The sequence below is a fragment of the Mustela erminea genome, chromosome 11 (assembly GCF_009829155.1).
Source record: "Mustela erminea isolate mMusErm1 chromosome 11, mMusErm1.Pri, whole genome shotgun sequence".
NCBI lineage: Eukaryota > Metazoa > Chordata > Mammalia > Carnivora > Mustelidae > Mustela > Mustela erminea.
Window position 1 is genome coordinate 48,420,938 of NC_045624.1, and position 60,948 is coordinate 48,481,885.

Here is a 60,948-nt window from a genome sequence, read left to right on the forward strand (position 1 = left end):
CAGACACAAAAATCTGTCCTGCCTCCCACACTAGCTACTCTTATCTAATGCATGGATAATAACACATGGAAAGCATAGAACAGTGAATGGCACATGACAAGTATTCAATAAATGTTAGCTCTTCGACCTTACTGCCTAGCACTACAAATCTAGTCTCTGGAGTTCACAAGAAAAGGCAGAGAAATGGAGGAACCACAATTACTGCTGATCTGAAGAAAACTCTCGGTGCAGTATTCACTCCCTGCTTTCCTCAAGCCCGGATATCCATCAGCCAGAAGCATGGAGAGTTCCAGCCTGGCAGCTGAGTGCCCTGTTTGGTGGATTCAAAAGGTGACATGTTTTGGGAATTAGCTAAAGAGTGGAACTACTGAAACATGATACAAGTAGGAAATTGGGAATATCAGATGCATTAGTCATAGGTCTCCTACTCAAATTCAGACACCCTTTATCTCTCATTCACTGTCAAATCACTGAAGAGTCCAAGAGAGGACCTTCTCTCTACCAAGGAACTACTTCCATATGTATCCTCACTGACTTTCTTGCCGTCTCGGCAAGATCTGTACTTCTTTCACTGATTCCTTTTTCCCTTCACTCTACGGTTTCTCTACCCTACACATACACACACATTCTATTCTCTCACAGCCAAGTTCTTTCTTCCTTGTCTTCCTTTACAAAATATTATATTTGGGAATGACACACATGAATATACAAATCTCTATTCTGCTCTCACAGCTTAAAAATATATATTACATGGGGGCAGGTAGGAGGCCCTAAAATATTTGCTGAATAAAACCCTTCTTGACTGATTCCTCCAGGCTGGATGGAGACAGTATCTGACAACATGCTTAGTTCCCTAACTCCAGTGAGAGCTAGAGGAAAGAAAACAGAAATATTATACATGAGCTCTATCAAGCACTATCTCCTCCCTAACATATGACAGTAGGAAAATGCAGCTAGGAAAATAATGTAATACAGATTATGCAGCTATTTAGAAACAGAGCCTACGCTAGAAGCCCCATCAACTGTCTTCCAGTCTGGGGCTATTCACATGTGGGTACAAATGCCCCTAACTTTGAATGGGTACCACTTTGTCAGGCCTGGCAAGCAGCAGACAGTCTCAGAGGGGGGCCCTGGATTCAGACCCAGGCCTCCATTTCTGACCTCCAGCAGACTCCTGGCAGGGTTTGACATCCACACTTCATTAGGGCTGTCTCCTCTGTGGATTTTCTATTCAGCACAGCAAGGCTGTGGCCCCGTGCTCACTTTGTGTGGAAACATCCTATAAAGGGGGCCTAGACTACCCCTTCTCCTCTACGCCAGGGCTACTTGCAGGATATTTTCCCCACCTTCCTCTGGCTCCAGCAAGCCAAGCAGCTCTGGTGCAGGTCTCTGTGCAACTCGGCTCCCAGCGCCTTGATGAGGCGTGTTTAATCTTCCACCCGGATTATTTAACCTCCTCATCCTTGTTAACAAACAGCCATTATTAACGAGATGAGAGACCACATGGGGTGGGCTTCTACAGACAATGCGCGCTCCCTTGGCCTTTCTGCAAGCAAATTCATAATCCTCAGCGACTCAGACGACCGAGCCCTCCTGCCAGGCCCAAGAGGGAGTCAGGAAATAGTAGAAAGGGGGCGATCTGGACCCTTGTCCACGACTTCCCGCGCCTGCAGGGTCCGGGATCTGCAAGACGGAGTGGTACCTCTCCCTTCCTTCCCTGCCTCCCTCGCTTGCTCGCTCTCCCATGGGATTGTTACAGTGCGTTATAAATTTTACCTTTCCAGTGTGCAGGAGAGGCGAGAAGAGGCTGTGTCCCAGCTCCGGGCCGGCCTGTCCCTGAGGACACCAATTAAAGGCACTAATTGGACAGCAATACATCAAAGTCGCTCCCGGGAGTGGGTCCTCAGAGCGCCAGGAATCCATTAGTTGGGCTTTTGTTTCAAAACACAGAAATACAGAGGAAGAAAAAAAACCACCTCGACGCGGATGGGAGTGGCGCGTGTGCTGTACCGCATGGACTCCGCTCTGTGTTCGCTGGGAGCGCCCCCCCCACCACCACCTCCTACTCCAGGCTCGGTACATCTAATGCTCTTTCCTGCTTCTCTGTTCCCACCCACCTCACTTACATCCCCAAAGAGCGCCGCCTAGAAAGGCTCTCTCTTCCCTGGACCCGCACACAGACAGGGCCCGTGTAGACGCTGCACACAGTTAAACCTCAGCGCGTCTGTACCGATTCCGGAAACATCAACTCACCTCCCCGCGCACCTTGCTGTGGGTCTTTACCTAACTCTGTTGAGGAAGGGGAGGTAGACACCTCGGGGAGGCACATGTCGCCTCGAAGTCGTGACGGCCGCCTCGGCTGCGCTGGGCTCTCACGAGGCGCCCGGACGCCTGCCGGAGGGGGACGACGGAGGAGGACTGGCCTCATCGGGAGGGGTTATATCCGGATGCGGGGAGGGGCACTTCAATGGGGGGAGGAAAGGCTCTTCTTTGGAGAACTTGGACGCAGCTCAAAGGCCCGAGGGTACCCAGAGAAGCCGGCTCGGGGAGGGGCCCAGGCCCGGAAGGACGCGAAGTGACCCCAAGTGCACTTCCCGTCTCGGGACCTCAAGGGTGAGGGGCCCTGCGGAAATGGGGGCCCCGCCCCGCCGTCGGCTCAAGAGGTCCCAGAGCCCGGGAGCCCCCAGCTACCCCCGCCCCGCGAGCACGGCTAGGCCGGCGGACGTCGGCGACGAAGGCAGTTCGGGTCCGCTCCCGGCGACACCGAGCCCTTCGGGGCACAAAGTAGAACGCCCTGGGGGTCGGGGCTCCGCGGGGCGCAGGGACTCGGGGTGCCTGACCCGAGCCGCACCCAGTAGCCGCTTGGGCCGGGGAGAGCGGGAATCGCAGCCAAGGCGGGGGTTTCCGAGGGCCACGCTGCAGTTTCCCGCCCGACCTGAAGTGGGAGAGGCCGAGGCCGAGGCCGAGGGCGAGGGCTAGGCCGGCCCGGGTCCGTGCGGCAGCCAGGGCGCAGGCTGGAGCGACCCGACTTGGCCTCACCTGGACCGCGGGGAGGCCGAGACGCCGAGACCCGAGCGCCCCATATCCTCCGGGGGCAGCGCCCGCTCCCTTCCCTCGAGAAGCCAGATTGGAATGGCTGCTTTGGATCCCATTTGTTACTAACCCCGGCATTTGTTTTCCATTTTATAAACGCTTCTCTTTAAGTAATTGTCCCTGTTAACAGCGTATACCTTTCAGCAGCCCTCACTGCGCTATAAATAATCTCAATGAAGATGCAAGGATATGACTTTCACAAGATTGGACAATTGATTCAATCTGTGACCCGCGATCGCGAATAATATTGGAAGGCTATTTAAACAGATGAAGGCCTAAATTGTCTTGCTTGTATCTGAATTAATTTCTCATTCATCATCATTATGAAGTGATTGGTCTATTCAAGCTCTTCAGCCTGCTGGAACGGAGCGGGATTTAAATGAGATTGTAACACAATTTAAATGCTTGCCGACTTTAACGAGGCCAATTGAGCAGCTGCAATAAATACAAATATTTTTCTAAACAGCCTTGTTTTAAATAATTACTTAATGCTTTCATGTTATTTTTAAGTGGCAATCTTTCTCTCTCTCTCTCTCTCTCTCTCTCTCTCTCCTGCCCCTGCTCAAAATATCACATACTTATTTGCTGAGAAGGCGATTTTCGAAAGGACTTTGTTTCCGTTTGCTTTGTAGAAGGTAGCATGTGTTTTGTGGTTGGCTTTTTTTTTTTTTTCCACTCAGGGTCAACATTTCGGGGTCCTACAAGCTGGCACACATGGTGAACTGCACTTTGGTTTTCCCCTAATGCAGTCCAGTGTGCCTGCCCTGGCAGAGCCAGGCAGAAGCTAAGTGATGAAGAAATTTGCCCTTTAGACCAAGTCACTTATCCAGATGCGTTGAGCTGGGTCTTGCAAACGAATCCCCTCGATTGGACTTACAAATGACACCCCGAAGAGTGGCATCGTTTTTAACTTGTTCTGATGACCATCACCATCTCGAACAAATCAGAATTCCAGCATATCCCAAAGGTGTCCCATAGGAAGTTCAATCTGCCCGCAGTTTGGCTCCCCTGCAAGTCGACTGGAAAGGGTGAAGGAAGGCTGAGGATTTCTTTGTTTAGGGACTAGGCAAAGAAAGAGAACCCGACTACAGACATTAGTCAGGGGTGGAGTAATTAGAAGAAATCCCCCCCCTTTTTTTTGCCCCAACTCTGTTTCCCTCCCCATAATCACTGAGTCCTACTCCCTCTCTCACACTGGGGTGATGGTGCATGAAGAAGATGCTAAGAAGGAAGAGCTCTTCTCACTTGGAGAACGCCATCCTCAGTAACCCACCGCCGAGACACCCACGCCCTACCGGCGACATATGGCGGCGGGTGTTTCCTCAATTGGGGAATAATGGAGGCAACCGAGCGCAAGAAACCTGGGGAACAAAAGAATCTTTTAAACTTTCGTGCAAAGGCTGGGTGGGGGTGGGGAGACACGCGACTTGCTGTGGGGGACCTAAACTCCCATTTGCAGCGATCCCTCAGGGCCGTGACCCTTTGGGAAGCCGAGGGTGAGCGAACGCATTTGGAACCACTTCACCTTCTGCCTAAGAGGGTGCAGGAGGACTCCGTGTCTGAGGTGTGAGGGTGCAGGGTTAGAGTGGCTGAGAAGACAGAGCCAATATTGTTAGTAGACAAACCATTTGTGGGGCAGACCACACTGGGGGACGTGATCATATTGCAGGCTAGAAGGGAAAGAAAAAAAAAAAAAAAACGGGGACAAGGGGTGGAGGAACCAAGTGATTTGCTATGTAACTGGGCAATTTAATGCCAGAGTTAGGGAGCTGCTGGCCGGAATCATTTTGTCTTCGGAGGCTCTGCCGAGCTCATCCTCTTTATCCTGTTGTTTAAAATGAGCATTATCCCAAACATATGCAATGCAATCAGTTTGGTCACACTTACAAGAACACGCTTTAATAAGGCAATCAATCACACGCTAACAAGCGGCGACGGCCGGCGCTGAGCGTGCACTCAGGCTGCGGGGCGGCTGGTCTTGCCCAGCCGGGTGGACGGTGGCTGAGGGCAGGTCTGCTCTCCCAGGTCCCCGCTGCCGGTTGCAATGGGGTTGAGGAGCCCAGGGAAAGTGTGAGTCGGGAGTGAGGTGTCAGACTTCCCAAGGGGTGACCCTGGACTCGGGGGCCCAAAGGGGCCTAGGAGAAGGGAGGGGAAGCTGGAACCTGAAGCTCATAGCTGCACAGGACCCTAATAGCTGTACCAGACCCTAATAGCTGTGTGAGACCCAGAACCTCTGTCTTACCACCTGCAAAATGGGACCAAGATGGGGCAAATCTAAGTAGAAGCTCTTAGAACATTGAAAGAATAATAATACCATACCAGCCCTGTTGCTTGGTTTAGCCTTCTTTTACAGGTAAGGAGACTGAGGCTGTGGAGTGGCAGTGCCTTCTTTACCATCATCTCTCCATTCACCCTCCCCCACTACCGCCAAAATGTAGGTATTAGGCCAGGTGCTGTTGCTGGGTGCAGGTGGGAAAAACCTGTTTTTAGGTGCAGGGGTGGAAAAGGGAAAGTGAGAAGTGGTGCCCAGCACCAAACCGCAAACCTTGGCAAAAGGGAAATTTCATTATGAAGTAATGAGTAATTCCTCCTGGCAAGATGTATTGTTATATCTTCCACTTCAATTTGGAGGAAGAGAGGCTCAATTACCCAGAAAATACAGTCAATTAAAGGCTGCTGATTGGACACGAGGCCGGATCATCGATCTTGTACTTTCCAATATCGCTGCAGACACCTCATTTTCCCTCCCTATTAACTGAAAATACGCCTGGCATTACGGCAACCCGCAGCCCATTTACCTGTCGCAAGCAATCTCAGCCTGCCACGACGTAACCGCGAAATTTGCCTGGGTTTGGCACTGGGAGCTTCCTAGCTGCAGAGGTAGCTATGAAAAGCTGGGGAGGGAGGGAAGATGGGAGGCAGGAGTGGAGGGGAAGATGCTGGAAAACTCAGCTCCAGGCATTTCTTAGAAGGGCAGGGGCCACTGTATGCAGGAGAGTTTCTCTGGACCCCGAAGAGAGATGGAAACTAATTAAGGATTCCCCATCTGCCCACTGATATATAGTGACAGAGGACCGTTGAAGCCCATGCAATTCCGGGCTCCCAGCTGGGCATTGCACCCATCTCTCCCTTGCCTGTTCCAGACTCAGAGGCAGCCACAGTGGCTCTCCTTTGGGGACAGAAGATGAGGGTGAGATGGCTGTTTGAGCACCATTTGTCCCCTTGCCCTGATGATGCCAGAATTCCATTCTTGGAGATGACTTTCAGACGGAGAATGATTCAGACACCCCCCCCCCCACCATCCCAACCCAGGAATCCTCCTCCCTCCCCTTCCTAAACCCTAAGGTGCAGACTCTGCAGGACCCGCAATCCCAGCTCTCTGTAGTTCTGGAGCTCCGCCCCTACTGCCTCATTCCCCTCTACCTGGGGTTGAGGTGGAAGCAGGATCACAGTCCAGGGGCCCCTTTCCTCAAAGGCTTGGGGCAACTGGAGAAGAAACCATTGCAGGGTTGAGCCCCAGGTGGGCTAGTTTGCCAAAGAAGGCCCCTGGTGTGCACAGAATTAAGAGAACATGTACCTCAGGGCAGCTCAGAGCCTGCCTTCTCCACTTTTGTGCAATCTCCATTTGGAGCCTGCTAATGCCCAGCATAAGTTTGGGAGACCATCTGTGGCTCCATCTTTTGGTTCTCTACCCAAGCTCAGGATGGTGGCTGAACTAGCAATTCAAAAAGTGTCAGTGCACTGCCTGCTTCCCAAGACATTAAAATGTTGAAGGGAGAATTATATCCAGCTTTTATTGCAGTATGGTTAACAAATTGTAACAGCAAATTCTTCAGACTTCAAAGGAAAACCAAACCAAATTCATTCCCTACAGGAAGAACCAGTCCCTCCCAATCAGGGTGAAGCTTGTTATGGTGGGTACACGTTCTCCTATCCCTCAAAAACTGGCTGCAAGAATGAGTATGAGAGTGAGAGTTTGAGAGTGGCTCCCAAGCAAACCCCAGTGAAGGGGAAAGACAAGGTCCCCAGAAGAGGCCAAAGGCTTCTGCTAGTATCTGAAAGCCAAGCCCCAGTGGATGCTTGAGAGAAAAATGAGACGAAGAAGGATGTAAAATGCCAAGTGCAAAGAGAAAGCCAGAAAGCTCTTGGTGAAGAGAAGGTGAACAGGCAAAGGCTTGAAATAGCCTCTAATTTGCTAGCAGATACTGAGGGAGGGAGATGAGGTCCCCGCTCCCTAAGCTCTTCCCTGGGCGCCTTGTTAACAGTTCAACTCTGGACTCGGCGGCCCATCGGCCCATCGCATGGTGATCATTATTATACATTCAACATTCAACATTCAAAAATCCTCCTCACACACATCACTTGCTAATCAGGGTGTGTATTGGGCCCAGGGAGAAGAGAGACTTGGTAGGAGCTGCCAAGAGGCCCTGAGGCTTCTGCAGGCTCTCTGCCCATGTTAAACAAAAAGTGGGGGTGGGATGGAAGTAATAGAGGCGGAGTTGCCAGCTGAGAGATATCAGGAAGCTAGGAAAGAGTAGAGATCAGGTGCTGGTAGACCAGAACCAGAAAATTTGTAACTGAGGTTCCAGGAAGGCAAGAGAGCCCCAAGGTTCCAAGGGAGGGCCAGGATCCTCCGGGACAGTAAATCACCTCTCTTACTCTCTCCCCTTAGATGGCTGGTGCATTGCCATCCACGAGCCCCTTGCCATGCCTTGGAAAAGCTGGCAAAGATTAATCTCTATCTGCTCTGCATACACAGCATTTTTCAGAGAGACAGCAGTTTCCTTTCCAGTGCTTGGGCTTGGCCTTGGGGATGGGGGTGGGGGGGTCCCGGTTGAGGCAGGGGTGAGGTGGCGGGTGGGAGGAGGTACTGAGGGGCTGGATATCAGTTGCTGTTGCTACTCAATTTGTTTGACTTTGGAGCCACGGCCCGACTCCAGTCAGGGGTAATGGGTCCGGTGAAAAACGGCAAAGAGAGGCCGCCCCAGAAGAAGGTCTCTCAGCCCCCGCGTCCCCATCCCCACTCCTGATCCCCAAACGCGCCGGCCAAGCCACGGCCGCTTCCCGGGCGTCCCGATCCTCGAGGCCGAGGCCGAGCCCCTCTGGTCCTTTTCGGCCCTCTTCTTTCCCCCTCGGTGCCCTGGGGGCGGGGAGGGGCGCTGGCTGAGTCCCCGCGGGGGTCCCCGCTTGGGCGTCCTGTAGCCGGCAGCCCGCGGGCGGCCCCTTATCTGGTGAGGGGCACCTCCTCCCTCTGGTCCAGCGCGACGGAGGAGGCCTTGCTGAGCACCGAGGGCGCGAAGGTGAGGAAGGAGTCCGAGCGGGAGGTGGAGGCACAGGTGAAGTCCGAGGTGGCGGCGGCGCGGGGAGCCAGCCCGTTGGCCGGGCCGCTGTGGCAGGCGAGGCAGGAGCAGGGGCCGCCGGCCGCCGTGCCCAGTCCGTGAGCCGGGCCGGGGTAGAGCGGCGGGTGGCGGAAGGCGCACAGCAGTTCGGGCCGCGGGTAGGGCTGCGAGAGCACGCGGAAGGTATCGAGCGGGCGCAGAGGGCCGCTGAAGGGCGAGGCGGCGGCGGACGCGGCGGACGCGGCGCCCAAGCCCACCGGCGAGTAGTAGGGCAGGGGCAGGTGCGACGGGAAGGGATAGGGCAGGCCGCCCGCGGCCGCCGCGTGGCTCATCATGTACGTGTAGAAAGCGGGGTCGGCCGGGTGCGGCCACGTCATGGCCAGCCGCTGCCGTTTGTCCTTCATGCGCCGGTTCTGGAACCACACCTGGCGGGAGAGGAGCGGGTTCGGCGGCTGCACGCGGCCGGGGGCGCAGAGCCCAGAAGTCCTGCCCAACTGCAGGGGACGGATGCCGGGCGCGCAGGGAAGAGCCGGCTGTGGGGGTGCAGATCCCACCACCACCACCTCCTCCTGGAATCCCTTATGGGAGGTTCAGGGAGTGGCTTCAATCTGTGTCCCTCCTTCCCTCTGCCACGCGGCCAGGACCCCTGGGGTGCCAGAGCCCGGCGTGGGCGTGCAGATAGTGGGATAGACTAAGGAGCCTGCGGGTCTGAGGCGGCAGGCAGCGGTTCCCCAGAAACACCTCCTCTTCCAGTCTCTTCCAGTCAGTCTCTCTCTCTCTCTCTCTCTCTCTCTCTCGGTAAAGGCACCCACTGTTTATTTGGCTAGAAAAGGGACAGAGTCAACCGCACGCCAGCAGTTCCCGCCTAGGGACTATCGGGAAGGTAAATTTGCACACACCTGGCGCCCGCACCCGGCCTGGACACCCCCAGCCGAGTAACCACGTGGGCAGGGAGACCCCAGGCCCTGATTCTTGGCTCGGGACTCAGGGACGGGACAGTAGGTATTCCTGCTGAGTGGGCACACCCTTTCTCCCTGTCGCCAGAGCTCATACCTTGATGGTGGTTTCCGGCAGGTTTAGGGCGGCGGCCAGCTCGCATCTCCGCGGCCTGGACACATAGTTCTCCCTGTAGAACTCCTTCTCCAGCCGGGCAATCTGCTCCCGGGTGAAGGCGGTGCGGTAGCGGCGCATCTGGTCACTGGCGCTGCAGGCCAGGGTGCCCTGTGAGCTGCCGCTGCTGTTGCTCTTGGGGGCCTCGCTGCCGCTGTTGGGACTGCCGGCCAGTGCCTCTGAGCTGGGCCCTGCATAGGGAGCCCAGAACACATGCACACACAGAATACACAACAGACACACAAAACACTGCTGATGTGGGGCTGTAGGCCCAGGGTGTGTGTGGAGGGTGGGGTAGAAAGGGCCCCCTCCTCCTCTCTGTAGCCTCAGTTTCTTCCTCCACCGAGGCACAAGGGACTTTGAGAACACAGGAAGAGAGGGATAGAGGCTCATCAGTCAGATGAGCACAAAGCGAACGTAGGCTGGGCTGCTATTTGGGAGAACCTCTGTCTTAAGGCCTGCTGGGTACAGAAACCTCAGCCATCCAGAGCCACCTGCCCTGAGCCACAGACCGGATGCAGCCCCTCTGAGCTTTCTGCCCACCCTTGGCAGGAGTGGACAAGGATATGCGATCTCACAGGCAAGTTGAGATGCACCTTTGTGCTGGAGTGTAGTGAGCTCTGGGTCTCAGCGGATTGTAGGATGCTGCACACAGACTGAGTCCTTGCTTTTGTGTGTGCCAAGCTGCCAGTGCAGGTGTAGGAATGTGTACTAGGTTGCATGTGTTGTAGAGACAGCATAGGAATGTGTGCATGAATATCATATTACCTTGGTATATTTGAGATTAGGGAATCTGGGTTGAACGGACAAGAGGGTAATGAGTGGATGTCGGTGCACAGCCAGGTGTTGACTGCCAAGGTGAGGGGGTGGTTTTTCTTCCATACCAGGGTCTTCCCATCCACCCCCACAGCTTTGGCGAGGAGTGTCTCCTGGTAGGCTCTCCCTCCTACTAGCTTTCCAGCTCTCTCTGGGAGACTTCCCTGCCTGGCCACCTCCCCCACAAACTAGCCCCCCCTCCCCCCGTCAGGAAGGGGTTCTTCAGTTAAAACAGTGTGACAGCACCCCTCCTTTTGGGTCTAACTCAAAGAAGGGTGGGGCTCCTGCCCCCTGCAGCTCCTTTTCCTTTGGGTGGAGAAGTGGGACTAGGGAGGAAAGGGGAAGGGGGGGGAGGGCCAGAGCTCTGCCTTTTCAAATGCAACCGGAGACCAAAGGCAATTAGATCATTGGGACCATTTCCGACCTGGCGCCACCGAGCCCGGGAAGTGACAAGGTAATTTGGACCTCTGACCGACGTGCAAACTGGTCAGAGGGCTGCAGCACCCAGGCAGCCCGAGTCCGCCGGGATTTTACGGTCCTTTATGGACTCCGGGCTTCCGCGCCTGGTTGCGCCTTACACCCCTCCAGCCACAAACTGCCCCGACCTGCGTTTGATCTCGCCCACTCTGGGGAAAGTGTCTTCTCGGAGCAGTTGAAGCAGTGCCACAAAACTCTGGGGGGTTAGGGTGCACTTTGAATCCCCCTCAAGCCCAGGGCTTGCGTCTCCCTCCTCCCGCAAAGCACAGCTGTCACCCTGGTCCCGCCAATGCCAGAGCACAGAAGGAGACCCCCGCCAGGGCTCAGATATCAGGGGAGAGTTTCTCAGGTGGGTCCCCCCAGCCACCCTGCCCTGGGGAAAAGGAGGGTCTTCCTCCCCTCCAGAGCTGAAGTGCAAGGTGGGCGCGGTGGGAGGCCCGGGGAGAGAAGGGGCGCGGTGGCTACCTTTGCTGTGCTGGTACTCGGCGTTCCCCGTGGCGCAGTCCGGGGTGCAGCTCACCTCGATTTCTTCATAGAAATCCGACTCGGTGTCCGAGCTGCTAGGTTGCCCCTGACCCGAGAGGTTGTCGGCGGAAGGGGCCGGAGGTCCGGGGCCGAGCACCGCAGCCCCGGCTGCCCGCGGCTCGGCGCCCGGCCCCGCGGCGCTGCTTGCTAGTCCGTCGACCGGCTCCTCCTCTAGGCCTCCCCCGCCGCGCTCCCGGACGGCCGGAGGGCCGGCCCGCGGGCTCAGGCAACCACGGGTCACCGTCTTCTCCGGCGGCTCAGGCAGCGGGCTGCCCACGGCTTCGGACAAATTGGAGACCCTCTTGCCAACCAGAGTACCAAGCTGACCCGCGTCCAGAAACATAACCATGTCCTTTCGGCTCTCCATCCCGGGGCTCGCCCGAGGGGGGAGGGAGGAAGCCCCAAATGACTCCTAGCCCCCGTCTCCCCGGGTCCCCAGCGGTCCGACAGATCTTGGCTGCGGGAGGGAGAAAGAGAGACCAGGCGACTGGGCGGGCGCGGAGCGGCCGGAGCGCGATGTCGACGGTGACGGCGGTGGTGGCGGTGGGGAGCTGGGGTCACCTTGTGATGCGAGCGCTCCTCTGTGCCGTACCGCCTCTGGGAGGAAGCCCCATTGCCCTCTTCTTTCTAAGCTGTCATCCTCCTGCTGCAATCGTCATTACAGTACCGCTGGTGACGCCACTCGGCGAGCGCAAGTGGATAAATAGAAACGTCTGCCACAGCGAAGATGAAAGGAGACCCGCAGCTAATGGCTCGGCAGTGATGCGCCAGGTGTGGGCCTCGCTCGAATGGGGAGGAGAGTGTGAAAACAGACAGAGAGGCACACACACTGAGACAGGGAGACACCCAGGCAGAGGGCATGCAAATGGAATTCCGCAAAAAGAAAAAGAGAGCTTAAGGCGCGCGGCGAGTTCCGCAGGAGCTGCGGGACTCGGTAATTGAATAAGCTTCTGACTGTGGGATTTTTTTTTTTTTTTTTCGGATTGTTGTTTTGGCTTTTGTTTTCTTAACTTGGTGCCTTGATCTAACACTGATGAGAAAATCCATAACTGCATTTTAAAAGTGTGAAGGTCGACTCACAAGCCTCGCTTCTCTCGTCATTATTACAACTGTCTGTCCTGGAGAGCTAACATCCTAGGGGCTCCAAAGTCTTTTTACAAGCTACTGAAAAACATATTCCCTCTTCCCAACCCCCAGTGGTCTGGAGAGCTTGAGCCTGGGGGATCTTCTTCTTCCTACCCTCTACCCCCAGATGCCTCCTTCCTCCTGGAAACCAAGAGAACTTGGCGATTTTTCTTTCCCAAGGGGCAGGAGATAAATGTCTTAATATTTTCTCTTTAAGGACCTGTCTTGGTGGCTGACTCCAAATGTTGATTTTTTTTTTCTTATTCCCATTCCCCATCTAGGTGGCCTTAAGCTCTCCACAGCTCGGCTTGACCTCCAGGTGGCTATTCGTAGAAGAAATCGTTTTCCCATTTGCCTGGGCCTCGCCTGCACTTCAGGTATGTAGGGTGGGGAGAGGTTCTAAGAGTGGCCTTTTTTTTTTTTCTTTTTCTTGCCCGTATTTTAAGGTATTCGTTCAGAGGCAACGAATTCCTCTGGAAACAGGTTTTGCGAGTGAAGAGAGACTGAGAAATGCAGCCCCTACGAGGCAGGACCAGAGGCTCCTAGCTGGAAAAAGGTGCTGTTCCCACCCAGAGACTGGGCACAGCAGTTGAGAGTGCTCCAGCACAAGGCACTGGGGCTCGCAGAGCTTTGGCTCACACGGCTCTCCCCCAGATCCTGCCCACATGCTTCAGGGGGTTCCTGGCGGTGAAGAGAGAGAAGTCAGCGAAAATGCCCTGAAATAGCTCGTGACTAGGGGCGTCCAAAAATCTCTGAGGACAGAAGGGGAGTCTCCAAGACAAGGCTGGGGGAGTCCGTAGTGCCAGATATCTTTGGGAGCAGCCCCATGCTCCTTCTCAGGTCTTCTTCCAGGAAAGGTACATAGAACCCATTGGAAAACAGACCCCTTCCCAACTCTGCCAAGCGGGGCAGCAAGGTCTCTCTCCACTTTGCTAAAGGCAGAAGAGAGGCTCCTTCTCTGCTGTGTTACCCCTAAAACGCGCCTTACTCTGTCCCTCCTCGGAGCTTCTAGCTCCCAGGGGCCAGGGCTGCCCTGGTACTCCACCCCTCCAAAGCCCCAATTTCTGAGATTCTAAAGGAAAGTGTATCACCATCTTCTTTTTTTTTTTTTTTTTACTCTTCTATCTCTTCCTCTGTTCTCCTCCTTTCTCTTTCTCTACTCTTCTCTCTCCTTCTCCTGCCTCAGTTTTCCCATCTGTGGGCTTCGGGGGTGGTGGACCAAGAAAGGGATTCAAGCAAGACAAAAGTTCTCACTCCAGCTGTCCACTTCCTCTATTCAATCAGAAGGCGCTCATTAACCTCGCCTGGGGTGGGGGACAGGAGGATCCGGAAGGTCAACGTGGGCAGAAACCTCTCCACTCCCTGGGACTCCCAAAGCCACCATCTGCTGAGCACAGCTAGTTCAAAACTCCTAGGGACTATTGTAAAGGAGAAAGGAGCGACTGGAAGTGGAGGGGATCAAATCCTAGAGGCTTTTGCTGCGTTGCAGAGTTGTCTAGGATGCTGTCACGCCTCGCCCTTCCTAACCAGCAGCCAGAGCCTGAGGGAGCACCTTGCTTGCTCTCTCCTTCCTGTCAAAGTCGAGGCCGCCGCGCCTGTGTTCTAGCGACCTCAGTTGGGCCCTTCCGAGCACCAAGCCTGGGTCTCCCCCACCCTCTGCTCCCCCAGCGAGCCTGCCGCCTTCTCACAGCCGCCCCCGCTGCGCTCACCTCCTTGGGGCCAGGTCCGCAGAGGGACTTCTGGCTCCCCGCCCCGCCCCCAGCTTTGCATTCAATGGGAGTGCTCGGCGTTTGATCCTCTTTTCCTCTGGGTTTTCCCTGCCAGATGAAAGCCGAGTAGGATTGAGAGATCAAGAGGTACCACTTGCGTCTCCTTCCTGGGTCCGGCCCACCCAAGCGGGGCCTCCTTGGAAGGAGACTCCAGCGGGGGCTCAGCTTCTCCGGGAGGGGGGCTGCCTCGTCTAGGCTTCGGATCTGAAGCTACAGGGACGCCCCCTCCGTCCCAACCCTCTCCCCGCTTCTGCCTCCGCCCTTTCAAAGCCGCCTCAATCCCCCCCGTCTCTGGGGGTTTATTGCGCCTTCTGGCACAGGGGGGGAAACAAAAATGTTTAGCGAAATATCACTTCTTCCAAAAGCATCGTTCCGTCAACATCAGATGAAGAGAGGTCGGATTTTTTATAAGAAGAAAACGGGCGGCGGCGGGGGTGGGGTACTGAATTAGAACACTATTTCTGTTTAGCCTTTTTTTTAATGGGGGGGAGAGGGAAGGCTATTTTAGCAGCGTGGTTATCACTGTATCATGACGGTTATTCCGGATGACAATGTTCCAGAAGGAAGGTAAATTTTCAGAGAGAATGAAGTCCGCCGCCGGCAGAGGCCTGGGAAACCCCATAAAAGCGGAGAGGGGGTGTTAGCAGCCTAAACGGGGTGAGGCCTGGGATCCCACTGCTTCTCACCTCCCACAGCAGGGAAGGACCCCCTTCCCCCACCACCACGGGCCTGCTGTCCCCTCCCCCGCTGGGAAGACAGGTTAAGGTCCAGCAGGCTCCTCGCCCATTGAAATTCTCTGGACTTCAAAAGCTCAAGGCTCGGCTTCCGCCCGGGCTCGGCCGGGGGCGGGAGGGGGGAGACCCCCGGGGAGGAGACGCGGAGATAAGATGCGCGGCTCGTGTTAAATGGAATCGGAAGCCCGGCTTGGGTCACCAGACGCGTTGATCTGCTGGAGCCGCTAGGCTTCCCAAGAAAACCCGGCTCCGGAGAGCGACGGCAGGGGGTGGGGAATGCCTCGGTGGCCTTCGGACCCGCTTAGGTGCGGCGGTCTGCGGCCCTGGGTATCTGTATCAGACAGATGCCGGGCCTCCCAGCGGTGAGCACTCTTCCCGGCCGTAAGGAAGGGGCAGAGGTTTCCGGAAGCTGGTTTGTCTGCTTCGGTGCCAGCAAAATTTTGATCAGGAAAAATTGTTTTTGCTTCTCACTTTGGTAAGCACAAGAACAAAGGGAGCTTCCTTTGAAACAATAAGCGTTGCCCAGCTGTCGTGGATATTGATCTTGGGCCCTTGTTTATCTTCCAAGCCATGTCTCCGGCGTGGACATCGAAGATCCCGCGCGGCTGGGTCTCTGAGGCGGGGATCGCCGCGGTGAGGTGACTTGTGCGGTTGGTTCCTGTCTTGTCCCGGGCACCTGCCAAAGCCCATCTGGGAACCCAAAGCGCAGAAGCACCGCAGAATGTGCCCCTCCAGAACCAAGGTCCACTCGATCTCAGACGCCCAGAGGTCGGACTTCCCCGGTGCCAGGAGATTATGCCTCATTCACTTGCCCCAATCCCTCACCCACCCCATAAAGGGAGTCCCTGGAACGCTCACCTGCAGCGGGGACCACAGAACAGTTTGTCCTGCAGGGAGAACCTGCAGCTTCTGGAACTCTGATTTGGACAAAGGCCCCTTCTCTCTCTGCCTCCCAGAACCAAGGGCCAGGAGCCTGGGACAAGAAACTGGATGCTTTCTGACTTCTGCTCCTTCGGTGCTTGGAGCCAGCCAATCTGCAGTGGCTCTCACATCTACACCTGTCAGCCCCAGGTTTCTATAGGCCCAAGCCCAGTGGCTTTCCCACCCTGAGCTTCGGACTACTGCCCGAGCAGCCCATATTCCTACACACACTTGTCCATCCCAGAGCTGGAGGACCCAGGACAGTCAGTACTGAAGGCCCAAGGACCTCTTCAAGCTCGAGGCCTGCTTCTGCCTCAAGCCACCAACTAAAGGGGTCCATTTTCCCGTGGAGGGTCAATTCCCCAACACCCAAGCAAGCAAAGCCCAGGCATACCTCTCCCTCCCCTAGCAGAGATGGTATGGGTTTTTCCTTCACCACTACTATCCTGAAATTTGCTTTCAAATTTATAAGCTCATTTCTCACTTAGTGCACACAACATTCCTTTAAAAATCCTCAACAGGCCACAGTGCCTTCTCTCCCACGGTGATAGGGCAACCAGTGGTCTTGGCAGACAATTGCCCAGTGTCCCTTCCGAGTCCTCCCCTGGCCTGCAGGGGTGTCTCAACACACAACAGTGCCCTAACTTTCCATAAGGCAATCCTGCACAAACCTTCTGCCCCTTCTGGGATCTAGGTGGGCCCAAGGGCTTCTCAGAGAGGTTGCTTACCTGCCCTCAGAAGTAAAGGGCTCAGGGCCCATGTCGCTGGACTGTTCTCACCCTGCTTCATCCATGATTTCCCAGGAGGGCAAAAGAGAAACCCTATCTGGAAATCTGGGGACCCCACTTGATAAGCGTAATCACTGTTCTAAGCATCTCAGCTATATTAGCTCTTTCCATCCTCACAACAGGCCTGAAGAATGAATAAATCATCCTTATTTTGTAGCTGAGTATTCTGAAGCATAGAGAGAAGGCTCACATGTAAATGACAGAGTAAGGCCTAAAACCTTATCCTTCTAGCTTCAAGTCCACACTCCCAACTGGATTTACTAGGAAATGCCAAGCATTGCATTCTGAGTCTTTCTTTTCAAAAACTCCACTTGTGGTTTTTGCCAAGGCCTTTTCTCCTCCTCCTCACTCCCAATGAATTCACTGGGATTGGGAGAAGAGTGGGTAGAGGGGTATGATTAACCTCTCATCACTCACTCTGAGCATAAAGAAGAGTAAAGAAAACTATGGTCCAAACCATTTGGAAATGTATCCTGGAGAAGGCCTCCCGGTCTTGCCCTCTTTTAAGACAGGGATCAGAGGCTGGGCAGGGATTGTGCAGAGGGACCTGTGCGGAGGCTGGAGCCATCCTTAGGGAGTTGGGGTAGGAGAGCCTAACTCTCCTGCCTGAGCAGGAGGAGGAGAGTTCTCAGGTGTAAGTTCCAAAATATCAGGAAGTTAACTGCAGCAAGTGATTCTGGAGGCCCTAAGAGACAAAGTCCAGTCCCTTTATAATCATAACAATCCACTGAGGCCCTGAGCATCTGTCCCAAAAGGGACAAAACTCACTAGAGTCCTCCTTGCCCGCTTTAACCTCTCGGGAGTCATGGCCTCTTCACGTGTCTGACAAACCTCTCCCTCAGAAAAGTGCACAGAGGCACTGAAGTTAGACTTGTTTCTGAGACTCCTTTACCTGCTATAGCCCCATCCCAACCACCAAATCCCAGACACAATTGCCAGATCACTTGGATAGGGGGTGTGGCTTTACCAGGATGTTTTCCCTGTTGAAGCAGCTGCCTTCTGCAAACTGTCCTCCAGGGTTTATTGGCCCAAGAGACAAAACCTGAGGGCATGGCCAGGCTGCCCTGCCCTGCACCTTGGCGGGAGCTTATTCTTCAGGTTCTGCGCCTGCCTCCATTCAAAACCTTGGCCCTGGAGGTGCATGCTGGGAGAGAAAACCGCCAGGCTGGGGCTTCTCTAAGAGGCGCAGCTTAGTTTGGCCTGAGGATAACAGGGAAAAGCAGTGCAGGGAACTGGCCAGTTATGATCAGGAATCCTGTACACCGTGGGAAGGGACAGGGCATCAGCAGGTTTTTGGTTTTTGTGGTTTCTAATAGATTTTGTCCAGGCACAAACCCTTTCCAAGCCCTGGACTGCCCAAAGGCGGAATGAGACAAAGCCATGCCCCCTTCCCAATAGGGTGCTCCCCACTCTCAGCCCTGCTCAGGAAGAGGGAACCGGCCTACTGCGGCGGGGTCAGGGTTGTCCAAACTCAACCGGGGGATCCAGAACCCCTATCTGGGTGGAGTCATTACTCAAAGGGAGCTCTCTTCTACGACTCAACTAGCCCTAAGTGGCCCTAAATGTTCCCTCCCAGGTGCGAGTTTCTTTCTGTGAGTGTTTGTGTGCCCACTGAACGTCTGTCTGTGTCTCCTGGTTCCCGGGCCAAGGAGTAGGCAGCACCCCCTTCCTCTCTCTCCCCACTCCGGCCAGGAGACGCGGTGGCGCCGGCCTGCAAATGGAGGAGTCTGTCTCCCCGCGTGAGGGTAGGAGAACCGCCCCCAGGCGAGGAAGTCCAACCGGTTGGGCGGGCTAAGCCTCGCCCTCCAGCGAAATGGAAAAACCCTTGTGTGAGTTCTAGGGACTGATTTTTACAGAGCCCTCTCCTGACCCGGACTAGTCCCATTCCTCCCACTGAGTTTCTCAGAGCCCCGATGGGGTCGAGTTCCTCGCGCTGTGCAGCGGCGAAACTGACTCCTAGGTTGAGCAACTAGCCCGGGGTCACACAACTGGGGAGTGGCCGAGCCAGGATTTTAACACGAGTCGTCCGGCCTGCAAAAGCCAGATTCTCTCTGCTGTTAGCGCTGCGCGCCCAGGGCCGAGGATTCCGTTCCCTAACAGCGCAGACAGAGAACCGAGGTGCCTGGGCTGTGACTGAAAGACGCAGGCAGGGGCCACCCTTCTCAGGTGGATGGTGCCTGCGCCTGCGGCCCCTGCGGCAGCTGAGCGTCGGCCGGAGCCGCTGGGGCTGTTACCGTAAGTCTCAGAGGAGCGGGGCGCAAAGGGTGGGGAAAGGTGGCTAAAAAAACGGGAAGAGCCGGAGGGCGCCGCGGCGTGGAGGGACTGCGTTCCAGGCTCAGAAGCCGGGTCTTGAGTGAGGGACGTGCGCACGCGCCCGCGGCAGTGAGTTTCGGAGGGTGGGGTACCGGCTATGAGGAGCTCGTAGTGAAGGGAGAGCAGGACGGATGTCGGCCCAGAAAACAGGGTATCACCCGCCCAGTTGGGCTCCGGACGAATCCCAATCCCTTCCGCTCCCCTACAAGGCCATGCCAGGCGCGGTCTGGAGCCCTCTGAGAGCCCCTTTCTGGCCTCAAAGTGGGTCGACGGCCCAGTCCAGTCCCAGCGGCCCCTTTCTGCGCCCTCCTCCCCTCCTTCCCTTTGCTGCAACGGTGACAAAGCGCAGCTCCCGAATTGCTGTCTTGGTGCGCCCCCCACTGCCGACCGCCAGAGGCGGAAGTTGCGGTGAGTCCCAGCATCCTCGCTGACTGGGATCCCTCGACTCTGCCCGGGGGCAACAGCCCAAACCCTCCATCCTCCTCCCCCAGGGCAGCCTAACGTCGCCCTAAGCGCCGGCCTTCTGAGCTGGACCCCGGGAAGGATGGGTGGCAGTTCAGCCTAGGCCCCTAGGGACAGGTCATCTACACTGCCCAGGTGAAAAGTTGGAGGTAGCAAGCTCTCTTAATACGCTACCCTGCTTCCTCCCTTGAGGTGGGGAGTGGAATCCCGCCCTCAACCTGTTGAGGCCTGTAGAAGGCAGGTCCTGTGAGTGGGGATGCCTTACACATTCCCGTGGTCAGCCATTATGATTAATGACGCCCCAATACATCGACTCTGTTTGTCGTGGGCACGAAACCCAGGCTCTGAGGAGCCCCTTGAACAATTCTATCAAAGAGCTGCCCTTAAACGCTTCTGTTTTGAGCCTCACTTAGTTCTGAGGCCCATTGATAAACTACACAGCAAATTTTCCCGTTCCCTTCGGTCGTGTTTCTTGAAGTGTGGTCCCTGTATCACCTGGGAATTTGTTAGAAATGTAAATTCTCAAGTCCCGCTTTAGTCTTATTGAATTAGAAACTCTGGAGGGGGAACCAGCAATGTGTTTCCGCAGGCCCTCATTGTGATTTTGGTGTACACTCCAGTTAAAGAACTGCTGCCCTGTGGATTGCGTCTTCCTAGTTTCTAAGTTCCCATATTCTCCAGTACGCCTGGAATGTTCGTTTGCCTCTGCACCGAACTTTATGCCTCTGTTTATTCATTCTTGTTCTATTTTATCCCCTCCATGTATTTCTTTGTGCACTAGCTTATTACCTAATGATGTCATTATCACTTAATGATGTCATCATCTAATTTAGCACCTCCCTCATCTTCTCATTCATCCACTGCCTAAGCACATGCCTCACTTGGTGGCAGATTCAGAAACTGCTCTGTGACGGCAGCAGCTGGAATAGAATGGCAAACCTGCCCTACTCAGAGATTCTCTCACAAAAGGGAGTCAGAGGCCCTGACATGTCATTGGTTCGATGGCCACAGAGTGGAGAAGAGGAGCCCTCCATGTCTGGGTGTGCATCCTTCTAGAGGACAGATAAAATGGAAAGATGGGCCTTGGGAGCAACTGGGAATGAGGAAATTGAGGCACAGAAATAGATTTTCTCTGGGCTCCCTCAAAGACAATGGGCAAGGACCCAAGGGACCCAGCACCAGCTTGAAATACACAAGTATTTTTCTTTGTGGATTTCTCAAGATGGTGATTTAGACATTTGTTGGTAGCTGGTTGGAAGCAAGCAGCCAAAAAGGCCTGAGACTCATAGCTATAGATACAGATGTTTTCGCATTCAGTCACACTTTCCTAGTATCAGACATATTTTGGGATCCTATTTAGGAAGATAAATTTATAGCTAATGTTACAAGTTAGGCAGCATGAGGCCAAGGTGCTACCAAAAATACCCAGTAAAGGTAGCTATAAATATCTTCTGGGAATGGAGTGCTATTCTAAATGCTTTACCTGCTTTATGTCATTTAATCCTTATAGCTCCATGAGGTAAGATAGAGAAACCAAGTCAAAGATGGGTTAAATGCTTACTCAAGATCACATGGCCTGTTAGTGGCAGAAGTGATATTTGAATCCCAGTAGTGTGAAGCCAGAGGCCAGGCTCCTGCTCCCAGGATTCAGCCTCCTCCTGTGGAAGCTAGCAGGTCATGACCTGTAATCTCAAAGGATTGATTTAATTTCCCAATGTGGGAACTAGTCACAACCCTAGAATAATACTGTTCTATTTAACAGGAACTTCATTAGGCATTACTATCAGTAGTATTAATAATAATTAACAGTTGGTCTTTTCCTATTCAGGTAACATTTTCACACCCACTATCCCATTTGATAAAATAGTCACATGTAATAGGAAGAACAGCTATTCATATAATCCCCATTTTACAGATGAAGAAACCGTGACCCAGAGAGGTTAAGTGCCTCCCCCCAGATCACTCAGCTAACAAATGACAAAGCAAGGAACACTGTTACTCCTTTTGACATCTTTGTCTTTGTTTCTCATTTTTTCTTTCATTTCACTTCAGACCCACGTTCTTGTATCATCATCTGAACCCTTGACATTGTCTCCATTAGTTTCTGCTGCTCCAAAGGACGTCCCTGCCCAGCATTTGGTTTGCTCCTCTTACAGTCCCTGATGAGGTCGAAATGGCCAGAGTTGTTCTTTCCAGTTTCCAGTTGAAGAAGCCAAGATTTGGAGAGTTCAGAGGACTTGACCAAGGTCACAGAGCCACGATAAGGATCAAAGTCTCAGACCCTTCATGGGCAAGAGTGAATTTTGTAGAGAATCCTGCAGAATGAATGAATCATGCTTACTCCCTGTCCCATCCTTAAAGCCTGGCAGTGCTGACAAAGGAAAGACTGACAGTTGTGGGAAAAGTACCAACAATTTATAAGTATTCAAAACATAATGTGCTATTAATGCAACTTTTTATTATAATGGACTTACAGTCATTTCATAACTTCCACTATTGGCAATATGTCAATTTTGGAATGTTTTCCTAATTATTCCAGAGTCAGCCTTACTGTTCTTGGAAAGAACAGAAGAACAGAAGAGGAAAGAAAGGTCACTGTTTTAAAAATAGGCCTGGAAAGGGCCAAAGGAACCCTGATCCAGAATGTAACTCTGCCTTGGTCTTTGGCCCTAAGGAAGGGGTTTGTACTTTTATAAGTGACAACAGCGAAGCCATGATTTTAATTTAATTTAAGTTTTTAAGACTTTATTTATTTATTTGACAGAGAGAGAGAGATCACAAGTAGGTGGAGAGGGAGGCAGAGACAGAGGAAGCAGGCTTCCTGCTGAGCAGAGAGCCCGATGTGGGGCTCAATCCCAGGACCCTGAGATCATGACCTGAGCTGAAGGCAGAGGTTTAACCCCCTGAGCCACCCAGGTGCCCCATGATTTTAATTTTTTTTTTTAAGATTTTATTTATTTATTTTTCAGAGAGAGAGAGAGAGCACAGGCAGACAGCGTGGCAGGCAGAGTCAGAGGAAGAAGCAGGCTCCCTGCGGAGCAAGGAGCCCGATGTGGGACTCGATCCCAGGATGCTGGGATCATGACCTGAGCCAAAGGCAGCTGCTTAACCAACTGAGCCACACAGGCGTCCCTGATTTTAATTTTAAATATGGCCCATCAGCACCTGAAGGCCAGATCACCTGCAAAAATGGATCAGATTTCTTTCTATTCCTTCCTTCCATCATAGTCCTCATTTTTTCCCAGTATAGGCAGTGGAAAAAGGAAAAGCTCCTGTGCTCGGGCTCTAAGGGAAGAACATGATAGGCACACTTTTGCTCGTATCTCAGGACAATGTTCAGAAAGGAGCACGGAGTTCCTCACTTTATAGGTAAGGAAACGGAGGCATAAGGAGGTTAAGCAACTGAGGTCACACAGATAGTGAATGAGAGCCAAAGGAAAACCTGGGCTTGTAAATATGCAGTTTAACTTCCGGTAGCTATAAACCCGCTTTCCTATGGATGTAGATTCTGAGATCTTCTGACTCAGCAGGAAGGAGCATCCAGGAACTGGTCTGCAGTGCTGTGAGGCCTGGAGTTTGAGTCCAGGAGGGAGAGAAACAGATACCAGGGACCTTTGGGAAGATACAGGATAATCTGCAGCTGCCATGAAAACAGAATTGATGGTGGAGGAGTGCTCTCAGATGCGCCCAGCCAAGATTTCTTATACTTCAGGGAGTTGGTAACAAGTTAAGAGCATGCACTTGGAAGCCAGACAGACCTGAGCTTGGACCCCAATTCTGGCAGTTACTAGCAGAACTTGAGCAGACCAAAGGTGCAAGATGTCGGATCTGAGATACAGCTCCCTGCCTCTTGGAGCTGTTCTGAAGATTTAATGAGATATGCAGTGAAAAAGGCCTAGCACATGAGCCACCTGGGTGGCTCAGTCAGTTAAGCGTCTGCTTTTGGCTCAGGTCGTGATCCCTGGGTCCTAGGATAGAGCCCCACATCAGGCTCCCTGCTCAGCAAGGAGTCTGCTTCTCCCTCTGCCTGCTGCTCCCTTACTTGCCCTCTCTCTCTGTCTTTCTCTCTCTGTCGAATAAATAAATAAAATCTTATTTTATTTATTTATTTATTTAGTTAGTTAGTTAGTTAATTTTTTTTTTTTAAGAAAAAGGCCTAGCCCAGTGCCTGGCCTATGGTGAGTATTCAGTGAATGCAAATTCCCTCTTGTCCCACTGTGGCAATGCCCCTACTTCACCTAATGTGTCTGTGATTCGCCTTCCTCAATATTGTACCCTTGGTCAGTGAGAATCAGCAGTGAATGTAAAGTGAGGGGGAGTGGTGTCCAGGGAACCCATAATGTGTTTAAGCTCCCTCCCTATGTGGTGACTAACATTTCCCAGGAATAAATAACTACGTAGCACTAGTGCATTTGCTGGAGTTCAACAAATACAGAGATGGTAGGTGCACAATGAAATAAAGAATTACCTGGCTGGCGTCTTAGCAGTGCTATCATAAATGGCATCCAGGATCCTTGGTCCTTCCTATCACTCCATTCACTAGGATCTAGGCTAGTGAGAAGAAAATCAAGACCTGCCTAGTGTGCTAATGGAACTTTTCCCTTTATGGTAGTTGTAAGGCATAGCCAGATGATCCGTAAATAGTAAAAAGTGTAGTGGCAATTTAGTGTAATAGTTAAGTGCACAGACTCATATTAGATTGCTTGGGTTCTCATTCCAGCTCTGCCATTCACTAGCTGGGTGATGTTGGCTAAGTTGCTAAACTCCTGTAAGCCTGTTTCCTCATCTGGAAAATAGGGCCGTGGGATAACAAAACAAGATAGTACATATAAAGCACTTTAAAGAGTATCTAGGGGCGCCTGGGTGGCTCAGTGGGTTAAGCCTCTGCCTTCAGCTCAGGTCATGATTTCAGGGTCCTGGGATTGAGCCCCACATTGGGCTCTCTGCTCAGCAGGAAGCCTGTTTCCTCCTCTCTCTCTGCCTGCCTCTCTGCCTGCTTGTGCTCTCTCTCTCTCTCTCTGTCAAATAAGTAAGTAAAATCTTTAAAAATAAAAAAATAAAAATAAAGAGTATCCAGCATATACAAACCCTCAGAGAGTGTTAGCTATTATGACTGTGGTGTGTTACTTCCCTGAATGCGAGCCTGAGGGAGCTCAGTGAGTTCGTGGAATGAAAGGAAGATGAATGAAGCTAGAACCCCATGCTTCGAGCAAATATACCAGTGGTTGCAACCTATATTCGGGGTTTCCGTATTGGCTCCACCACTAGTGGGCTTGGATAGTTTACGCCCATGTACGATGGGTGTGAATACCAGCTGCCTTACTTTCTTTACGTAGTTATTGCCCCAAATAGAGACCTATTGCCTGTCATTTTAGCCTTTAATCTTTGAACTCATAAAGGTTTTCTTCTGCTCATTAAGGAGTACGCCCTCTGGGAGGAGCCACATGGTAAGCCATTACCTGCTCGGTCCCTAGCGACACATCAACACTTTACCAGTATCATAGGAATGGGGGAGAGGAAGGTGGGAGACAGGATTGAGGAGATGAGGAGAGCAGGAGATGAGAAGCCTTCCAAGACTTCTCGCTTCCTTCACACGCTTTACTGAGGAGTCTCCTGCCCAGGGCCTCACAGTAATGTCACTGGCTTAATGCCGCGACTATTGGAAACTGCCAAATGAGAATGATTCCTGACAATCTCTTTTCTATTTTGAGGGAAGAGAGGAAGTGTTGGGGATGTGAGACTTTCTTTGGCATCTATGGGACATGGATAATAGAAGCAGTGAGAGGAGGACGCCATGTTGGGCAGTTTTTCATGGAACTTTGGGAGATGGAAGGAATATATTACAAAGATTTCTCCTTTCTCCAGTGAGCTGACTTAAAGGTACAGCACACTGGGAAAGCAAAATTCCCGTCAATCCTTCCCACCAGCTTCTACTCCCGGTTTCTTGTCCCTAGGCCCAGCAGAAGATTCTGCTGTTCCTAATCTTCCTGGTGAAAGTCCCAGAAACCCCTGAAGGACACTTTGGTTTGGCTGAATCAAAATAATATGTACTGCCATCCTACTGTGTGCCCTGCACTGTGCTAGTCACCGGCTAACGGAGTTTTCAGAAACAGCTATCTCCCCTCCCTTCGCAATGAAAGAGCATCCAAACTTCAGCTGTCCCAGTGGCTTTCAAGTCTAAAGACCACGGTCCTCTGCCTCTCTTTCAGCTTGGTGTAGCCTTAGGGCTAAATTCAGCAGACCGAATATCAGCAGGAATGTCATAGGGCAGCTCCCAGGCATCTTCCTTAAAAAACAGAAATCTATAAGCCCATTGCGCAGTTTTTATTGTTCCTCTGTCCTGCTGCCTGGGGCCTGTGTCCTGACATGCTGGACCTACGTATGGCAGAGCAACAGGGTGGACATCATGGAGCACGCGAAAAGGACTGCGGGCCTACAAGAGAATGGGAATTGTAGGATTCAAGTTTTCCAGATTAAAAAGATCAAAGAGGGGCACTTGCCTTCAGCATAGGTCATGATCCCGGGGATAGGATCAAGCCCTAGTGGGAAGCCTGCTTCTCCCTATGCCCCCACAACCACTGCCCCTCCCCCCGGGGTTTATCTCAAATAAATAAATAACTAATCTTTAAAAAGATCAACAAAGAGGAGGGAAAGAAAAAGAGGCCTATAGGAAAATGTAAATTTCTATATTTTTTTTGGTGGTGATAAAGTGGTGTGGGGGCGGGGTGGTATTTTCCACTGACAAACTATATAGCCACTCTGTAGAACTTCGGTCTGTACTAAACTTTTTTCCAGGCAGGCCAAAGAGAAAGTTACTAAAGCACAACCGATGAAATAATTATTCTTATGTATACATTATACCACTTTAAAACATTATTTTGGTGCACTGGGTGGCTCAGTCCATTAAGCATCTGCCTTCAGCTCAGGTCATGATCTCAGGGTCCTGGGATCAAGCCCTGCTTTGGGCTCCCTGCTCAGGGGGGAATCTGCTTCTCCCTTTCTCTCTGCCCCTCCCCCCTGCTTGTGCTTTCCCTCTCTCTCCCTCCGTCTCAAAGAAATTAAAAAAAAAAAATCTTTAAAAAAAATTATTTTCCCTGCACAGTGATAACATCTAAGTGAAGAAGGCAGCTGAGAAGTTTCTCTGCAGACAGAATGAAAATGAACAAGCCTTTCTCAGAAGACCAATTCAGAAAAACAGCCAACTCTTCTGTTTCTATTCTGTTCTCAATTTGCTGTGAGACTTTAAGTGAGCTATTAAACATCTTGGACCTTATTAAAATGGGGTGGTAATTTCATATAGAGTGGGTATTGTTAAGCCTCCTTGTTTTTAAATCCAATCTGAGCGCCACCGCCCCCCCACACACATACACAAATGTAGCTTTTGTAAGCAGTCCACTGACTGCTAGGGAGGTAAGAGGATCTGTCTGAAGAACTAATGCAGTTATAGATAGATATTCCATATGCTAACTTAACATAAATGCTTCAAACTTTTATTCCCTTGATGGAGAAACATCAGGGTCTCTGGCCTGTTTTACATGCTTTAGCCCTGGGTGGGAAATGCCCGTAAGTAAAATAAGAAGCCATTTCAGAAGTATTTCCCCTTTCCCACACCACTTATTATCTCTAACAACTCATTTTCCATCCACCGTGTTTCCCTGTACAGATTTTATGATAGGGAGTCTCCACCACTGGGGTCTCTGAGAGTCTAGCCAATTCTTTCTGGCTCCCCAGTGAAAAAATGGAGGACAAAACTCAGAATTACGACAGAGCTGGTCATGGGATATAGCCATTATTTTTCTGGCTTCCATCTACCCTGCAGGTGGCAAGTTTGAAGGTTTGGGAAATTCCCTGATGGCGAGATGCACCAATTTCCGATGGGATCACACTAGCACATTCAAGTATAATTGCTCCAGTACTGGCCAGGTCTATTTTCAGGCTGTGTGTAAGGATGGCAAACAGCTGCCCACAGGTCTATAAAGCTTCTTACACAAGAACCCAGCCCCTGAAAGCTGAAAGTAAAGACACATGACAACCCTATGGATTCTCTCCATTCTATAGCTGTAGATGGAGGCAAGGGAAGTTTGGCTGGGCTGACCAATGACTACGAGGTCGAAAGCCCTAGAGTCCAAGTCAGAGTCCTGTGCAACATCTTTGGCCAATGGCTGTGCTGTACTGAGGCCCCAGGCAGCCTAGAAATTTGGCCAGTGGTCAGAAAAGTGGGCTCTAGACCGTATTTTGCCATTGCCTGCTCTGGGTGACCTTGGACAAGTCACTTCACTCTTTGGTGAATACAGTACCAATCCCAACTCTGCTACACACTCAGAGAACTTACTTAAGCCAATTCGCAGCATGGAGTACCCCAGGAAGCCAAAAGGATTTGTTTTCTAGCATGCCCCCATTGTGTCATCCTATGACTCCAGCCCGGACTCATACTAATGCTGTGGGGGCAGTCTGGTAGTAGCAATGAGAGAGACCACCTTGTTCATGTTAGGAAATGAAGAAGACGGGATGGCAGATTCTCAGCTCCCAGACCTGATTGTGTTGCCAGATATATTTCACTGTCAACTGTTTTTACAGGTTGGCGACTGTTTTGAATTGTTACAAAATTCTGTATTGGCCAATGACTCTAGGCCAGAAATGGCCTTCTAGGCCCATTGTAGAGTTTTCTCCAGTCCACCGACCCAAGAAGAGTTGGACTGGGTGGGGACCTGGCAGGAAGAGTGACAGATGCAGTAATCCCTACAGGGAGAACACAGATAATTCAGGCCAAGGGTGGGCGGGCTGGTCCGAGCTCCAAAGCGCTACAGCTTCAACCCCAACCTCCAGTTTCCCCCGCACACCCGGAACGGTCCAGTTCAGCCTGGGTCTATTTTCCTCTACCCACAGGTGGGACCTCTTCTCCACGCAAGGGTTGCCCTACCGGTCGCAGACAGAAAAGGAATGTTGCAGGCAGGAACCGAATCGTCCGGGGCGCTCAGGCCTCGGCCGTGGGTCCCCAGCCTCCTGGGTGCGGCCAAACCCGAGACGCGCGGGGATGCTCATTGCAAACACCGCTGCGGGTAGGTGAGGCGGGGCGCGGCGCCAGAGAACCCGGCGGCCCCGGCGGCCTCGGCAGTTCCGGCCTTGCTCGCTGCCAAGCCCGGGGAGAAACCCCAGGGCGCGCGGCCGCGGGGCGGCGGGGAGGGCAACTCGCGTCGCGGGCGTGGCGGCGACAGGGCCTGGAGCCTGCGCTGCAGCCGGAGAATGCCCTGAAACGACCGGTACGTATTTGCTGGGAGGAAATTCGATCCTCGAGCCCTTTCCTGCCTGAGCTTAAAAATGGATTCTCCATCTGCTTCGAAAGCCTCGGGCTCTGGACAGCCGTATCCTGGCCCCTGTGAGTTGTGCGGAGTCCTGCAGACAGACCCCCAACACCCGGAGGCCCTTGCTCCACCCACCCCTCTGCTCTGACACCCACTGGCGCTCCCCGATGTTGGTGTTCTTTCAAAGCCCGGTCACAAAAAAAAAAAAAAAAAATCCCGGTCACCTATTTCAGCCAAGCCTAAAGGAGATGATGCGCTGTCAAGTTCAAAGAAAAAAGCCCATTTTCTATGTATTTTAATCTGTCCAAAAGAACTCTGAAGACGGATAACATACAAGGACACTATTACCCTCACGCTATCTGTGAAATGTAAAACAAAACAAAACAACCAAAAAACAAAAACAAAAAAACACCTCACACAAACACAAAAAACGAAAAACAACAACAGATAAAACCTCTTGGAAGCAATTTTGATATTTTTGAACTTACAGTTGTTATTTCGTTTATCCTCAGAATCTCACTTTCTTTGGGAAATTTTCCTACACAATGTATTCAAAAATATTTTCTATGTCATTTTAGTGATAATGAAAAAGTGGAGATAACCCAACTGTTCATCAATGTATAAATAATATAGCTGAAAAATAATGAGTACACATATCAAGAAATACTGTATATAAAAGATTTGTGTTCACAGGCAGACAAATCTAAGCTTATGTTAAATGGAAAAAAGTGAGTTATAAAAGACAGTAGATATGGTAAGATCCCCTATTCGTTAAAATGCAGAAAGAAATTGTAAGTAAATGTCCACAATGCACTCGGATATGATTAGTGACTTTTTATTTCATGGGTGATTATATAGAAAATATATGTATATTTTGTATGTGCATACATCTGGAGAAATATATACCTAACTGTTGCATTGTTTATCTTTGGGGTGACCTGAGAGAAGGGAATGTGGAGCATTAACTTCCCACACTCTATATTTCTTTTTTTTTTTTTTAAGATTTATTTATTTATTTGACAGACAGAGATCACAAGTACATAGAGAGGCAGGCAGAGAAAGAGGAGGAAGCCGGTTCCCTGCGGAGCAGAGATTCCCAATGTGGGGCTCCATCCCAGGACCCTGGGTTCACCACCGGAGCAGAAGGCAGAGGCTTTAACCCACTGAGCCACCCAGGCGCCCCCACACTCTATATTTCTCCAAAGTTTGATTTCTTTAAAATAAGCATGCATTAATTTTGTATTTCCCACATACCAAAAACAAGAAAGATTTTTAAAAATCACACCCCTCCATTCCCAAGACTTATCAGATTGTTATCACTTGTCCAGTTCTTTCTGATCTTTCCATTATTATGTTAACTTTGCCTCCAACCTCCTCTCGTCCCTGTGCAGTATCCAAGAAACTCAAATTCCTTTCATTTCAACTTACAAATTGCCTGTTTCATTTGTGCAAATAGTTTTTTAGATCCTTTAAATTAAAAAAATGAAAAAAGTGAGAATATTACTTCCCCTTTACCTATTCATACTACTCAAACAGAAAGATTAGGTGCAGTATTGTTTTGTCTTATTTTATTTTATTTTTTGGCCCTTGAAAGCATTGCAGTTTTTAATCCATTACTTCTCAAGTTCTGTGTGGATGTGGCACATATTCTCTCCCAGGGCAGCCAACCATGAGAGATCTTTAAGACACAGTGTTTGTTTCTATTTAATCCAGAAAGGCAGAAAGGTGTTATACTCTGTGGAGGAAATACCATTGAAAAGTTGAACAGGGTTTCCAGGAACTGAAGTTGGAGTGGAAAAGGCACTCTTGGCTAAAGGAAGGACATTGTGAAAGAGACTAGAGGGGAATGTGACTTGGACCATGGGCTGTGATTCTGGGATTGTTTAAATTTGTCTGAATATTGTCTCAGAAACATGAGCTCAATTCATACTATAGGAAATAAGCATGGCCACACTTCAAACATGCAGAAATGAAGGGCTTGTCTGGCATTTTAAGATATTCATATAGAAAAATGGCACCCAGCAGCAATAAACTGAGTGGGTCCACTCCTGTCAACATGTCTAATACGGTTCTTACTTACACATAAAACAACATCATATTTCCTTATGCAAAGCCTTGGAATATTCCAGGATCACACACATAACTCAGTTTTTGCTCAGACCCCTGGGGTCCCTCTCTTCCTTTTTATTTGTTTGTTTATTTATTTGACAGAGACCAAGAGAGCCCAGAGAGGGAACACAAGCAGCGGGAGGGGGGAGAGGGAGAAGCAGGCTTCCCACTGAGCAGGAAGCTCATTGCTGGGCTCAATCCCAGGACCCTGGGATCATGACATAAACTGAAGGCAGACACTTAACCAACTGAGCCACCCAGGCACCCCAAGATGTTATGCAATTTAAGCAAGATGATGAATACAAGGCTTTTAGAACATTAAGCCTCTTAGTATATTAGACCTAAAGTTTATAATATAAAGCTTCTTATTTATTTATTTTAAAGATTTATTTATTTGAGAGCGAGAGAGAGAGAAAGAGTGCATGAGCAGGGGGAGGGGCAGAGGGAGAGAGAGACTCTCAAGCAGACTCCCCACTGAGCAAGGAGCCAAGCTCTGCTTGATCTCAGGATTCTGAGATCAGGACTTGAGCCAAAACCAAGAGTCCAATACTCAACCAACTCAGCCACCCAGGTGCCCCTATTTATTTATTTTTATTTTAAGTAGGCTCCATGCTGGACATGGGGCTTGAACTCAGGATCCAGAGATCAAGACTCACATGTTCTACTGACTAAGCCAGCCAGGGGCCCCAAGAATATAAAGTGTTTTAGAATACTAAAAGTTGAATCACAGCCACAATTACTGCTTATTCTTGAACTGTTCTTGAGGGTTCTTGAACCCTCCTTAAGACTGCTATCTCTACATTCTCTAAATTGTCTTAGTTCCATCCCTTATTTAATGGAGATTCTAACAGTGGGCCCTCCCCTGCACTCTGCCTTCTCTCTCCTATCCAATGGGAGGCAAACCACCATACCATAGTCTAAAGAAAACCTCATTAAAAACGTGGAGTCTGGGGGGCCCAGGTGGCTCAGTCCTTAAATGTCTGCCTTGGGCTCAGGTCATGATCCCAAGATCCTGGCATCCAGCCCTGCATCAGGCTCTCTGCTCCATGGGAAGCCTAGTTCTCCCTCTCCCACTCCCCCTGTTTGTTTTCCCCCTCTCTCTGAGTCTCTGTCAAATAAATAAATAAAATCTTAAAAAAAAAATAGAAGAGCTCATTAAAATTTTTAAAAAATAAAAAATAAAATAAAAAAAGAAAGAAAACCCGGAGTCTGTTCTTCCTCTTCTTCTGTGATAGCTTCTGAGTTTTTAAAACAACTTTATCCACATATATTTTATTTATCATAAAATTCATTTATTTCAGATGTACGATTCAATGATTTTTAGTTACTTGAGCAAGTAGTGCAAACATCAAAATAAATCAGTTTTAAAAAATATATATGGAAGGGGCGCATGGGTGGCTCAGTGGGTTAAAGCCTCTGCTTTCGGCTCAGGTCATGATCCCGGTGTCCTGGGATCGAGCCCCACATCACATCGGGCTCTCTGCTCAGCAGGGAGCCTGCTTTCCTTCCTCTCTCTGCCTGCCTCTCTGCCTACTTGTGATCTCTGTCTGTGAAATAAATTTAAAAATATATATATGGAATACTTTATGAATTTGCATAACATCCTTCAGCAGGAGCCATGCTAACCTTGCTAACCTCTGTATCATTCCAATTTTAAAAGATTTGTGAGCACAGAATAAATTAGTTTTAGATCCTTTTCAGCCCCTCTTCTTACCGTAGGATCCTTTATGCCCTCTTGCAGTTAATCTCCCCTTCCCACCTCTGGCAAACACTAATCTACTTTCTGTTGTGATATATTTGCCTTCTCTGGACATTTTAGATACATGGAATCATACAGGAGGTGTTGTCCTCTGTCTAATGTCTTTCACTTAACTGGATTTTTTAGATTTATCCATGATACAACACATGTTAGTAGTTCAGCACTTTGTGTTTTATCACCTGTCAGATCACAGTGATTTCTGCCATGTCTGTAAGAATCAATTTTGATAATACACAGTGGAAGTTAACTATTATTTCACCTACCATGCTCTAAGCACTGGCTGAGTGCTTTATTTGCATCATAGAACTTAAACTTCCCAACAGCCTATCTGTTAACCCTATGAGCCATTTAGGTAGATTCTATTATATACATTTTTGAGTTGAGGACACTTAAGTTTAGAAATGTGAACAGACTTGCCCAAGGTCACAAAGCAAGTAAGTGGCAGAGGGGGGCTCAAGTCTAAGTCTGTGTGACTCTAGCGCCAGAGTCATCTTGGAATTACAAGGGATCTTTGTATTCCATATGCTTCCATCATCACCAAAACAAAACCCAGGAGCGTATTCATAGTAGTAAGTCCACCAAACAGATGGAGAAATGGTCAGTGCTTTGTCAGCTATAAATCCCCACTTGTGTGTAAGGAATTTTTATTTCATCATTTTTCTCCATATTTGATGCTACTCTTGTTCTGGGGACTTCTTTTTTTTTTTTTAAGATTTTATATATTTATTTGACAGAACACAAGTGGGCAGAGAGGCAGGTAGAGGGGGAGGGGGAAACAGGCTCCCTGCTGAGCAGAGAGCCTGACTTGGGGGTCAATCCCAGGACCCTGGAATCATGACCTGAGCCGAAGGCAGCCGCTTTACCAACTGAGCCACCCTGCGCCCCTGTTCTGGGGCCTTCTAACTCCTCTGGGAAAGAGCTGGTGTCATGAAAGACTCAGTTATACTGGATAAAGATTTCTGATGTTTGAGGAAATTTTCCTGGGCACTGTCCTGATGCCATCCCCAGGCCAGGCAGCTTAGGAAAATAGGCTGGACCTTTACCCATCACCCCGTCTAACGGGAAATGAATATGCTGGGGAAAAATTCCTTAGGATCCATGCTTTCCACTGTTAACAATGTTTAGGGTAGCACTCATGGCAGTGCATGGTAACAGTGAAGGTGGGCCATTCCATTCTCCCACCCTGTGGTATCTGAGGGGCTGTTCAGTAGGAAGATTCTGCTGCCACAGGCAGAAACACTCTTCTCTGAAGATTTCTAAAGAAAGCTCCAGTTATTTAAAGTCATAGAACCTCTTTGAGGTTTTATGATGAGCCTCAGGCCCCACATTTATGAGAAGCCTCAGACTGGAGACACTCGCCTTCAAACATGTGTGGTTATTATTATAAACGGATTAATAATATTGGTTTTAGTAATAATAAATACTGCCACAGACCATGCTTCCAATCTGTCCTAGTATGACTAATACTTAACCACCCTCGTTAGTCACAGAAGGAAGGGTCCTCAGAGTGAAAGGTCTCCATTCCATTGAGCACCTCAGGGATCCCAGGAGATGCCTAATGTTCTGTGAAGGGTTGGGGGGTGAGAACCCAAGCCTTCAGTCCCTTGAAAAGGTCCAGGAAAAGCAAGTACTCAGACAAATTCCATTCTGGCTCGGTAGCAGCTAACTTAGATCATGGAGCCTCTTACTACTGGCCCTTCATGGGTGCTGTGCAATCCCCACCCAGTACGATCTATTTGTTGCATGAAAAGAACTATCTGTGGGTGTTAAATGTCCGTCGCTGCTTACACGCCTGTGTTCACTTTGTGATATTTTGTTCCCTTTATGCACTTTTTGGTGCATACTATTTCAATAAAATTTACTCCCCCCCCCAAAAAAAAAAAAACGAATAAAGAGAAATATTTCAGGATGAAAGAACCTAGTGGGGTTCCCGTCGCCCAGGAGGTGGCTATCATATACGTGTTTATTGAATAAATGATCTCATTGGATCCTATCCTGTGCGGTAAGCAAACACGCGTAGTATTGTTACTGTTGTCACTATGACCTTATCTTAACAGAAGTTCGCGACTAGGCTCCGGTCCGCAGCTGGTTACGTCTTGGAGCCGGGAGCCCCTCCCCGGATCCTCTCCCAGAACCGAGCGGGAGGACGGTGGATCGCTGCCCCTTTTCCGGCTGGCGGTCCGCCCTGCCGCAGCCCCGGGCGAGGGGACGGAGGAGGCCCGGCCGGCCCGAGGCGACTCTAACGGCCCGCAGCCCCGGGCGAGTGGGCAGGGACGGAGGAGGCCTCGTCATGCCTCGGCCGGGTTCGCGGGGTCCCCGCGGGGTCCCCGCCGGCTCCGGAGCCCGTGTTTCTGGGGCTTCGGGCTCTCCCCGTCGCGCGCCCCGCCCTGGCTGTCTTCCGGGAAGCGTCCGTCCGTCTGTCCAACACTGACTTCTCTGTCTCCAACCGAGCTTCACACCCTTGTCTCCTACCCTGAACGACCGTGCCCTCCGAGCCGCCCGGGGGAAAAGCCGCCCAGTGAGCATCTCTCCTGGGTATCTTTCCCTGCATGGGATGGTGGCGGGCAGGAAGCATGAAAATGTGAGAACGGTACAGTTTTTGCTTTCGCGAGCCACCAAGAAAGCGTCCGTGGGCACCCCTAATGTGGACTCAGAGCCCAAGTTCACCTATGGACCTGGCACAGCGTAGCTAAGTGAGTCCCAAAGATCCTAGCCTCTGGGCCCCAGCTGTGGTGCCCCGCTCACGTCCCTGAGCCTATGCCTCAGTTCCCCTATCAGCAAAACTGAAATAACAACAATGCTCCGCAGGAGAAAATCTCTCTCGCTGCCTGCCTGGGTCAGGATGCCCTATAGGACCAGGACAACACCTCAGCCTCCTTGCTGTTTGTCCCAACCAGACCCCCAGGCCAGCACACGGTTCATCCTGCCGCATCCCTGGGTTCTCATCTCAGCCCCCCAGTGCCTTCATCTGTGTAGTTGTGTCAGCCCATCTTTCTCTCGCGCACAGACCCCCTTGCGCATGCTTATGGACTGTTAATGCTGTGAGGCTAAGTACCCCTTTGCTCATGTGAAATGCCGAGCTCTGTCTAGCGCAGAGCCTTCCTGAATCACTCAGTGTCTGTTCCCAGCAGTAGGTAGAAAAGGTCTGCTCCACCTCTGGCCTCCCCCTCCCAACCTCCCCCACAGCCCCGCCCCACCTTCCTGCAGCTGGTGGTGCTAAAGACTAAGCCTCCCCCCCTCCCCCCAACTCAGAAGCCATATTCACCCTAGCCGTGGTGACAGGTTGATGACTCCTATAACAGGCCCCTTTCCTCCTCTGGGGGGTTCCTGCCTGCATGGAGTCTGGTGGAGGGGCCACCAGCAGGGCCGGAAACCTGGGGAGAACGTCTCTGGCTGCCACTGATTTCTGTTTCTAGAACTCATGTTTTTCTACAATTACAACCTTCCCTCCTTCATTACATCTCCTGTGTTCCTGAAGTAGTAAATACTGGAGATGTGTATTATTAGTTAGATGTGTATCTAACTTACTTTCAATGATCAGGAAAAGCTTCTATTAATAGACCCACTGTCCACAGGGAATCTGGCTCTGAAGCTCGGAGTGAGGTAAGGCTTCTAGAATAGTGTCTGTCTGCTGAGCACAGAGATGCCCACCTCCCGAACTTTTGTCCTCTAGGCCACTGTCTCTACCTAGTGCATTAACAAGAGGTAGCAAAGATTAGTATTTGAAAATATGTCCCTGGGACCGAATGCCTCGGGTCAGTCCTAGTCCAATCCTGGCCCCTTACTAGCTGGGTGATCTGGGGCAAGTTACGAAACCTGACTGTGCGTCTGTTTCCCTATCTGTGAGATGGAAGTGATGGTAATAATAGTTCCTAGAGTTGTTACACAGATTAAATGAGTTATTGTTTATAAAGTGATTAGCACTCAGTCAATGATTTTTGTCAGATACCTAAACTTAATACATTCAAGATTCAGACTGTCAAAGATGCCGAGCTACTCCTAAGTGATTATAGCCTATTCTAAAGGAGGGACTAAGGATCCCCCAATTTAACGCTATGTGTATTATTGATTTTCTTTTTTTTTTTTAAGATTTTATTTATTTGACGGACAGAGATCACAAATAGGCAGAGAGGCAGGTAGAGAGAGAGGAGGAAGCAGGCTCCCTGCTGAGCAGAGAGCCAGATGCAGGGGTTTGATCTCAGGACCCTGGGATCATGACCTGAGCCAAAGGCAGAGGCTTTAACCCACTGAGCCAGCCAGGTGCCCCTATTATTGATTTTCAAGCCTTATAGAACTGTCCTTAGAATTGACCAATTTTTCTAAATCTTTACTTTTCTTCATTTGTGTTGTGTGTATGTGGACACATTCTGGAAGAAAAATTCGTAGGAATGAGAAAGGAAGGGAGGGAGAAAGGGAGGGATGGAGAGGAGGAGGGAGGGGAGAAAGAAAGGAAAGGAAGGGAGGAAAAAATGGAGGGAAAGAGGATTTGGTTGAGATGGGTGAATTGCGGTAAAATTCTGTTTTATTGTTTTCCATTAACATTATAATAATAATAATCAGCTCAATAAATAATGCCAAACTTATATGTTCCTAGAGCTTACACTTTCCAAAAAATTTAGGTGAGAAGAGGGTGCTCAGAGTCGGACTGACTGAATTCAGGAGATGGAGGAAAGAGATGGCTGCAGAGCTCTAGGGCCACTTACTGGATCAGAATTTGCCCAACAATATCCTAGGGGCCACCTCTCAACTCAACACTTGCAATAGGTTCTCTCTTCCCTGATAATCTCAACAGCACAGGTTGTACAGAAGCCCAGCCATCCCCACTTCAAGATCATGGATGCTAAGAAAGGAACATTTTTTTTACTCAAGGCTGCAGGAAAAAGTGAGTTCTGGGTCCCCCTCCCCCAGCATCTATCCTAAATACACACACACACACACACACACACACACACACACACACAGGAATCCTAGATTCAGTGAGTCTAAAGGTTTGAATTTTGCACCTTGGAAACTACATGCTTGTCCAAATGCTTCATGTGGTTATTGCAACTAAGGTTTAACACAGCCCTTGAGGAAGTGTTCACGATCCAACTGGACAGAGAGGCCAAAGGAAAAGGAGTCCCTCATCCTACTCCTCTGGCTTTCTCAATCCCCACCAAGATCATTTCACGGAAAGCACTCCACTTTTTCCTCAGAAATGTCTGCTTCAGGGGCGCCTGGGTGGCTCAGTGGATTAAAGCCTCTTCCTTCGGCTTGGGGTCTTGGGTGTGATCCCAGGACCCTGGGATAAAGCCCCTTGGGCTCTCTGCTCAGCAGGGAGCCTGCTTCCCCTACCCCCCTCTCTGCCTGCCTCTCTGCCTACTAGTGATCTCTATCTGTCAAATAAATAAGTAAAATCTTAAAAAAAGAAAGAAAGAAAGAAAGAAAGAAATGCCTGCCTCAGGGGGTCTGGGTGGCTCAGTCATCTGTCTTTGGCTCCCAGGGTCCCAGGGTTGGGTCCCACTTCAGTCTCCCTGCTCAGCGGGGCGTCTGATTCTCCCTCTGCCTCTGCCTGCCACTCCCCCTGCTTGTGCCCTCTCTCTGTCAAATAAATAAATAAAATCTTTTTTTTTTTTTTTTTTTTTTAATGCCTGCCTCATAGAGACTTAAATGGTGGTTTACCACTGGGGACAATCATAGCCCCTAGGGGACATTTGCCAATATCTGGAGACATTTTGGTGGTCTCATTGCTGTTAACCTGGGAACCAGCTACATCTTGTTTATCAGACTTGCTTTAACAGGGGTAGGTGCTACTGGCATCTAGTAGATAGAGGCCAGAGATGCCGATAAACATCCTACAATGCCCAGGACAGCCTCCACAGTAAAGAATGTTCCAGCCCAAAATGCCAGTAGTGTATAGGTTGAGAGATCCTGACATGAACCAAACTCCCACTGCCTCTGAGGAAATAATGTCTCAGAATTCCTCTAGAGTCTTAAGCAGAAAGGAAACCAGAGTATCAGGAGAGCCCCAGAGAACCCTTTCTCAGGCCCCACACCAAGAATGGGGAGGTCCCTGCAGACTCCTTCCTCCTTCTGCTTTGCCTCCAGAACACAAAACCCTGGCATCTGAAAAGATTAAATAAAACCCATGATTCCCAGCCCCTCAGGCTTCATAACCCTGCCCCTCATCTCCTATTTCCCTCCTGCACCCCCTCACTCTTGGAGCACAGTTGGAAATTCAAATTGCAATCTTTACTGTCCAGCCCTCAAAGGCTCGGCCTGCTTCCTCTCCCAGGGACAAAAATCTCCTCAACATCCTGCCTCCCTTTGAGAGGAACCCCCCCAACCCTGCCTCTTTCACCAACTGTAAGTCATTCTTCCCCACCTCCCTCTTCCCGGCCTTCTCTTTCTAATTAAATCACATCCAGGGTGTTGGGAGGGAAGGGGAAAGGATCCCAAGACTTCCGCGCTGAAGGTTCTGGGGGCCTACAGCCTCATGTTTTTTGTGAGGTGCCAACCACACTGTGATCATTAAACCCCGCAGTGGTGGGGGGGATTTTCTCATTGCTGTTAACCTGGGAACCAGCTACATCTTGTTTATCAGACTTGCTTTAATTCGGCTTGGTCAGGTTCCAAGTGTTGAGGTGGAGATTAAAGGCAACTGAAGAATCCAATTAGCCGCCCAGTCTTCTTTAAGCCAAAAAATCAGGTCACAAACTAGATCAAAGTGAAATTATTTCTCAACAGCTCTGTTCATTAAGGGGAGGGTAGGAGCTCACACTGCTAAGCTGAGCTCATTACTGGGATTGGCATTTTAAAGACAGTATCTCCCCCAAATTACAAGTTTCAGAGGTCGGAGGGAGAAACCGAGATTATCTTATGTGAAGTCTCTATTTGGCTAATAGGAAACAGAAAGTCAAAGAAAAAGCATGTAACGTCTAGGAAAAGGATTAAACAAGACCCTAATTTTCCTGGGCTGGAAAACCAAATCTGGAAACTGGAATTGGCAACAATCACTCCCAACCAGAGAATTCCTCCTCCAGGGAATCTAGAGAGCTGAGAAATCTAAATTTCCCAGGTGGCCCTATTCACCCATTTTCTTGAGAGCCCACCCCTTTCCCTGGCTTACTGCAGCTGCAGGGCCCCCCCACACACACACAACTCAGCCCAGGTTCCCCCCACACACACACCCAGCCACAGGATCCAGGCAGCGGTTGAAGAGAAACCACTCACCATTTCTGGATTCTGGGTCCCAGGGAGAGTTGATTCCAGCAGCAAAAGACTCCCCTTGGGCCTTTCTGTGTTTCTGTGGGCTCTTTTGAGGGGCCTGGAGAACAGAAGAGGAGGAGAATTAGGAAAGCCCTGATCAGGTTCACTTCCCACAGGGAGGATCAAATATGGGATTGCTGGGAGGACATTTAGAACTCTACATGAGAGAAAGACAAAAAAATTACATTCAAGAAAACAGTAACAGGACACATGCCCTCCTTCTGTGAGCACTGATTTTGAACAGAGCCAGGATATCTGCAGAAACAGTGGCCTTTCCCCCCCATCCCATTCAGCTTGCAAAATTCTGTAAGCTGCTCAGGCAACCAGGCACCTCTCTGGGTTAGAAAACACCATTTTTCAGCTCTTCTAGGCCAGAAGCCTGTGGGACACTGAAAGTGGCTCAAATTTCTTTTGGGGGCTTTGGATGATGGTCACTTCCAGGATCTCTGAAATCTGAACCCCTAAGGAGACCCTTTCTCAAACTTCCTAGTCTGTCTTATCCGAGCAGGGCCTGGGACCTAAGCCAGTTGTAGCTGGAGACTGGACACCCTCAGGTGAGGAGAAGATGAGAGAGGGTTAGGAAGACACAAGGGGAGGGAGGAAGAACAGTAGGAGGGAGTCTAAAAGCTTTATTTTTTTTAAAAAAAAGATGTTATTTATTTAGGGGTGCCTGGGTGGCTCAGTCCTTAGGCCTCTGCCTTTGGTCCTGGGATACAGTCCTGCATTGGGCTCCCTGCTCTGCAGGAAGCCTGCTTCTCCCTCTCCCACTCCCCCTGCTTGTATTCCCTCTCTTGCTGTCTTTCTCTGTCAAACAAATAAAAATCCTTTTTAAAAAGGATTTTATTTATTTGAGAGAAGAACACAAGCAGGGGAGAGAGGGAGAGGGACTAGACCCCCCACACACACTCACTGAGCGGGGAGCCAAACGCGAGGCTCCAACCCAGGACCCTTGTATCACGACCTGAGCGTAGGCATCCTGGGAATCTGAAAGCTTTAGCTGGACCTCCTGCCCGGGTCTTGCTGTCCCTAATTTCTAGCGGCTCCCGAACTACCCAACTCCTTCCTCCAGGTCTGAAAGCCTTGGCAACCTCATTAATTTGGAGGCACCCAAGGCATGGAGTTTACTTTGGGGCTTCAGCCACCCCAGACTCCCACTAAGTTTTCCCTTTCATCTTCTCTGCAGCCAGAGCGTGCACCCTCAAGGGGGGCGTTGGTAGCAAACATTTCAAGGACTCTCTCCCACCATTGGTAGGTAACTGTAGCCCATAGGGATTCTCCTTGAATGATGCATTTGGAGCAGGAACACACCATGTCTGGTGGGTTTTGCTTTTCTTCTCTGAGTATTTCCCTCCCTGGGATTATGTCATACTCCCACCTAGATCCTTCCACACCCGCCTGTTCTGGGGCGGGCAACAGCCCCGCCAGACGTCCAGAAAATGCGCCCTGGATCCCATACAGATATCCTTAACGTGCGCCTCCTCACGAAATGACAGCCAAATTTGTTTTGTTTTGTTTTGTTTTGTTTTGTTTTGTTTTGTTTTGTCGGTGGCCTAAAACGAGTTTCGAAATCTGGTCGTTTCCTAAGGAGAAATGAGAAGACATGGGCCCCCCGGGGAATATTGCGCTAAGGAAGCCCAGGCCCACTGATTTCCGTGCGGAGTCGGCCTCCAGTAAAGAAGCCCTGGTCCGGGAGGGCACCCGCAGCAGCCGCTGACCCACCTCGCAAGTGCGGAGGGGGGTGGTTCGCGGCAGGGGATCGCTGAGCACGAGGCACACCCAGCCTGGTACTCGGGCTGAGCGCTGCCCCTGCCCCGCACCGCGTCCTTTTTGTTGTCCTAAAAGCCTGAGCTGAAATGGAAATTTGGGGAGATAAGAGATGCTGTTGAGCAAACGCATGCCTGTGTCCCCCTGGGGGCCGGCCATCGTCCCGGACTGCTGTCCCTGCAGTGGTCACTCTCACTCGGCGGGCGGAGCCGCTGCCGGAATACGGGAACCGAGGTGTCTGTGTCGCGGGGTGGGAGGTGCCAGTCCAAGACCTTACAAGGTTTCCAGAGAGCCACTGTCGCAAGGCCCTAGCCGGCTGGGGGTGCGAGGGGCGGACGTGCCGGCCCGGGGGTGGAGGCGGGGGTCCCCCGTCCCAGCTGTTCTCTTGGCCACGCAACACAAGGTACTCAAAATAGCAAGTTCACCCCGGGTCAGCCTTGTAAGAGCCGACCCTGCACCCCACCCCAGTAAAGGCTCGGCCTGCGCCTTTCGAGACCGGCTTCCCGGCCCAGGGCCTCGGCCTAGCGGTCGCATTTCAACCCGGAGTGTAGTCAGTGTGGGGATTGCGGGAGCGCCGATCCGCGCCCAGATGGGGAGGTGGGAAGGGTGCCGAGGAGACCTGAGTAGCTGCAAAGAGTGGGAGTGCTCCACTCTGCCCAAGGTGGGGACCGCCCGCAGCCGCGAGGGCTCCAGGCCACCAGCTCCGGGCCGCCTCCCGGTGCCAGGCCAGGCTTCCGAGGGCCACTGGCTCTGCAGACCTCCGCGGGCAGCTCCGTGCGCTCCTCCGCCGGCGCCTTCTCTGCGGCGCGCCCCTGAACCTGGCACCGAAGCCGCCTGATAGACACTTCGAACAATACGGGAGGGGAAAAGAGAGAGAGAGAGAGAGAGAGAAGCCGGTTTGTCCGCGTAAGCTCGTACTCTCCAAGTTTCCTGGCTTCTCGTAAAGGTGGCCCGTAAAGGTGGCCGGGGCCGTTTACAGTAAGAGCAGAATAATGTTTGTGACTGTGCGACATAATTATCTCCAGATTTGCCTCTCCCCCGCTCCCAGCCACGGTTTTCACCAGCGAAAGCGGCTAATGCATTTGCACACATTAAACATCTTGAACGCATAATTACAGGCTGCAGACAGGCGGGACAATAAAATATCTCCGTTCGATATTTTTGGAAGCCTTTTGCGACCGTGCCTGGAATAAATAATCGCTTTCTATGTCTTCGGCCATCTAACTACAGCCACCGTTATTCCGGAACCTGCTCCACTTCTGCGGGTACTTTTGAGGGTGTTGTTTTTTGTGGGGGGGGGGTGCCAGGGGACGGATAGGAGGACGGGCCATCTGGAGAGGTCTCCCTGGCCTCGGGGTCCACTGCATGCGGGGTGCGCCTGGAATACGGGGAAGAAAATATGTTCTCAGTCGCGGAGGCCGCCTTCCTCATTAGAGGGCTGCAAGCTGGGCCATCTAGGCCTCACAGCCTCTGGGGACCATGCCCTCCCTATCTTCTCCCTACTCAAAGGCTTAAAGAATTTGAAGAAGGCACAGAGTGTCAAATTCCCTCCTCAAAGCCCTGAGAAGAGCACCTCTAGTTTGCTACCTGAGAAATGTGCTAGAAAAGAAAAGGCTTCCTACTGACGCACCAAAACAGGGTGGAGAAAGCTGGGAGTGGTTATGTCCTCCCATGGAGGCCTGGGACACTCTAGCTTCCCTTGAGTCTTAGTTGCCTTGTCTGTAAAATGGAGATGATTATAATAACCTCGGGACCTACTTCACAGGTCGTTATGAGGAAGCACTTTAAAAAAAAATTTTATTGCCATATAACTTACATATAGCAAAGCATAAAAATCTTAAGCACCCAGCTCAGTGAATTTTTATATGTGTATACACTTGTGTAACTACTACCCAGATCAAGATATAGAGCATTACTAGCCCCCAAAAGGCTCCATGAAGAAGTACTTTTAAAACTACCTTCAGTTAGTGATAATGTTACTGTCCCTAACAAGAAGTCAACACCTCAGTCAAATATGTGGAGCTTTGGGCACCTGGGTGGCTCAGTGGGTTAAGCCTCTGCCTTCGGCTCAGGTCATGATCTCAGGGTCCTGGGATTGAGCCCCACATCTGGCTTTCTGCTCAGTGGGGAGCCTGCTCCCCTCCCCCCTACGCTCACCCCCTCATCCCCCCTCTGTCTTCTTGTGATCTTTCTCTGTCAAATAAATAAATAAATCTTTATTAAAAAAATATGTGGAGCTTCCTGATACTTGGGGAAGGGAAATGACAAACCAAATATACACAGAGATGATATTTACTATTCACATCATTACTAGGAGCTGTTGGGATGACTCTCCAGCCTGAAGCAGCATGGAAGGCCCTTGTACTCCGGCACTCAAGGGTTGAGCAAAAATTTATGATCAGGCTTTAATTCATTTTGAGACAATGGGGTACTCGTGCTATGAATGACTGGGCTCTACTTACTGGGGTTAGCATACTTATTTCCAGGTTAGGGTGAACCCAGCAGAGAAAGGCCTAAGACCCCCTCCCAGAGGATGGAAATCCAAGTGGATGACTACATGGCTAAGGCCTAAGCTCTAGGGTGACTTATTTCAGTGTCTCCAGGAATCCAAACCTGGTTTGATGTGTGGAGGAAATTCCCCCAGAGGAATTTGGGGGAGTTAGTTCATGAGATAAACAGGGCACCTTATTTTCTGAAGTGGAATGAAATAGAGGCTCAGTCATTAAGCCTCTGCCTTCTGCTCAGGTCATGGTCCTAGGATCCTGGGATCAAGCACCACATCAGGACCCAGTTCAGTGGAGAGTCTGCTTCTCCCTCTCCCACTCTCCCTGCTTGTGTTCCCTCTCTCTCTCTGTGTCAAATAAATAAATAAATAAAATCTTTAAAAAAAATAAATAAAGCACACTGGTATTTCTAAAAAAAAAGGGGGGGGGGGTGCCTGGCTGGCTCATTTGGTAGAGCATGGGACTGGTCCTGAGTTCTAGCCCCTCTTTGGAGTTAGAGATTACTAATTTTTTTTTTTTAAATAAAGCACACTGGTAGCCCTCACTATACCTGCTGGCCTAGCCTTGAATTTTCTTCCTAAATAACTTCTCAAGACAATTCTCCACAATGAGTGTATTGGTTCAGAAAATTATGTTCAGACCTGGTGGCCCAGCTAAGCAGAAAGTCAGGCTAACTTTGTGTGGCCTGGCAGGGGGAAGGGCCACCATAGCCTCCTGGGTTCTAGATCCTGACCTACCCCTACCTGGCTTGGCCACCTTCTAAATGATCAGCTAACTCAGCTGGACCACCATTAGCAGCCACCCCCACCCTTTCCTGAATAACCAAAACCATACTGGGGAAGATATCAAGGCACTGGCTGTGACCTTGCACCCACAATTCTCTGCAGTCTGGGGAAATTGGAAGTGCCTCTTGGAATTTTTAACTCTTCTGTCTAGTAGCTATAAAAATTGGGCTGGGGTCATTAGCCACCCAGGTGTCTGCCTTCCGATCTTATTTATTCAGTCTTCTTTGGCGCCCCATGGGATGACCCTCATCCTGACTCCCATCTAGGCCTGGGCAGACGAGGGAGGGCACAGTGGGGGCCCTTCAGCCCCAGACCTTGGTCCCTGCAGTGGAAGCCAGGAGACATCGGAGGAAACGCGTTTACCACCTGGGCGACCTTGACTGCTGCCGATTAAAGTTTAATCCGAAGTGTGTACTCAGCCTAGCCACGTTATTTAAACACATCAAAGGTCATAAAGATTCCAAAGGCGTGAGCAGGTCCTGATGCGAGCCCCCGGAGGGGAGCCAGCGTTTGATTCTGGTGTATTTCCAGAGCCAGGATTTGGAGCGCGGGGTGGAGAGGGCGCCTTAAGAAAGAAAGAAAAAGCTTTGCTTTTCCAACGGAAAAGCGACTTCAAAAAGCGGCGGGGGAAACCGAGTCTCCAGGACCCGGAGCAGACAGCGCCTTTCAATTCCGATTAACTGGGAAGACATCTAGTGGGAAGACGTCGCAACTGCAGCGGGCCTCGAGCGCCTCCTCCGCCTCCAGCTCCTTGACTGCCACTGCGTTAGGTAGGGGTGGGTGGGCAGGAAAGAGAAGCCCCCCTCTCCCTCATTGCCCCTTGGAAGCCTAGGGCTGTCTGGAGATCCTTACTCACCGTCCAAGGCGCTATGTCCAACTCTGCCAGGAAAGGTCCAGCTCTCATTGGCTTTCCTCTCTCCAGGTTGGGGTCCTGGTCAGCGGATGAAGGCCTCACAGGCCCAGGAACCCCCGATTTCCATCTAACTCTTCCTGGGGCCCCTAAACCCACAAACAGTCCTGGAGAGACCTCCTATGGGTTCTCCTCCAGAGTCCTGAGTGACTCAGAGGACCAACAGATCACCACAAAATCCAGGTGAGGTTGGAGACCATCCTACCCAAGAGTTGCCTGTGACTGCTAACCACCTGCAGGCTGCTGAGAGCCAGACACACTGCGGAGCTACAGGGGCCCAGCTTCCCTGGGAGCACAGGCCATATTTTCGCCCCATCTCTTTCAGGGGGCAGTGGGACTTTGCCTGTCTGCTCCCCCTCACCCAGACCGTCTAGTTTCTGTGAGTGGGTGTTCCCTCACAACCCTGCAAGAATGAGCCCCACATATGGAAAGCTGTCTCTTGCCTTAGTTCTCCCCACCTCACCAACGCCTGTTTAACCTGAGGCAGACAGATGGATGGACTCCCTGCCATCAGCCTCACAGATGCCAAATGCAGGTCTCTGTTGGCCAACTTGGCCTGTTTAAAGCAGGGCCTCTCTCCTTAGGACCTCCTAGCTGACCACTTGGGCTGGATCTAAATTCTCCCCTCTTGTTCCCTTTATTGTGGCATTACGTCAGCTTACAACTGTCAGGGGGGAAGAGCATTCCCAGGCGCCTTCTGTATCATGAAGGGTTATATACACACCATATTTCAGTGTATGAATCCCAGGACTTTGTGGAGCCACAATTTGGCGCCTGCAGCAGGGGGCCTGTGGCTCCACTGAGGTTTTCCACACCCTGAGGTGGGGACTGCAGGGGACAGCAATGACTGCCAAGAGTTGCCCTCCATAGGGCACAGCTGTCCCAAATGGCCTCTCCACTCCTCCTCTTGCCCATCAAGTTGCCTTCCCCACACCTCCCCATACTTGGGGCTTAGATCCTCCCTGATTCTCAAAGGAAGGCTCAGGGAACCCCATTTCTTTGGCTTTGTTGTTATCCTTCCCCAAACCTGAAAGTAACTGGAAACAGTGAATGAGATTATTCAAGGCAAATGCATCACAGCCCTTCATCAAGATATTAGCCAACCCCATCACACACGGAAGTGCATCTCCAAAGGACCAAGAGGCTTATGGTCCCTTCTGCCCTCCCCTCTGTGTCACCTTGCAGGTTGATGGATCTTGTTCTTCACAAGGGGAAACCCCGTTAGGTTTTATTGAATCTGATACAGAGCATTGGAGCGGTGGCGGGAGGAAGATGGGAGGAAGGACTGCGGCTGGACTAACCAGCTTTACGATCAGGGAATTGAAAAACTGAGACTTCTATCCTGTACCAAAGGAACCTGGGATCCAAGGGCCCTGAAAGCACTTGGGATCCCATATGAGTTTGATGGGCTGACGTGTATGACGTGTATGGAACAAAGCTGGCCCCCCACTCCCCTGCACTGGCAGACATGACCCTGAAAGCACTGCCCTACCTACTTAGCTAAGCCAGCCCCGGATCCCACAGTCCCAGCCAGCCCTACTCTGCTCTGCTCCCAGCTCAGGCCCATGGGGACGTCTAGTCCTCAGGGTGACAAACGAGTGTACTTGCTCTCAATGACATCGAATTACTTTGCACGAGCCAAGGGTCCCATGACCTGACATAACCTCACATTAGGTCCTAGAAATGTAAAGAAATATGGCCTTTTTAAAAGTGGCTGAGAGCATGTAATTGCTAGCAGGCTTGAGGGCTTGTCCCAAGTTTGGCTCACGACCTATGCTAGGGCAGCTGATAGCAGCCAGGATTCCTTGCTTGGGCTCTCCCATTGGGGAGAAGTTCACGTCCACATTTAATGCTGGTCCACAATTGGTTTCATAAAGCCCAGATTATTTTTTTTATTTTTTATTTTTTATTCATTTGAAAGACAGAGATCACAAGTAGGCAGAGAGGCAGGCAGAGAGAGAGAGGAGGAAGCAGGCTCTCTGCAAGAGAACCCGATGCGGGGCTCCATCCCAGGACCCTGAGATCATCATGATCTGAGCCGAAGGCAGAGGCTTCAACCCACTGAGCCACTCAGGCGCCCCAGCCCAGATTATTTTTGTGTGGTGAAAGAAATCAAATCCTTAGGAGGAAGCTTGCTGCCTAAGCACCTCTCCTCACCAGTGGTGGCAGGGGGTTGTTGGAGCAGCCAGGCTTCAGAGAATTGGCTTTCTGAGACAACGAATTTCCTCAGAGCTTTAAAAACACAGTCCCACTTTGGGCTCCTGTAGCTTGACTTTTTGTTGGCAATTATGGTTTCCTCACTTCTTGTTTTCTGCCCTACCACCTCTCCCTTCCTCTTTGTCTCCCAGCTTTTCTGGGGCATTTCTCTTCCTTCTCCCTCTTCCTCTGAATCTCCTTATTTCTGCAGTCCCCACCCTGACCCCTACCCAGACCCTCAGCCCCTTGGGAATTCCATCTTAGAGTCAGGAGATCAGGACCCTCCAATGAGCTGCGGTGCCCAAGGCACCAGTAGACTTCAACCTTGCTAATGCCCTATAGTCTGCAGGGAAGGGCCTCATGACCAATGTCTCCAGGGGCTTCCGGAGAGTATAGCTGGAGCTATCAGAGAGTTATAGAAATCTGTGCACATAATTTCTCCTATTGTTTAAATTATGCATCCCTTATAAGTTTAGACAAATAGCCCTTTCCTAATACAATGAATGGCTATTTTAGCATATATTATTAGCACTAAAGCACGGGGAGCAAAAGTGTCCTAGATATTTAAGGACTCCTCAAAAAAAAAAAAAAAAAAAAGGAGAGAGAGAGAGAACTAAGGAACCATAAACAATCGAAATGCAAAATAGCCCAACACTCTGCCACAGAAAGGATGACTAATATTCACTGAGAATGGAACGGGAGTTAGAATGTAAGTAGCTGCCTGGTCTAGGACTTGTCAAATTCAACAGATTATTATTTTCTACTTTTGAATCTTTGTTTTCTAAAGTCACCAAGGCTCTTAGTTGGATCAACCTTCATAATTTGCTGGGGAGGACCATGCTCATTGTCAAGTAAACCTCTGAATTAAAACAAAGCAAAACAAACCGCAATGTCTTTACTAATTTTTTAAAAATCTTTTGCTGCTGAGATTTTGGAAAATACATAGAATTTCTTCCTGAAAACTATGGTTGCTGAGAGGAGCTATCAATCCACTACAAATATTTCCTTCCTACCTCAATCAGTAGAAATCCCTTCTGATTTCTACTAGGGAAAGGAGTGTGTTGAAATGGGAAATGTTTATTTTTCCAATAGAAGGGATATAAGTTAACTTGGAAGCCAGAAAGGACTGAGACATGGTTGTCATCTCTCACCCAAAGCCTACCCAAATCCTTCCATTAAAGGATAACACACTCATGGAAAAGGTAACATAAGTCTCCTTCATGCATACACATATTTGATAAAGAAGAGACATATAATTTCCGACAAGCAAAATGCACTCACACTCCAAACTCCTTTTTTGCCCAGATTCCTCTTAGGTGGACCCTCAAGTATTTCTAGATTGTAATCAGAACAATTCAGTTTCAAACATACTGACCCCTTTCTCTCAGACATAGGAAGAATTCCTTTTTATTGAGCAATATTACTCAACCTTGAAATTTATCCTCAAAATCCTGGTGGGAGTGAAATGATTCGATGTCTGTGATTCACTTTAAAATTCTCCAGGAAAAAAAAAAAAAAAGAAAAGAAAAAAAGAGTGGAAGTGGATGATGAAACATGAAAGACAAAATGACAGTTGTGGTAGAAACTAGGAATTGGGTATATAGGGGGTTCATTATACTTTTGTGTGTGCGGAAAATTCTGTAAGAAAAAGATTTCTTAAAATGCTGTGTTAGGCAAAGGTGAAAAAAATTATCCCCGGCAGGGTTTCGAATAAAAACTCAGTCCGTTGGGTAGCACCTGGAATTACCCACTTAATCTTCTTTTTCCGCGAACGGAAAACGATCTTACTCCCTTTTCATTCCTCCGGCTGAAGCCGGCCATCCTCAGGCTTTCTTTCCGGCAAGCTCCCTTTTCCCAACCCATAAACTGAGCATCCAAACTCGAGGTTGGGGGCTGATTAATGGAGCTTCCGTACTCGGCTCCCCTGACTAGAGTGTAAATACCCATAAAAACTAATATCAAAAGTTTTTATTGAGCTGCTTCGTTTCCCCAAGCGTTGGGCTGAGTGGGGGCTGGAGCAGCGGGACAAAGGAGCGGCGGCTGCGCCACGAGCAGCGTCGGTGATCCTGATGGGCTCCGCGCGGGTCCCCAGAGCCAGCCAGAGTTTCTGGGGAGGACACCCGAACCAGGTAAATGCCAGTCAGGGACTCGCCTTCCACTGGGGACAGGTGTATTTATAAAGCCACGGGGGGAGGGAATGGAGAGAGGGGGTCGGGAAAATCAGAAGGGTAGGGAGAAGCCAGCCACCCCAAAGTATGTCGCCAAGCTGGTCCAGCAAGAGGAAATAGTCTTCTTCGGGACTCGGTGTGCTTGTATTTCAGGCACATGACGTTGGCTGTCCGCGTCCCCTGTGTGCGTGCGTGCATCGGATGTGCGAGTATGTGTGCGTATCAAGGCTCACACGTCGTTAGGCTGATTACAGGACAGAACGTGCGGTAAAGGTCTGAGCACACCTCTGCGTTCTCTGCTCTGTTCCCCAAGCTCATGGCTGGTCGGGTGAGTTTCCTTCCCTCGCTAGTTCCGTGCGTCACGAATTCGCAACCCGGGTCGGGGACGTAGGAGTCTTCAGGGTTCAGAGCAGACACCGACTCCCGCGGGCCCAGGCCGCGTGGCCGCCTGACTGCCTGCGCGGGTGTCTCTGCGAGAAAGCCGGGGCTCCGCGGGGCCAGGCTTACGTCCCCAACCCCTGTTTCCTTCGAACGCTCGAATGTCTTCAGTGCATTTGTTGACATAATGAACCCACAGCCCGGCGCTGGTTTCCTGTTTTGTTGCGGGGCGTGAGCATCGAGCTAGGATGGGGTTGGAGGCCGGCGGGTGGACTCCTTTCGGGTAGTGGCAGGGGCAGGCAGCTGCGGGGCCAGAGACCTCTCGCCTTTTCCCCGTCAGCGCTGCCGGGAATTCCTCCGGCGGTCCTGCGCTCTCCCAGCGCCCAGCCCGGTGACGGGGAGCTCACTCCCTGGTTGGCATCAGACCCACGGTCCACCGGCCCCGCACCTCCGCCGCCAGCTAGGGACTGCAAGAAGGCGCTTCTTCCTTCCGGCTGAGAGATTCTCGGAGTTCTTTCAGCTTCTAATGTGCTACCTCTTTTAAGCAAATGTTGAGTTTCCAGGTCCAGGTCAAGAACAGAGCGTTGGCCCCCTCGGGGCAGGCGGTCTCCCCTCACCATCACCACCACCAGCCGCAGAATCACCCAGTCCTCGCTGAGCGCGAGGGAGGCGGACCTCAGAGGCGGCAATGCTCCCTTCGCTCCAAGTTTGCGCCAACCGTGGGGAGTCTGGGCTTTGATGGCTGGCACTGTGCAGGGGGGAATTGCTCCTCCAGGGAGGCTGGGACCTGGGACTGGTTGGTCTAAAGGGGGACGGAGACTTTCCTGTTTGGGGACTTTCTGGGGGAAACACTGCAGGGCAGCGCTATGAATGGGGTCCTCCCTGGGCTTCTGCTTTTGCCAGCTGCTGTGCCCTGGTGACCTTGAAGGCCTGGGGCTGGAAGGAACCCACCTGAGGCAGGAGGAGAGCTATTCCTCCAAAAACTTGCCCTCATCAAAGCTCACTGGGGAGAGATCTTAAAGGCAAGTTGGAGTCTATGTGGGTTTTTCTGGACCTTGCACTTTCTCCAATTTTCTCCGTGTCAGCATCTGGTCATCACCAGTACCAGGTGACTTCCTACAGTCCAAAACTATCCCTACAGCCTTGGGTCTTTTGCTGCCTCATTAATGCTTCAAATGCACAAAAAATCTGGAGTGAGAGCTTGAGCAAGTGACTCTGGAGGCGCCATTTCTCTGCCCACTGGCCAGCTAAGTTTCTTCAGGACCTACCCTTCCTCCTTAAGCTTCTGCCCTGTTGGGCGAGCCCCAAAGCCCACCACGAACAGAGCAGCCCCACTTTTCTCTTTCCTAAGCAGTCTAGTCAACCACAGATTCTGAGATACGATTTGGTTTGGGTGTTTTTCCTTCTCTCTTGTTCTCTTTCTCTCTTAGCCAGCCTCAGCTCCTCAGCCATTTCCACTCCCCCCCTTTGGATCTTTCTTCCTTTGCCATTATCTCCATGCCCCCCACCCCTCCTGCGGTGGGAGAGAGAGGGTTAAGATGTTCTGCAAATGCAGCTCGTAAAGCTGCTTGGATACATTAGAAACACATGAATATCCTGAAATACAAAGTGTCTTTAAAACCAGGGGAGGAATGTTTATCCTAATGCTGGATGGATGCAGAGAAACAGTGCCAGGGACTAGTGCTGACAGCCTCCTCCAAGTTAAAGTGAGAGCAGGTAAATTTCATTTGCTAGTGAAAATCAAACTCGATTAAAACCTGGTTTTCTTTTGTCCTTTTCTCGTCCAACCCTGAAAGCCTAGGGCTCTGTGACCCAAGCTGGCAGCGAATACCATCACCTCCCACCGCCCAAAAAAACACAGCCAAGGTCTCTTTCTTCAGCAGGAGGTTCCAGGGCAGCAAAAACCCTGCAGGGCACCCTGGCCTGCACTAGGAGGTTAGAAGCCATGCCTGCCAAGGATCTGGCAAGGGAAGGGGTCTGGCAGCTCCTGGAACAAAGGCCAAGCCACTAAGATGCCGCCCTCTGATCTTGCCCATGCTGCCCACTCAGGGCTCCTCCGGAAGAAATCAGGGAGCCCCAGACAAAGCCTAACTCTACTCCTGCCGCCCTGTTGCTCAATGGCACTGTGCCCGCAGATGCAGATCCCAGTGGGTACCCTGACGTCCCCAGCCTAGCCCACAAAGAGTCTGAGGATAAAATTGCCATCTCCAAGATTCAGGTTGATGGTGCCTCCCTGCAGGGCTATCGGAATCCATGAGCCTGACAGACAAAAAAAGCAGAGAGATGGCTTCAGAGGATCAGACCCAACTAGCTCTGCAGGCAAGTGAGTCTTGATCTCGCCTTTAGAAAAAGAGGAAGAACGTTAGGAGAATCTGTGCTTGCTTCCAAGGCACACCCCTTCACCACACACTTCTTCACTGCCCTCCAACATTTCTTTTCCCACAGAAAACCAGTTTGGTGGCTGTCTGGAAGAGCTAAGAGGTAAAGAAATAGTATTAGGAACCATTAATGAATCTCATATTTCCCTGGCCAAAGGACACGAAGGGAGAGAGATTTTCTTGCTTCAAAGTGAGTAGAAATTCTAGAAACTAAGACCCAAAATTATTCACAGAACTCATTCAAATTCTAGAAACTATCCCCACTGGTCGGTGGCTACAACCCGACATCCAACAGGACCTGCGGATTTAAAAACAGTGAAGGCACACCAGGACACCATTGACTTGCTTGGTTTAAAAAAAAAAAAAAAAATCATTGCATACATATATCGAGATCCAAGACAAAAAAGGGAACAAGCAGGCTGCCTCCCTCTAAGTAACCATGCCTTTAAAGTGTTTATAAGTTGATAGAAAGATATGGGGAACTAAGAAAATGTCCAAATTACTTGATCGCTAGAGATCTACCGCAAAGCTCAATAAATAATTCAGGAGCCGACAAGTTTCGGGAGCAAAACCTAATTCGAGATGCAAACCAAAAACTTCCCGCAGCGCCAGTCCCTCCCAGACAAACCTGCTTGTTGCTTCTCAGCAGACAAGATGAAATCTTGTCTCACCATTTTTGGTGAGGAGGGACCCAGTCGACTTTGGCAGTCCGTGGAGCTGGGGCCCTTCCTCTGCATCCTGGGCTCGGTCTCCGGTGAAGTGGGGAGAGGGAGGGAGGAATGTGGAGCTGGCCTTGGCCGCTGTGTGCACCAGCAGCTGCGCCATGGCCAGAGGTGAGCTGGCACAGGCGCCGGCTGGTGGGGGCTCCCTGTGCTGTGTTTTCGTTTTTCTGGGTCTGGCTGGAAAACAGAAGAGGCTCGAAGCCTGGGCCAAGAGAGCAGGGTGGAGGCAGAGAAGAAGAGTCTGTAAACACCGCCCCAAAATCTTCACAAAAGCGAGGGGAAAAAAAAAACAAAACTGGGTAACCAAGCAGAGCAAGAAAGAGTAATTCCAAAGAAAAAAGAATCAAGAGTGAGAGAAGGAAGGTGAGCAGTGGGCCTTGCGGCAGCTCCCTGAATCTCCCCGCTCGCATGGCAGTTCTCACACCGGCTAGACTGCAACTTTCAACTTGACCTTGGCCTCTAGCCGTGTCTGTCCCGTATGTAAAACAGCCCTCAAGTCCTCAGGAACTGGGGCCTCGAACCCTATCCTGTCTCTTTGTCACTGTGAGTTTTACAATGCCACTTGGAGGAAGGAAGGGGGGCGAACAGGGCCGGAAAATAACACCAAAATCAAGTCCCTACAGAGGCTAGTTCCTTAGTCTGCAAATGGCCATTCAGGGAGGAGGTAAACTGGAGGCAGATCAATATTTACCCGGAGCTACTAAAAAGGCAGGACGGAAAAGGTACGCTGCGTACATGTATGATGGGAGGGGGTGTCATAGAAGGCTTTATTGGGCAGCACTTAAACATTGGTCCCGGCAAACCCAAGGATCAAGGCAGATAAAAGCTGGAGCCCAGCCTCATTGGTCTGGGCTCTGCAGGAAAACCAGGAGCCTTAGGGAGCAGATCAGGGCAGGGAATAGGGGCTGGGCACATTTGCAACACTCTGAGCTTCTGGCTGAGTCTGCAAGCTAGAATGGGATGGCAAGTCCACACTTCTGATGCCCATCCCAATGCCCTGGGATGAAAGGGAGTCCAGCACTCTCCCCAAACCTGATATTCCTGTAGAATACACCCACTTTCACTTTGAACGTATGTTTCCCTTCTGGACATTTGATCAGCTCACAGCCTCCACAATCAGTAATGGAAGTATGTAACCCCAAAGCAACAGGACCCCCAGAATCCCCCACCAAAAAATGATGGCTGCTTGGTTCTTCCACCGCCAACACCCCACCGTGTTCTCACGACAGGGTCTGCATTTTCCAGATACAGAGGAAAGACTTCTCTGGCTGGTTCTTGGACAGAGGAGGAGTGGGCACCCTCTCTGCAGGCTGGAGACAATGCTCTCCCCAGTTCTACTTGGGTGGAAGGCATGAAATAGTTCCATCAAGCCCCCTTCTCCTGTTCCAAAATGAAGTGAAATGAGGAGTGTCCAGGTGCCTGAAGAACGGGCTCCAGCCCAAGATCTATGAAGCCTCATTAGGCCCTAGAAAGGGAGTCCCAATCAGCACCCGGGGCTGTTCCTTTTAAACTTTCAGGACAGGGCAGCCTGGTTGGAGATGCAGGAGCACCAGAGAATATTGCGCACAGATTGCTTCCAAGTCTCTGGAGAAGGAAGAGTTGTTATCAGGGCAGAGTGTGGCACAGTCTCTATACCTAAGTGTGAGCGTCTGATCAGAGTACACTTGAATATGAGTGCGTGTGTCAGTGTGGGTGTGAGGGCGTCGTTCTGACACCCTATGGGCCTAAGTGCAAGTGTATGAACTTGCCCGCCAGCACTGTAGACAGGAAAGCCGAGAGCGCTCATAAACACAGTCCAAGCTTTCCAGGGGAACGTCCTGGGACCCATGAGCCAGGCGCATCCGCAAATGCCCCGCTACGATCCCCTGGAGGGAGTCAAATCTTGACGCTCTCGAAGCCGAAAGCGCTAGTGTCCACGCTACGGCCCCACCGCAGAAAGACTCGCGGATACCTGGAAAGAAAACAGCTTCAAAGGCCCCAAGAAACATCCAGCCTGGACTACGCCCTATTTTCGCTTCTATCCCATCCCCAGCCGCCCGTCGATTTACCTGACCTACTCCTACTGCTTCAGGTCTCCACGCAACAGCGCGCCGCCGTCCCCTCCCCGCCTAATTCTGTCCTGGGCCCCACTGGGACAGAGGAAGGGAAGAGGGAGCGGCAAGGAGGCCGCCCTTCTTTCCCTACCCCACCCGCCGTCTTCCGCCCCCACTCGCCCGCGTCCCCCGCCTCTCCCCGGGGTGAATGGTTCGCGGCCGCGGCGGGCGCTGGCGCTGGCGCTGGGGACGGCGCGGGCGGCGGCGGGGACCGCGGGTGCATAGCGCAGAACCCGGGTTGGAGCCGCCCGCTTTGCATACGCCGTGGGCGGAGCGGGGTGGGGGCGGGCCAATGGGCGGCCGCCTGGCGCGACCCCGCGGGGCGCGATCCGCCCCCCTCGCTCGGGCCCCGGCCCCGCGCCGCGCGCTCTTCACTTCTTGGGGGCTTTTTAAAACAGCGCCACTGGGGTCTTCTCCATGCGGCTCGGGCTATGACAGCCTCCGTGCTCCTCCACCCCCGCTGGATCGAGCCCACCGTCATGTTTCTCTACGACAACGGCGGTGGCTTGGTGGCCGACGAACTCAACAAGAACATGGAAGGGGCGGCGGCGGCGGCGGCGGCGGCAGCGGCGGCGGCGGCGGCCGGGGCCGGGGGCGGGGGCTTCCCCCACCCGGCGGCTGCGGCCGCGGGGGGCAACTTCTCGGTGGCAGCGGCGGCCGCAGCGGCTGCGGCGGCCGCAGCTAACCAGTGCCGCAACCTGATGGCGCATCCGGCGCCCCTGGCGCCGGGCGCCGCGGCCGCCTACAACAGCGCGCCCGGGGAGGCGCCCCCGTCGGCCGCCGCCGCCGCCGCTGCCGCCGCCGCCGCCGCCGCCGCCGCCGCGGCTGCGTCGTCCTCGGGAGGGCCCGGCCCCGCGGGCCCAGCGGGCGCCGAGGCCGCCAAGCAGTGCAGTCCCTGCTCGGCGGCGGCGCAGAGCTCGTCGGGGCCCGCGGCGCTGCCCTACGGCTATTTCGGCAGCGGCTACTACCCGTGCGCCCGCATGGGCCCGCACCCCAACGCCATCAAGTCGTGCGCGCAGCCCGCCTCGGCCGCCGCTGCTGCGGCCGCCTTCGCTGACAAGTACATGGATACCGCCGGCCCTGCGGCCGATGAGTTCAGCTCCCGCGCTAAGGAGTTCGCCTTCTACCACCAAGGCTACGCGCCCGGGCCTTACCACCACCATCAGCCCGTGCCTGGCTACCTGGATATGCCGGTGGTGCCCGGCCTGGGGGGCCCCGGCGAGTCGCGCCACGAGCCCCTGGGTCTTCCCATGGAAAGCTACCAGCCCTGGGCGCTGCCCAACGGCTGGAACGGCCAAATGTACTGCCCCAAAGAGCAGGCGCAGCCTCCCCATCTCTGGAAGTCCACTCTGCCCGGTAAATGGCGCCCCCTTCTCAACCCCGGTCCTCCGGCTCTGCTCCAGCTTCTCTGCCCCTCGCTCCCGGGTCACCCTCCTGCCCCTCTGCTCTCCCCCTCTCCCGGCCTGTCCTGGGGGGCGCTGCACCCCTGGACGCCCGACCCTGGCTGGCTGGCGCGGCCCGCCCTGCCCTTGAGTTAGGCTGGCTCCTAGCTCTCCCTGGGTGAGGGATGGCTGGGAAGAAGCTTGTGGGACCCTGGCGGGCTCCCTTTTCTCTCTGCGCCCCGCCCTCCCCAGCCCTTGACATCGACTTAAGGATGGAAAATTGACCTGGAAACTGTTTCCCAAATTGCCCGTATTCGTTCTCTCGAAATGGCTTCACTGTAGAAGCATCAAGTGTTGGGGCTTGGGGTGTGCAGAGAGGAGTCAAGCATAGAAGTGTTGTCCCCTGGCGCTAAGGTGTGGGCCGCTGGGCCAGGAGATCAAGCGAACCCAGCGCGCTGTGCGGACAGGATGGCCCGGTTGGGGTGGTCATTGGAGTCCTAGGCGATTTCGTTTCAGTGCAGAACTAACCACCCTCCCCACCGACCCTCCAGGTTGTAGTGGAAAGCTGGATTGTGCAATGCATGGCAAAGGGCAGCTGGGCGCGGCAAGGGGGGTGGCTCAGATTGAGCTGTCGCCTGTGTCCTGGCCTGGGTATGATCCCTGTGTAACTTGCCTTCTTCCCTATCTTCCAGACGTGGTCTCTCATCCCTCAGATGCCAGCTCCTACAGGCGGGGGAGAAAGAAGCGTGTCCCCTACACCAAGGTGCAATTAAAAGAACTGGAACGGGAATATGCTACAAACAAATTCATTACCAAGGACAAACGGAGGCGGATATCAGCCACAACAAATCTCTCTGAGCGGCAGGTTACAATCTGGTTCCAGAACCGGAGGGTCAAAGAGAAAAAAGTCATCAACAAACTGAAGACCACTAGTTAATGGATTAAAAGTGGAGCAAGAGGGCAACTTGAAGAAATGCTTCAGAACTGGTTGCTTTGCCCAGAGAATGAACGTAATTCTTAATAATAATAATTGAAGAATTGGAAAGAGAAAGAGAAAGACACTGGCATTTTGCTTTCCTAAGGGGGATCTCTTTCTCCTTGGTGGAATCTACAACTCTTTTAAAACTTTGCTCTAAGAAAAGGTAAAGACTTCCAGTTCTCCCGCCAGCCCCACCAGACCGTTAAATGACAAACTCTAGAGTCAAATGTCAACCCCCAAATATGCAATTTCAGATAAGTTACGCATTTACTGAAACTTGTAAGTATTTATGTGACCATAATATTTCAAGATACTGTGTTATATGGTAATAATCCAAAAGCTGGTTACAAAAGCAAGAGGCTGTTGTAAACATCTGTTTGTCCTTGGGTCGCCATTGCCATCCTCTTTGCATGTTAAGTGACTGCTCAGGTAAATCTTAGTGAAATTCCTACCACCATTACATATTCTGCAAAACATCTTATGTATAGATTTAGAAGGGGAGAGAGAAGAAGGTACTGCAATAATGATCTTGGGCTATTTACAATGAAAAAAGGGAGACAAGGCTTTTCTGAGGATCATTTGTCTTGGTAGTAAATACAACCAGCTGAGCCTTTGAGGCTACAAGGAAACCCCAGGTTGGGAATGCTCTTCTGACAATAATTTTAAATTGCTTAGAACAGCCATATTTTGTGGCATTTTGGATTATATTTTTTGCTTGATAGAATTTGCTTTCCAAAGAATTTAATAACTTTGAAAAAAAAATACTGAAAGCCTCAAATGTTTCATAGAATTCACTTTATCCGATCTCCTGAGAGGTCCGCCCCGACATGGCGAACCTTGGTTTCAAGAGAATTCATGTTTCATTTAAATTGGTATTTCCAAATATTTACTAAACGTTTTGCTGGAGAGTAATTTTGCTTTTTTTATTTTTTAGAAAACTCAGAACGGAAATCCATTCCCCTTAAACATTTAGATGTTTACATTCTATATTTTGAACTATTAAGGGATTAGTATTTTTTCCTTGTTTATTGTGTTATAAGACTACGTTAGGAAGTTTAGGGATTCATCTTTACAGCACATTTTTAATCAAGCAGTTATTTCAACCAGCACATTCATTTTGTTCACATTCACTATAAAATGCTATCTTGTAAATAAAGACATTCAGCACACTGTGAAAATGTATTTGTGCACCTGCTTTTCAAACATTTTTACTAAAAATAATAATGAAAAAGAACCTTAGACCTGTAGATAGTGATATAGAAGTATTAATTATGGTAATTAAATAGTCACTGCCATTAAAATCTGAAGGAAATACTCGTTATTTTCCAAGCTAAACGTGCACTGCACAGAAAGAAAAGGAGCGGGTTTGTCCTGTACAAACCAAGGACCATTCTTTTCTGTTACTATTCAGCCTTTTTTTGGTTGTTGTTACTACAAATTTTTAAGCAAAAGGAGAAATCCCTCATAACTAAAATCCTAAAAATTTGGATAAGTGCTTCAGGAGAGTTAAAGTGTTAAGCATTCTGAAAAGGAGAAAGAAGAAAGGAGGAAGAGATAGTATAAATTTCCAGGCTCACTGTGGAAAATGAAAACCAGTTGTTGAGTATCAGTGATGCCCAGGCTGTAGTATTTTAAAATCTGTTGTTGGGTCTGCATGTGTCTGAAAGGGCAGGTTTTGATATTTGTTGAAATGACAGGACTAGGAAAGGCCTTAAACCTTGACCTTGACGAAAAAAGACAATTTGTGACCTTGACTTTTGACAGCTCATGAATTGGCCTCGGCTGGATTAGTAGATCAAGGGCGCCACCTCGCGTTGACAAGCTTCCTTGTAATTCTTCAGCTTCAAGGGACTCAAAAGGTCTTACCTCCTTGACTCCTTGTTTTAGAGATTTAGTACTCATTTCTTTGGCTCCAGATGGAACAAATTTGAATATATGTAAGTTATACATGTGCCTGTATATATGTGAATATATATTATATATGTGTATACATGTATACATTTGCATATCGGTGCTCGTGTGTGCTTGTATATATATTTGTAGAATCTGTACAGATACAGTATCACTAATTACCGATGATCCAAGATGTTGTAATTTAAGGTGATTTCTAGAGTTGAGGTACAAAATGTACTTTCCATGATGAAGTTTTGCTCCTTTTCTTTAATGGCCAAGTATGATTTGTCTTCACAATGCTTGCTCTGCATCAGATTTCTGCAGATCTGCTTTAAAGCTGTACATTTTTGTTACAGTCTAAAAGGTGTTCTTAAATAACCATTCTTTCTTGGCCCTCACCCTCCAAGGTGGTCTACCATCCTAATTAGAGCTATAGGGGAGTCTATACTATACGGCAAATAAAAAGTTTCAGATGCCTTACTAACTCTAGAGTTCTAGAGTTACATTTCAGAAATTCAAAGAAACTCACCTCTTAAGAGGTCAGTATGGAGAGCTTAAAGATCTCATATCTACAACATGACCATAATATGGATGCAGGAGAGTTATCCTGGATAGCTCAGAGCTGGGTGGTGTGTGCAGTCTTATACCGGAGCTTGTGAAGCTGCTGTTCGATTTGTGGAAGAAATAGATACATTTAATATTAACAATCACCATCAAAACTATAGTAAATACTGTATCTACTACTTACTGTCCCCCAACAACAACACATCAGGTGCTGCGTTTAGAGTTATGAATAATACATATGTATGTTTCATAGTTAATATACACAGTGGGTGATGTGTTTTGTTAAATTCATGCTATATGTATATATAGATATATCTATAGATATATCTATATATATAGTCT

At 50.7% G+C, this 60,948-nt stretch overlaps 2 protein-coding genes and 1 non-coding gene across 3 annotated transcripts; 1 reads left to right on the forward strand and 2 right to left on the reverse strand.

Annotated features, from left to right (window-relative positions):
- Window positions 1–6,886: 6,886 nt before the first annotated feature.
- EVX1 (even-skipped homeobox 1) lies at window positions 6,887–11,727 on the reverse strand. Its single transcript, XM_032305397.1, has 3 exons — window positions 11,301–11,727; window positions 9,486–9,733; window positions 6,887–8,857 (listed from the first exon to the last, which is right to left on the reverse strand). Exons 1-3 carry the CDS (start codon window positions 11,725–11,727, stop codon window positions 8,318–8,320), a joined length of 1,215 nt encoding a protein of 404 aa, XP_032161288.1. The 3' UTR covers window positions 6,887–8,317.
- A 20,724-nt stretch (window positions 11,728–32,451) lies between these two features.
- On the reverse strand, window positions 32,452–32,559 carry LOC116569751. Its single transcript, XR_004277178.1, has one exon. It is a non-coding gene; the product is annotated as a U6 spliceosomal RNA (small nuclear RNA).
- A 23,575-nt stretch (window positions 32,560–56,134) lies between these two features.
- On the forward strand, window positions 56,135–60,225 carry HOXA13 (homeobox A13). Its single transcript, XM_032305200.1, has 2 exons — window positions 56,135–57,144; window positions 57,863–60,225. Exons 1-2 carry the CDS (start codon window positions 56,220–56,222, stop codon window positions 58,105–58,107), a joined length of 1,170 nt encoding a protein of 389 aa, XP_032161091.1. The 5' UTR covers window positions 56,135–56,219; the 3' UTR covers window positions 58,108–60,225.
- The last annotated feature ends 723 nt before the right edge of the window (window positions 60,226–60,948 follow it).

Bases quoted from the DNA above. Each gene is read 5' to 3' on its own strand.
- EVX1 (XM_032305397.1), bottom strand. From the start codon at position 11,727: ATGGAGAGCCGAAAGGACATGGTTATGTTTCTGGACGCGGGTCAGCTT. The intron at 9,734-11,300 runs GTAGCCACCGCG...CTCCCTATGCAG, and splicing joins CGAGTACCAGCACAGCAAAG to GGCCCAGCTCAGAGGCACTG. The intron at 8,858-9,485 runs GTATGAGCTCTG...CTCTCCCGCCAG, and splicing joins TGCCGGAAACCACCATCAAG to GTGTGGTTCCAGAACCGGCG.
- HOXA13 (XM_032305200.1), top strand. From the start codon at position 56,220: ATGACAGCCTCCGTGCTCCTCCACCCCCGCTGGATCGAGCCCACCGTC. The intron at 57,145-57,862 runs GTAAATGGCGCC...CCTATCTTCCAG, and splicing joins CTGGAAGTCCACTCTGCCCG to ACGTGGTCTCTCATCCCTCA.